At 33.3% G+C, this 72089-nt stretch overlaps 1 protein-coding gene and 1 non-coding gene across 2 annotated transcripts; one reads left to right on the forward strand and one right to left on the reverse strand.

Annotated features, from left to right (window-relative positions):
- Window positions 1–17506: 17506 nt before the first annotated feature.
- Window positions 17507–34879, reverse strand: LOC123658487 (phosphoglycolate phosphatase 1A, chloroplastic-like). Its single transcript, XM_045593895.1, has 6 exons — window positions 34672–34879; window positions 25317–25474; window positions 20771–20905; window positions 19138–19345; window positions 18416–18560; window positions 17507–18028 (listed from the first exon to the last, which is right to left on the reverse strand). Exons 1-6 carry the CDS (start codon window positions 34757–34759, stop codon window positions 17845–17847), a joined length of 918 nt encoding a protein of 305 aa, XP_045449851.1. The 5' UTR covers window positions 34760–34879; the 3' UTR covers window positions 17507–17844.
- Window positions 34880–44879: 10000 nt separating this feature from the next.
- Trnap-ugg lies at window positions 44880–44951 on the forward strand. Its single transcript has one exon. It is a non-coding gene; the product is annotated as a tRNA-Pro (tRNA).
- The last annotated feature ends 27138 nt before the right edge of the window (window positions 44952–72089 follow it).

Below are 72089 nucleotides of genomic sequence, written 5' to 3' on the forward strand. Positions count from 1 at the left end.
TTTTCTTTTAGTTCCGTAGTTCGTATGCTGCTCGATAGATGTCGCTACAAGTAAAAATAACAACATTATGTTTATTTATATTTTTAAATTTAAAACATATCTGATATTCATTTTAGCATTGAAAACTTTTTACTATCTGCCAAATTATATATTTTTTAAATCAATGATTAATTCTTGTGTATGTCAGTACTGTTAATGTGGGTTATATATAAAATCAGATTCAATTACAAAAAAATTGTATAATATAATTTTAACGAGGGAAAGTTAATGCACACTAGCTAACATTTAATCGCATGACTGACTGACTGAACGTTTGTTGTCCAAACATCAAGATTCAATAATTTCACTAAAAAATTTTTAAACATTATATTTACTGTTAAAAGATTTTATTCCATAAAATTCGACCCAAAAATATAAATTTAAACTAGAGCTTTCGTAAAAATTATTTAAAACAGGACAAGTTGATTAACTGCAAAATAATAGAAATAGAAAAAGTAGATAGTTACCAATTTTAGAACAAGGAAATTCATTTTGATATTAGTAGTGTATCCTACATACATTTACTAATTGTGTTTGCTCACAAACGAAAAAAAAACCGACTTCAATTTCATCGACGAGTAATACAACGTAGATCGACGAAAAAATAGTCAAGCAACTACGCGTTATCAAAGATAACTCAAAAAGTAGTTATCAGATCAATCAAAAAATTTATATGTGACCACATGATAAACATCAGCTTTCGATTAAATTAAAAATTATCAAAACCGGTACACCCAGTAAAAAGTTATTGCAGATTTTCGAGAGTTTCCCTCGATTTCTCTGGGATCCCATCATCAGATCCTGGTTTCCTTATCACGGTACCAAACTAAGGATATCCCCTTTCCAACAAAAAAGAATTATCAAAATCGGTACATCCAGTAGAAAGTTATGCGGTATAATACAACGTAGGTCGACGAATAAAGCGTCAAGTAAAAACGCATTATTAGATATAACTCGAAAAGTAGTTGTTAGATCTCAAATAAATTTAAATGGGACCAATTGATACACACCACCTTTCGATTAAAAAAAAAATTGTCGAAATCGGTCCACCCGGTCAAAAGTTCTGATGTAACATACATAAAAAAAAAAAAAAAAATACAGTCGTATTGAGAACCTCCTACTTTTTTGGAAGTAGGTTAAAAAACATTGTATAACTTTGAAGCCTGACTTTTCTAGTGCATATACATCCAAAATTGATAAATATTAGGTTTGAAAGTCGCTATATATACCATTTATTTCACATTTCTAGCAACGGTATGGTGTTTACGATTCAGAAGAGGTGTGTAATAGTTTATTAAGCATAAAGTTCAGACGTGGCGCTCAAGTTTTATGATATAGTAGCAATATGTTGAAATGAGCTTGATATTGTAGTCTTAATAAATAAAAGTTATTTATTTCTTCGCTTTATTCTCAAGGTAATAAATAATATTTATTTGTTTATACAGAACTATGTTGCTTATAGCACATATCTGGAAGCGATTTTCAAAATTAGTTATCTAATTTTTCTTACGACTTCAATTTTGACATTATATAAAAGAAAATTCGTTAGGAATACACTAAAATAGTATGAAATAGGGACGTGACGTTAAAGAAATTTACATTAAATATACTGGGTTTAAAATAAATTAAAGTGGTTTCAATTCTGAGAAAGAAAAGAAGAAGAGGAAATCTCAAATAAAGAAGAAGAATCTCAAAAATGCTGTTATAAAAGTCTAAATTTGAAGGTGACATTAAATTTGGAGAAGATGACATTTGAAAATTACCATTATATAATTATTATTGTGATTATAATCAAGTATTAAATTTTTTATTCAATTATAATATCTGTCCGAAGTCTCAAAGTACACACTTAGCACGTGTAACAGTTTTATATGTGTGCAACTCTGTTGTACGTAAGTAGTTATAATAGTGTATATTTGACCAGTTATGTGTGTGTACGTGTACACATAGATAGTGACAATACTTCCAAATTTGGTCTTTTCTTTGTTTTCGTTCCTAAATTGTATGGTATTTTAAAAAATTATAATTTATAAGTCAATAAAAATAAATTTCGCGTCCATTATCCAACCTTCAAATTGAACATGGAATATCGTATGTCTGGCATCAAGCCATCTCGGTCATAGAGTTAACGTTGACTCTTCCTTCCTGTGAAATGTGATCAGAAAACCTCATCAGATCAATTTCTTTCAAAACGCTTACATTCGCACAATTTATTTCTTTAGTTCAATGTTTCATATAACCTAAATAAAGAAAGGTAATTCTTTTGGTAATTATTGTCACTCGGTTAATAAATGTGTTTCTATATACGAGTACAGAAATGCCACTTTTTCAATATGTACGCTATACAATTATCTTTTTTTATTTTATTTATTATTATTTTTGTTTCTTTTTTTAATTTATGTACTTGGATACCTTAACAATGAAAAAGATACCTCAACAATTCTTATACTCGTACGTCTTAAAATCGACTGGTAAATAAGGTCGTATGTTATTAGTCCACTTTTTCCGCAGCGTATTCTGTATAACCTAATATATAAAATTCTCGTGTCGCGGTGTTTGTAGTTAAACTCCTCCGAAACGGCTTGACCGATTCTCATGAAATTTTGTGTGCATATTGGGTAGATCTGAGAATCGAACAACATCTATTTTTCATCCCCCTAAATTTTAAGGGTAGTCCACCCCTTATTTTTTTTAATTTTTAGATAAATTATTTATCTATTATTTATTATGATTTGGCGTTAAAAAATACATACAACCCTAAATTTTCACCCTTCTACCACCAACCTATATTTTTAAATAGCGTTTAGCGGCATGCGTTGCCGAGTCAGCTAGTAAATAAATAAATGAATAGGCTTTAATTTGATTATTAGTCATTTAAAATTCATACTGTCCATTTTTATCTATTTCGTTGCATTCGTATTTGATTGTTTGCTCTCAATCACAATTCAATCTAATCTATCCTTTGTGTTTGTAAATACCACATCAAAGTCCGTAGCCGAGCATTTGCTACGGCTAATTCGAAGCAGTGAAGACGTTTGGTGTTCTTCACGTTGAGGGTTGTAGCAATACATTTGTATTAGGAGTGATACTGCAGTATATATTTATATAATAGGATGATTATAGGTTAAATAGGTTTGCGTAAACTTGTTTTGAGCTGTAACCTTGTCAACTTGTCTGTAACTGTAATGACGCCGCGTTAGCACAACGGTCACATCACTTGTTTGTGGTTGTTGCGCTGGTTGTTGCGGCCTGTTTTTTGCCTATAACTAGCACTATTTTTTCCAAAAAATTATCATAAGACATAGCAATTTTGTTATAAAATTTAAGTTATTTTACGGCTTTTGTACATTACGTAACAGCCTGGGCTAATATACTTTACTACCATACATTATGTATTAGAATACGCACAACATTAGATCTTGTGTGTTTGAATTTTAGTAATGCACGTGACTGAACGCTTTCGACTCTATATGGACGCGATCACGTTTGTGTCAGAACATTTCTTATATAGCATCTTACACTATATGGCCAGAGTTTTATAAATAATACACATCTAACAGCTGTTTTCAATTATTCATTTAATATATATATTTATTATATATACTTTATTGCACTCAAAAATACATTTAGAAACATAAAATAATAGTTACGCTTCAGCCTGTAATATCCTACTACTGGGCATAGGCCTCTTTCTCCATGTAGGAGAAGGATCAGAGCTTAATCCACCACGCTGATCCAATGCGGGTTGGCGGATATATATTGCGGCTATGAGTAACGATCGCTATCAGGTGTACATGGTAACAACCGGGACCGACGGCTTAACATGCTCTCCGAGGCACGGTGGGAAGACCCACAAGGACTGCACAAACAACCAGACTACGGAAAATACCTGTATGGCCAATAAAAATGTTTGTCATGTGCGGGGATCGAACCCGCAACCGCCAGCGCAACAGGTACAATCCATGGCTGTAACCGTTGCGCCAACGCGGCGTTAATAATAATAGTTAGGTTTATGGCAAAGGTGCTCGTCTTAATTTACGTTAATCTCTGAAAGAGATTTCTTTCAGTCAACCCATGGTCATGATTACTCATTTCATATAGCGAGGCAAACAGTCTAAGAAGTATTTATTCAGAAGAAAAATAAAAAACACCAAAAAAATTAATAAATAAAAGATAATAAAATTTATGTGTATTTATAAAAAAATATAAAATGTAACATACTACATACTAACAAATATATATAAAGATACAAACCGAAATACAAATATACTTATACATATACATAAACATATACATACTCACTATAATATATAAGTAAATACATACATATCATATATACAGATGTTTACACATTAGCTAGTGAAAGCAGGCGTTTCAAAATCATCATCATCTATCTCTGGTTTTATTTAGTATCAATAGGTTTTGACACAATATATGTATGTGTGTGTACGTCAAAATTCTATATCTAGTAAGCAAAATCGGATAGATAGGGTATTGAATATGGTGGTATGACTTTTAACGTCACTTTTCGACTATAAATCATACTTTTAAAGTTGAGTTTTAAAGTCCTAACATTGTTTTATCTATTTGAAATTTAGTTAATATCAAATTATTGGGAATATGAATTGCCGTTGTTCGTATGCATAATAAATTAGCGGAAATTATTTCCTAAGTTCGTAGTAATATCAGCTTGTTAAGTTACGATAGCATAATTAATTGTGCTTAATGAGTTCAAGTATTCGACGAATGATGTGAGCAAATTCATTATTCAAACACAGATTCTACGTTTGCCTAGAGGAATTAGCTGTGCTCAGCTTCCCGCATTCAATATTAACATACAGCACTTAACATTTACGGTTGAATAATAAAGTTGTTGAATATCATTAAACATATAGAGATTTCAGTTATTTTATGCACTATTTTTTTAAGCGTACGTTGCTTTTGTTAATTTACTATTCACTTCTTAGCATATAAGTATTATTATTGTAAAAACACGTATTTAAAATAGATTAGCAATTGACTTAAGAAATAGGTCTTCCAAAAATGCAATTACCATGACAAGCTTCGTTATTTTTCAGTGATTGAAAAGAAGTCATTCTAATTTAACTGAAGATAAACGGCCAGTTGATGTATCTCTTTTGAATGAAAAACTCATACATATATTCTTATAGGGAAAGGGTTAAGACTTCATGCACCACCCGCTACGCTAACGCTATACTACTAAGATATGCATGAAATAAAAATAACATTGTATAATTTTTTATCTAACTTTTTGCTGATTCAGAAGCGTCCATTCCTTAAGAAATCAAATTTAGTAATTTATCATTAATTCATCAATTGTTAGAAAATCAATTTTTTGGAAGAAACTTATCTTTCAATCATTGGTTGATTTGTCAAAACCTATTGTAAAATTGTTGTCTGTCTAGAGTAGCAAAAATACAATTTTTATTTTTCAAACTTACCTTAATTATAAATAGTTATATTTTCACGTGATTTATTGTTACCAAACATAAATATACTATAGATAAAGTAGTACTGAGATGATACCGTTCTATTTTCTTTATAGGGGAAAAAAGGTACTTACAGTAAAAATGAGAATAAAATATATTTTTTAGCAAAACAGGAAATGGAAAAAGAGCAGTCTTCTTATATTTATACTTAGTTTTAATAGAATAGAAATTAAGCAAAAAAGTAAACATTACTTTTTTGACTATTTGCAAATTAAAACAATTTAGGATTGTTGAGAATAATTAAAATCAATGTTTTGTTTTTCAATTTCGTACCGATGATTTTAAGCGTAACAATGTTTTTTTTTTTTTTAATAAATCTGTATTCATGCTACCATACCGTATTTTATTCTAAAGATATATAAATATAACTTTTAATGTTTACTCAATAAAAAAATTGTTTGGTACAAATTTTGAGTGCAAAGGCGGACAAAATTTTTTTTGCACGCCTCCGAGGAGGCTGTACTATAATTCTTCGAAATTTGAAAAATACGGAAATGGCTTACTCCTAAACCTTTACATCATTATAACAATGAATTAACATGCTATAAAATACACTCTTTTATACAAAATACATACTATTATTAAAATTAAATATCATCTGAAGGCTTTTTTGAATACTGTTCTAGTAAAATAAATCCCTTAAAAAATATTATATTGGACGTCAATGTTTTGGATATACAGATGATAGCAAAATAAAGCGAGAACCACTCGACAAAATAAGCTGTATTTTATCATGTTAACTGAGGTAGGGCACAGCAGGAATTTCCTGCTCAAAATATGGAGCAGCCCGACTGGGGTAGTACCTCGACCTTACAGAAGATCACAGCAAAATAATACTGTTTTCAAGCAGTATTGTGTTCCTGTTGGTGAGTAAGGTGACCAGAGTTCCTGGGGGGATTGGGGATTGGGTTGGCAACGCGCTTGCGATGCTTCTGCTGTTGCAGGTGTCTATAAGCTACGGTAATCGCTTACCATCAGATGAGCCGTACGCTTGTTTGCCGACCTAGTGACATAAAAAAAAAAAAAAAAAAAATGTTACAAAAATATTAACTAAGAAGCCCATTAAATATGAAGGCTGAAAATAATCAATTTTCCACAATAAATATTTTCACGTTTTTATCGTAACATGAATCAGAGCCATTTGTGATTATTTGCAAGAACAAAATCAACTAATCTAATCGAAATTATCGTTGTATAGTCGATCAGTAGTTCCTAAACAAGCTGCAAACAATAATTTTAAAGGAGGCGTGCAGTTTTGGATATTCCAAATTTTCTATTATATTCTTACTTATAATGGATATTGTGTACCCGGTTGTAATAAGGTATCTATGTTTTCGGTGTAATATGACTGCAATGATTGTATTCTCATTATTTCCGATAACGATGCCGATTTAAGTGTAGTAAAGGTCACTGACTTATACAATCGCTCGATAACTCTCATCAGTGGCGTTATGTCGGCAGTTGCAGCGATATACAGGACAAGCACTCTTAGGTAAATTATACCCATAACCACCTGTTCCATATTTACTACAATTTAAAAGTTATACACATTTACATTACATAGTTACATTGAGACATAGTCTTCAACTAGGAATTAATTATCTGTGCAGTTAATTGATAATACATCAGTCATTACTTTGATTTAATGAATGCTTTTTTCTCCAAGAAGGTGAAGGGAATCAAATGGAATAAATCGATTTTTATTAGTTATTTCTTTTTCTACAATACAACATAAAGCATTTAATGTTCACTTTCTTAACATCCGACATATTTCACCATTTTTATAAAAAAGTGTAAATGAAAACAAAAAGTAGTCCTAACTTTGTTTACCTAAATTTGTTTCGAGTTATACCATTGTTGTAAAAATTGAATAGTTTTGGCAATGAAGATTTTGATCACGTATCCAATCGAAGTCAAGAAAGTGATACGGAATAAGAGTTGTTTCCAAGCAATAAAGAACAAGAACAAGGAGTCTTTACAACTAAATCTTAGACACAAACACATGATACAGAAAAACACGGCAAAAGAGTTGTTTGGACCTAGTCATTCAACGTTTGAACGTAGAGTTAAGAGGTAACATTTCCAACAATTACTATTGTTAGAAGCTATTAGCATTTAAGATAAAATGATAGATTGATTAATTTCTCATACTTTATTAGTAGTCAATTAACGCTCGAATATACTTATTTGATGGATCTTATTTGCAAAAAGAAATTACCAAGAAAGGATTATGCTACTTTGAATTAATGCATTTCGATTTAATCATGCTGAAGGTCAGAAGTTACTTCAATTATGGCGCAAGGATAGGACAGGTTATAAAATTGTTTGGTTTTATGATTTTATACATTTTGATGATGAATCAATACACCTTGAAAGCTGGTTACTCTTGTTCTTGTTGAAAAAAAAAGTATGAAGAAGTTGTTTGGAGTTTTTAAAAACTATTATACTGCTAGTAAATGTCTTACCATTTATGATGCATTGAAAGCAAATATTCGTTCCATCGATATATGTATGTCAAATAAGTTCGTGAAATGTGGCACAAAATGTATTCCCCTGTAGCTACTAAAGTCCTGTACACTGTCAATCTCGAAATGTATCCAGGAAAATTGTTTATCGCAAACCTTATGACATTGTCGACAAATTGGTGCAACCTATTTTGAAAAGTAATTGAAATGTCACTTTGACTACTAATTTACAAAATAATGTTCCCCTTGTTGTTTAGTTTTTGTGTAACAGTCATAAACTTACAGTAGTATTAGGACTTTTATGTGCAAAGTTTGAAGTGGTTTTTGTTCTTTATTACAGTTCGCGTCTACGCTAGTAATGATATAATAGTCACTTGTTACAATTGTCTTAAACCAACACATTAAATTTAAAAATAGTAGGTATATTTTGATATTGTACAAATTGTAATCATTAAAATTTTAATTAAGTCCGTCCGTAAAATACAGCATACCGTTAAACTAAAATTTAATGTTCTGAAATGTAATCCATGAAATCCGAGAAATTATCAGGCCAGTATCATCAAGATTAAACTAAGTACGGAAGTAAAATTTACTTATACAGATATAAGCGCATTTAATACGAGTTATTTGGGTACAAGGATGACCCTTAAATTACATTCAGATTAGGACTGGACCCTTGGTTAACCGTGGTTTGAGATAAATACTTTATGACCACTAACGTTACTGAAGAATGTGGGTTTTAAATGGTGATGATTAAAATACAGCTAATTTTACATTTAATGGTAGAATACGGTACGAACGTTTCTGTAATAGGAAACGTGTTTTGAAATTTTTAAAATAATTGTTTTTTTAATGTTCATTTAATGTATATAATTTTATAAAATTGATGGTGATAAGGATGATGTAGAATGATTGCGATTAATAAGCTTAATACTTTAATAATTAAATAAGTTTTTAATGTGCGGTGTTAAAGACATTTCTGGACTTTTCATCATCGTGTGATTATAAATTTGATGTTATAAAGAGAAACGACAAAGTTTATAAACTACGAAATTAAAAAAAACACAGAAGAAATATCAAACTTTTAGGGTCTAGATTATGATCTAGATGTCTATGACTGTTGATAATTAAATAGTCAAAGAACAGTAAACAAATCTGCAGAAAGAGAAGGAAATTTTTAATTTCAACGATATCTATTAATTGAATGTGTCCCTGTTACTAAAAAACAAAGGCTAGATGGAGAATTGTTCTCTCTTTAAGCCTTAATTTAAAGTACTTTTTGTTAAATGAATTACTGTAAATACTCAAATAAATAATAATGAATGAACCAATTTGATGTAGACAATACAGCATAAAAACGACGAAATTTTTTTAGTATTAATATAATAGCTTTTATACTTTTTGTTGTAAGTAAATTCACCAATTCAAAAAACCACACTCAAAGTTTTTGAAGTCGATTAGGAATATATTTATGCATAGGTACTTATAGGGGTTTTTTAGTATAAATTATATATTAATGGTTGGTATAAGAAGGATCTCTTTAAAGTTTTTATGCTAATGATGTCTGTCTCTGATTATGATTATGATTACGATATGATGTCTATCTCTGATAAACAATGATCACTTTTTTTTCAATAAGTTATGACACTGTTTGATGAGAATATAAAGGTAAATTTGTAAAATTGAAGCTCGCTTCGGCATAATAAAATAAAAGAGAACGAGAAAATTTTCTAAGAAATAATTTAGTGGTCATATATATATAAATAAAATATAATCGTTTAGTAGCCCCGGTTGGAGTCTTAATGATGAATGATTAAGTTTTGTGGAGATGAGGTGTTAGCGATTGGATACTGTTGACCACTTTCTGCACGATACAGGTGATGATGATGACAAAATTTGTTGATGAGGATGATTTTGATAGTTAATAGTGAATTGTAGTAGACAGAAGTGGTGTTTAGAAGTTTGATAATGTCGACCATTCTTTCTTCAGCACCAGTGATGACAAAATTAGTTGATGAGGATGATTTTAATAATGAATGATGAAATGAAGTAGAGAGAAGTGGTGCTTAGCGGTTTGATACTGTCGACCACTTTTTCCACAGCACTAGTGATGACAACATTAGTTGATGAGATGGTCCTACAATAAACATTGAGTTTTCATGTCATAAAACCGTCGCATGTAAGTAATGTTTATTTTTTACTTGTGATAGTGAATAGCTGATTAGATTTTGGAGAATTATCACAGCGCTGGGAACACTCGATAATGTACACACTTTAATTATTTACTATTATATATAAATACTACAATGTTTCTATTGCGGGACGGAGGCCAGGAGTTTCCATATAACTGATTCCTGGTTGGTTATGTAGGCGTAGAATTTTTGTTTGCGTTTATGTGTGTAAATAATTTTATTTGTAAAATCCCAAAAAATAATATACAAAAAAAGTGTATGTGTGCAATTCACACACGGCAGAAGTAAAACTTCTGAAAAGTGGTCTACGAGAGATATTCGTCATCGAGAAAAAAATACAGTGTAATGTATTCTATCTCATTATCTTTTATACATTTATGTATCTGTTCTTTATCGTGACAGATTTTCGTTTCATTGAGTTTCAAATCACAACAATTCTAAAGAAGTTTCACTTCAATACCGTATATGTATACCGTATTATGTATACCGTATGTACTTTTATCAATTTTCCTAAATAAATTCAATCACATAAAACTTCTAAACATTAATTGTACTTAATCAATTAGAGTAAGACTGTGACGAGATATCAAAATCATGTTTTCAGAAAATTACAAGGACCCTTTTAATTAGGATTAGGTAGGTTTTAAATAAACAGCCATTCCTTAATCTTAATAAAAGAGGGTGGGATTGGGGTATGAAACTCGGAATATTCATAAAATAAACCTCCTAAGCGTCAGTAAAAATGCGTACATTTTCTAAATTTTAAATATTAACTGCCTAACATACGATCGTAACGATATCCAAAATGGTAAAACGCTGATTACATCCAAACACAACGATACTAGCTTTGTCAGCGTGTACAAAATTGCCACTCCAAGTCTTTCCTTTACGGTTCGTAAAACTGTCGCTTGAACTATATTGAATACTGCTGCATAGTGCAGTACTGCTCAGAATAGTGCTATGTATATTGTTGCGGAACTTGATGCCAAAGCACTTTTGTAGCAGCGTTACACCATCATTATGAATTTTATATATCCGGCTTGATAGGACCATAGTTTGTGTTTTATGTTTTTAACCTCCTTTTGCAAGACGAGGTTTAATGTCTCAAGTAACGAAAGGTAACTGTTCAAATAGGATGAGTGATTTAATCACTTATCTAAGCTAGTTCTCTGCATGATCTACGTTTACTTATTTTTATAATATTTAAGTATTATGTTTACATAATAATGAAAATATATTAATATTTCTGTATAATCTGTAATATATTGTAACCATATTGTTAAACTATTCTTGGCCTCGAATATTTCCCACGTTGGAATTTATCTGTACCCAAACCGGTATATTTTACGTCTTCTCTCCATAATTCTGCCAAATAAAGGAACGGCTATTAAACTGTTTCTATAAAATGTATACATAATGTAGCTCTGTTTAGTCAAGAAAACAAAATAATTTTTAACGATACTTTCAAGTTTCAATACAAATATGTAACTTAAATTTTCATTTTTTTTTAACTTTTTTTACATATATTATTGGTCCCACATTGGGCGCCATGTTACAAGTAGATTCAATCATCAGCCATATCACGAGTAACTAATTTTTTTAAACGACCGCGGTGAGAGCACTAAATAATAAATTAGTGCTCTCACCTGTAAGACCACCACCCACCTGACCACCTGTAAGATTTATGTTCGATGGCATATACTATATTCAAAAAATCATATATTAAGCATCAAACACGTAATAGGGGGCCTAAAAGGAGAGGATTTTGGGATTTACTCGAGCGCATCAGATTGCATTAGAAGGGATACATTGACGCTGTTGACGCACGCAAAGAGAGGTGCATGTAGGGCAGCCGATCAGAATACAAAAAAAAAATCGATCTTAAAAAATACTCGAGCATGTCAGACTAAGATGAGGTTGGTTAATTAAATATTCAAAAGGGCAAGTTTCAATAATCAGACGATTAGAGTGTGAAGAATTGGAAGATCATGACATTGCAAAAAAGTGTCCTTGATATTCTCGAGCGAGGTCGTTATTCATTTTGAAGGAAAAAATTCATAAATAACGAAATAAATATAATATGACGATTTTAACGAGCCTAAATAGGAATAATTAGTCATTAAAATTTAATTCTTGCAGCTTCAATTGAGCCTGTATTTTACACTCCTCGCCTCTCTTTCCTTTCAACTTTTTCTCTTGAACTAGCGTAATGTACAAATCGTCAGTCTTTCACATGGGAGTTTCTTTTGAGGTCACATAACATCTTCTTACTGATTAACGCGATCCAATATTTTTTTTAATTTTAATTTTCTACCCTACCGTACAGCCAGCCACCTTCACCATACAAACCGGCAGATTGTTATGCCTCCAACATCAGTGTGTACGTGGATGGAAAATACACAATATCAATATCTGACGCGATCGAGTTTAAAAAGGTTATAAATCATAGGAACTTTTTTTCTATTATGTAATCTTTTGACGCCGCGTTGGCGCAACGGTTACAGTCATGAATTGTATCTGTTGCGCTGGCGGTCGCGGGTTCGATCCCCGAACATGACAAACAATTGTATTGGCCATACAGGTATTTGCCGTGGTCTGGGTGTTTGTGCATTCCTTATGAGTCTCACCACCGTGCCTCGAAGAGCACGATAAGCCGTCGGTCCAGGTTGTTATCATGTACACCTGATAGAGATCGTTACACATAGTAGGGAATATATCCGCCAACCCGTATTGGAGCAGCGTGGTGGATTATGCTCTGATCCCTTTCCTACATGGGGAAAGAGGCCTATGCCCAGTAGTGGGATATTACAGGCTGAGGCGTAACCTTTTAAACCTAATAGTTCTCTATGACCCTCGAGTTGGTCGCTTTCGAACTAAGTCGGCAAGCAAGCGTACTCACCCGATAATAAACGGCTACCGTACATTATAGTCGCTTTAAACACCGGAAGCATCGCAAGCGCGTTGCCGGCCACACACCTAATCCCCTCCAGGAGCTCTGGTTACCTTACTTACCACAGAAACACAAAACCGATTGAAAGTTCTATTACTTAGCTGTGATTTTCTGTAAGGTACTTACTTCTCCAGTCAGGTTACTCTAGATTTTGAGCAGGATATTTCATGGGATACCCTACCTCAGTATAAAGCATTACGAGTATGTTCACTTTAACCTTTTCACGGTAAACATGTCCGCACCTCCGCTGATCTGATAAAACGTAACCCAATTTACCAATTTCGCCGCCCCTAATAAATCTACGTCACAGTTTAGGAATTTTGTTTGCTCCACCTGATCACGGATAAAATATTTAGTATGTAACATATCACGTAGCTTTCACGAAAAACTAGTACTTCAATACCTGCTTTTCTACTTTACTCGATTACACATTTATATCGTGTTCGATTTTTAGTTTTCAAATAAAGTATAAGAATTTTACTTTTATAAAATTTAACATGAAATTTTATTTAGTCTGGCTCTCTTATAATATCGCAATGACTATAATTTTCCTCAAATTAATTTATTTCAAAATGAAATATGATAAGTGTATTTAGATATATATATTTTATACTAAAATATATGTCATTACAATTATGAGAATAGAAAACGTAATGTTATATACTCGTATTAGAATAGACGTAAATGCTAAGTATGGATGTTTCCTGGAAGCTCTTCATAAAGTACTATATATAGCCTAGTAATTCTACGTAACTTAATTGTACTTTGAACAAGGTGAATATCATGTATTCATGTTGTAATTTTATCTACTTGACTATAGAAGCTCTCCTTAGCTCGGCAACGTTGATACATGTTATATTATAACAATTATTTTATGAAATTCATGAATGCTTCATAGATGTTGTTTGTAATAATTATTTATTCTAAGCTATATTTGTACTTAATTTCTTTTTTAACGAGATAATTATGTAATTATGTTAAAATTAATTTTTTTATTGATTTCTCTCCGTTTATGCGCACTGGAGCAGCATCGTGGATTAACCTCTGATCCTTCCACTACACGGGGAAAGAGGCTAATGCCCAGCATATATAGGGGATATTACAGGCTGCAGCTGAATTTTTCTCAATACATTGTTATTGTTGCCATGTTTTCTAAGCTGATACCATTTTTGACTAACTATTTCTACAACGCTCCTGTAAACAGTATACTTAATAAGTTCTAATCAACAGGATACTCGAGTAGTAGTAAGAATACCTTAACAATGGCGACTTCAACAGAGCTTTGTTTACCGAATATATATATATACATATATATACCGAGTATATATATATATATATATATATATATATATATATATATTTCTAACTATTAACTATTAATGTCAACGTCACTTTATATCACCGATACCCAAACATATTTTTATAGTTTCCTCCTTAAAATACAATAGAATGTAAGCGATTTAAAAAATATATCAGATACGGGCACTTGATAAAACCTTTATGAATTAAAAACCTTTAACCATTTAAATCACAACTAAAGAAATTATTAATCTGTTCATCACTCATCATCATCACTACAGCCTATTCCAGTCCACTGCTGGACATGGGCCTCCACAAGTTCGCGTCAAAAATGGCGCAAAAATCTGCTCATGATTGAGGTTATTTTCTAACGCTTTGGGGTAAAACCATACATTTATTTAAATTATTCGTGCTCTTCCAAAACTGTGCAAATCGGTGTTATGGAAGGGTTGTTTTGCAAAACATAGGGACAATTGTTGAATATAATTATGTAATAAAAAACGGGATACAATGTGATGAAGAGGAAAGTTAGGGGTGGAGATCACAAAAGGCTAAATGTATTAAACAGCCCGGGGCGCAGCAAAATTTGTTCGGTCCCTGTTTTATTTTAATTCAAAAACGTACACCGTAATGTAAATCATGTTTGGAAGACTTATTATTGTCACTACTGTTATTTTATGAAATAAAAAATATGTTTTCGGTTTTTTTTTGTTCATTAGAAACCACTATCCTAGGAGAATTGTTTTATAGGGGGCCAACTTTTGGATTATTGCTAATTCTTTACAATTTAGATATATTATCCTCTGCTCCCTTTTAAAATCATCAACGATCTAAAACGTTTTGACGACGCGTTAGATCAGCGGTCACAGCACTGGCCGTTGCGCTAGCGGTCGCGGGTTCGATCCCCGCTCACGACAGACATTTGTATTGGCCATGGTGTAGATTGTCCATCGTGGTCTGGTCTGCTTGGGTACTGTGTGTTTTCGGACCCCTGACACACGCAAAAATCCCACTGGGGCCGTTAAGTGTGAAGCGTTAGTTTTATTTATGTTTATTCTCTGTGTCTTTTTATGTTATTTATCTAACTGAGGTAGGGCACAGCAGGAATTTCATGCTCAAAATATGGAGCAGCCCAACTGGGGTAGTACCTCGACCTTACAGAAGATCAAAGCAAAATAATACTGTTTTCAAGCAGTATTGTGTTCCTGTTGGTGAGTAAGGTGACCAGAGCTCCTGGAGGGATTGGGGATTGGGTCGGCAACGCGTTTGCGATGCTTCTGGTGTTGCAGGCGTCTATAAGCTACGGTAATCGCTTACCATCAGGTGAGCCGTACGCTTGTTTGCCGACCTAGTGACATAAAAAAAAACAACTTAGTAATATCACTTTCAATCTCATCATCACTTCAGCCTATTGCAGTCCACTGCTGGACAAAGGCCTCCACAAGCTTGCGTCAAAAATGGCGTGAACTCATGTGTTTTTCCGATAGTCACCACGCTGGGCAGGAGGGTTCGTGACCGCAGGGCTGGCTCTGTCGCACCGAAGACGCTGCTGCCCGTCTCCAGCCTGTGTATTTCAAAGCCAAGCAGCTAAAAACGTCTAATATACTCGTATTCATCAATTACTGCATTGGTTCTGTAAAAAGTTTTTTTCGAAACTTAGAATAAGTTTTGAATTTTAAGCTCTACATTCCGTAGATGTTCAAATTTAATCTAGAAAAAAAAAATGAAATAATTTCATAAAGCATTAGCAATTTTTATTGAGGTAGATAAACATAAAAAAAACTGTAAAAACCTTTTTTGTAAATTTCAATTTTTTTTTACTTATATTATTTACTTAGCATCGTAGTCTTTTGTTTTTACGCGACTTTAACAAATAGACATATAATAATAATAATAATAATAAAGTAAGGAATTACATGGCCGGTTCTACAAAGTTCTGACAGACCCAGATGTAGACCAGCCCAGCTCTATATCCTGGTTACAACACGGGAACCTCTTCGGAGAAACCGAAGGTTTTGTCTGTGCAATTATGGACGAAGTTATTAAGACGAATAACTACCGGAAACATATCATGAAAGACGGAACTCCAGACATATGCCGGGCTTGCCATAAGCCTGGAGAATCCATTAGACATGTTGTTTCCGGTTGTAGTCATCTTGCTAACGGTGAGTACTTGCACAGACATAACCAAGTAGCCAGGATTATACACCAACAACTTGCTATTCGATACGGCCTCGTTGAAAATGAGTTGCCTTATTATAGGTATAGCCCAATGCCATTTCTTGAGAATGGTCGTGCATTGCTCTACTGGGATCGATCTATTGTCACTGACAGGTTTATTGCAGCCAATAAACCTGATATAGTGCTAGTAGACCGATCAGCGCGCCGAGCAATTATTGTTGACATTACAGTTCCACATGACGATAATCTCGTAAAGGCCGAAAAAGAAAAATTAAGTAAATATTTAGACCTTGCCCACGAGATTACCGGCATGTGGAATGTAGACTCAACAATAATTGTTCCTATTGTTGTATCGGTTAATGGTCTATTAGCAAAGAGTTTCGACCAACACCTTAAGAAACTCTCACTTGACTGTTGGATCAAGGGTCGGATTCAAAAGGCAGTGTTGCTTGAAACGGCCCGCATTGTGAGGAGGTTCCTCAGCCTGGAACCTTAACTACCGGTGGCCTGGGCCTCAACCTGCCACCGGAGGACTACTATTTTTATATTTTTAAATATTTTTATTTGTCTTTTTTATAAATATATTTAAAAATGTAATCATAAGAAATTATATTGAATAAAAGAAATAATAATAATAATAATAATAAACTATTTATTGTACACAACAACAATCAACACAACATATTACAAGTAAAGAACAGTATACAAATGCGATCTTATCGCTAGAAGAGCGATCTCTTTCAGACAACCTTTGGGCATATTATACCTGTTTGTTCTTATTAAAAAATAAGTAATAACTATCATTCTCTTTTTTATAAATAAATTTATAATAATAATTTTATATATAACATTACTGTGCATTAAATATTACTGTAAATAATATTGATTAAAATGCGCACTGGCAACAATAGCATTTATACATAAATAAAATAATAAATAAGTACTGTATTGATTCTCGGGTACATTGTTTGTAGTGTTGACAGAAATGTATAGTACTAGATACTTACCTAAGTACATAATATTTAATTATACATTTAATTCGATTGCTATTTTATAAAATCATAAAACAAAATTTACATTATACAATTCCAAATAAAATTACAATCACAAAATATATTTTCCTTGGTAAAGTTTATATCGTTTAGTGTTATATATACTTGAGTCCAAAAAAACAAGATGGCATTTTTTTTCAGAATAAAAAAACATCATTAGATTTCATTCACATAATTATTAAGTACTTTGCTAAGTACAGGAACTAAACTCCCTAAGGAATCGGCGTAGTAATCTGGTTTTAATGTGGGGTGTGACAGCATTTCTTCTTTTGTTTTATTTGTCAACACTAGCATAGTCTGAAAACCTACCGCTCTGCCCAAACCAACATCTTGTTCTATCCTGCAATCATTAAAAAAAATCTTAAATATTTTAAAATAGCAAACATAAAGAAATAACTCCCGTAGACAAATTTGCCGTTGATTTATTTTCAGGCGTCAAACGTGACGAGGCAGTTTATAAAATTGTTATCAGTAAGAAATTATTTATCTTATATTTTGTTTTGTATTAAAGCTTAGCTTGTTAAAATTCGTATTTTTTACAAGGCTATAAACATAAAAAAACTTGATACCTTGATAACGTAATTATAACAGCGTTATTATAACGTAATATGGTTCCATAAAATGTTTTATCTAGATATATTACATAAAGTTAACTTTTAGTTTTTACAGTGTTTTAATAAATGTAACTAACTGTATTAGTAATTTTTTAAAGTACTGGTTAACTTACATATCACCAATGAAAAGCACACGGCTTGCATCTGTAACACCTGCTCGTTTCATCGCAAATTCGCCGAACGCAAGTCCTGGCTTTCCAAGCAAGATTGGCGTACGTTTCGATTCTTGACTCACTATCTCGCTAAATACTCCTGTACCTGGTATTACAAAGAATAAATTATATCACGAAATTATATCTTAACACTTATATTCTAAAAAGAATAAAAAAAAATATCGATAAACTTTCAAGCTTGGTACTTGACTTTTTTATTTCATAAATTAATATATTATAAAGATAAATTGTCTTATGGAAACGTATTCTACGCATCACACAACTTACTCTGATTTGTAGAAGTTAATCAATTTAAATATATTTTTATATACATTCCTTCTCTTTTATAAAAGAAACCTTTACCCAAAATTGGGAGGCTTTTACAGTACACAAAAAAAAGCAAAATTATATCGACAATCAAAAAAAAATACAACGAGTGTGCTTTAGACCCCGTGACTGAATTAAAGCTTACGAAACATAACTCTCTCTCTTTCTATTATCATTAACTTATATCTCCCTCTACACTTCCTCACGCATTCACCAGCTTACTCCCCAAGTGAAGCACGCGTAGAGAAGTTTTATTAAAATAAGCGCCTTTAAACGTTATCAAGCTTAGAAGTTTATGAATAAATAACTATATGTAGATTTTTAAACGAAATTCACGCATATTCGTGTAATAATACCTAAAGCTAAGGATTCCTTTTCCAAAGTTACGTATCTGTCAGTGGCTCCGTTTATAAAGAGTACTTCTGGCCTCTTGAGGTAAGTAAGGGCCTTGTACATCTTAGGCAGATTCACCTTGAAGTCGCTATCGAATACAACGGCACCTATCTCTTCATCGTCGGCTAAGTATTTTATGTAGTCACCGTAGTAATGAGTGCCTATCTCTGGCTGGAACAATGAATTTATAATTACTAAATTATATTTACTTTATTTTAGATTAATTATAATTATAAATATTATCTGCGTATATTAAAATTGATTTTAAAAACAAAATCAATCGTAATGTAATACAATCTTTCCAAAGGAACATAGGAAGTTAAACTGTAGAATTAACTTTTTTTTGCCTTTAATACCCTTTTTTGACGTGTCTTAAAAAAAAAAAAACAGAACCAACGGCCTTAATTTAAATAAACTCTGAAATTCATAAAAGTATATTTTGTACTTTTTGTTCTTTGACTTAGCTGAATTTCTTTAGAACGAAGACATCTATAATATGTATATGTATGACAAGTTGTTTGTTTGTGCGGACAAAACGAATTTATTAACATTATGGAAACATTAACACGCTTTAACTGAGGTAGGGTACAGCAGAAAATTTCCTGCTCAAAATATTGAGCAGCCCGATTGGGGCAGTACCTCGACTTTACAGAAGATCACACCTAATTAATACTATTTTCAAGCAGTGTTGTGTTCCTGTTGGTGAGATGGTGACCAGAGCTTTTGGGGGGATAGGTCGGCAACGCGTGTTGTATTGCAAACATCTATAAGTTACGGAAATCGCTTACTATCAGGTGAACCGTACGTTTGCCGACCTAGTTATATAAATAGAAAAAAGTATACAAGAGAAAGGGAGGTAAACAATAATACTTCAAACAGGAAAAGTAGACGTTGTAACATTTATTTTATCTCATACCATATTGTAACAAAGCTACAACAAAACAGAAGGTAAATTGTACAACAAACAACTAATGAGTCATAAGGAACAAGTTACCCTTATCAGGTTACGTTCAAACAAATATTGAACAGCAAAAGCGATTAATGGTAACGATACCGCTGATGTTTCAAAGTGGAAATACTAAAAGTTTGAAGTATTTTGTACTGTATAGTAGTTGTGTTTTGATTTTTTAAAGAATCAAAATGTATTTAGTAAGAGGAAAACATTATATTCTCTGGAAATAAAAATTTCGAGAACAATATATTCGTTAATAATGTAGTGAAGCATATTTTTGGCTCATTATAAGCAATGTCAAGTATGACTAAACAACAAACAACAAATTAGTCACACGTTTAACAATTAAGTCACACGTTTATTGTTAATCAGTTTTTAAAATAATTCTAAAAATTATAAATTTCATAATCTATAATTCTATAATGTTATTCCGAATTATATGTTATTTATGTTTTGTATACCTACAGTCGTTTGTTTCTAATTTAACAGAGACATATAAATAATACTTACATGAAAAAATTTATATATCACACATAGACTCGTGAGATTCCCCCGAATTGAACCCACAATCCCCATAGCAGGACCACTACAGACTGCGCCAAAGGGCTAGCCAACTAATAGAAAATGAAGAAATTCGAACTTACTCCTTCCTTGCATTTGAATCCATTTGACTCCAGTACTGCTACAGTCTCTGGACAAGTTACACAGTACACAGCTTTGTTGAAATTCACCGATTTCAGATATTCAGCAATAGCAGTTGACGGGATTGTAAGATTATTCTAAAAAAAAAAATACATAATTTTTCTTTTGTCATCTACACATTTATACAAATAAATAAAATTGGAGTGTCTGTTTGTAATATTAAAATAACCGCTTTTTTTCTAAGTGCACATGGATCTATACACGGTGAATATACAAAAAATAACTTTTTTACAATTTTTGTCTGTCTGTCTGTTGTCTATCTGTCTGTTTGTTTATTCCGGCTAATCTCTAAAACTGCTGAACCAGTTTTGACGGGACTTTCACTGCCAGATAGCCGATGTAATAAGGAGTAACTTAGGCTACTTTTATTTTAGAAGTTTACTTATTTAATAAATCTGCGATTTGAATAATAAATTTTCTGTTAAATTCTACCGCTAGGTATGATTTATTATTTATAAATATTTATATAAAACCAGTGACCTTAAATGTATTAGAAAAATACACAAAGTAAAATATGAACTGTCTAAAATAATTTGTTTCATATAATTAATTCTAAATACAGTTTAAAAGGAACAACAACTTTTTATTTCCAATTCAACTAAAAATCTTGTTAATCAGATCTTACAATTTACGAACTATCCCAGTCGGTAATTTGACTAACGACGTCCTAAATTGACAACTTGACGAGTTAGATGTAACGTTAAATTAATTGTGACAGATAAGAACGGTGTCTACCCAAAGTATAATTAGAATCTATTAGTGAAATTGAAGATTGAATGTACGCTAGTACGTTCGCTAACTGAAATGTTTAAGGTTTTGGGTTGGTAACTTTGAATTTTCAAATACTAAAGTTTAGAAACTTATCCTATGGGAAACTACTATATGATCCTCTCATGAAAGAACCAACATTTCAATAAAAAATTTGTAGCCAAAATTGTGCGATATATGTCATATTATTATATAATTGTGTCTGCTCAAAAAAAAAACCGATTTTGGTTTTCAGCAAGGGCATAGGTAGTCGAAAAAATAGTAAATTAAATACGCATTACTAGGTATAAAACTAAAAGTCCTCGTGAGGTATTGATCAATTTGAAATGGGACCACACAACAAGCACCAACTTTAGATTAAAAAAGAATTACCATAATTGGTATACCAGAAAAAGATATGAGGTATTAATATTATAATTGATTTTTCTAGTAAACGAAAAAAAAAAACCGGCTTCAATTACATCGACAAGTAATACAACGTGAAAAACAGTCGAATTGAGAACCTCTTTTTTTTTCAAGTAGTTAAAAAGAAGTCGAAACAATTAGAATAGTGTGTAAGTGATATCTCGAGAAATACCTATTACATCTGCAAATATAGCAAATGTAATAGGTATTTCTCGAGATATCACTTACACACTATTCTAATTGTTTTATGTCTAATTGTTTTTTCCTAATAAATAGGTCCGCTATCATTACAAAATACCGAGTCTATAAATGAATTTCGCAAAACCCTAATACAATTCTTAAAAAAAAAACACTAAGAATAAAATAAAAAACTTTTATTGGAAACGAATTGTTAGTTGGAAGTTTGCCCAAGATCAGCGTAGCGTGGTTTTACAAATTAAATAATACAATTAATTAGTACAATTTGGCTGCCGCTACCAAAATTATAAAATGGGGCATTAACTGGAAAGCCTTTTAAATGATACTGAAAATCGATTAAACATTTACGTTTTGTTTCCATTTCTGGTATTATTAATTTCGAACACAAATGTTTGGACATAGTTTTAGATTATTAAGCCGTCGAGTTTATTTAGATAGAATTAAAAAAAAAACATGATTAAGGCAACACTGGTTGAACTAAGTGGAAACTTTATGATATTCCTTGTAAGTTAGTTTTATAATCAACTTAATTTTATCTCTCGCTAACTACTTTTAGCTCAGTTGCTTAAAACAGTTTATATTATACAAGATAACATACTGAAAATGTAATTTTTTTAGACGGGACAGACGGGGCTTTACCCTAGACGTTTCTTTCTTAAATGGTGTTAATTTATTAACTTTGTTGTTCGAAAAGTAATAGATTTAAGTAGAAACGAGTAATCGAAATGAGCACAGCGAATTATAAGAAAAAGAGGAGATAGATCCCCATATACAAATGTAATTTTTATATCTATACAAATAAATAAAATTTGAGTGTCTGTTTGTAGTATTAAAATAACGGCTTTTACTAAATGCATATGGAAGTATCATCCCTTCAGCCCATCACAGTCCACTGTTGGACATAGGCCTCCACAAGTTTGCGCCAAAAATGGCGTGTACTCATGTTTATTTACTTACACTTTCGCACACTAATAAAAGGTTTTAACAGCATAACAAATGATATATAAAAATATAATTTGCATCAGTTGCAACAGGCGGCCTTATCGCTAATACAGCGATCTCTTCCAGGCAACCTTTGGGCTTTAATTATGATGAGCATGAAAGGTCGTATCACATATAATCTGATATTCTTAACATACTTTGTTACTTGTAAGGCCCACTTGATGTCAAAATTGCTTAGAGCTAAATGAAATCTAATTATATGGTCCTATACCTGATAATTTAATAACTTGTTATAATTTTTCTCATTTTCTATAATTCGATTTGGTGTCTTTAAGAAATATTATTATTTTATTATTATCAAGATTATTATTATTATATTGGTTCAACAAAAAAATTAATAATAAGTCTTTGAAAAGAATTCGAGTCTCTATGTATGTGTGTAGTTGGAATAATAACAATTTATTACTTCTTAATACTTTTCAAAGACAGACGTAGGTACTAAATAGGCTTACAATATTGAAAATTAAGAGTTGTTTGTTTGTTTATTCATTTTATAAGAAGCTAAACCATGTTTTATGTAATCTATTATAACAATATTTATCATTAATGTTATTATCATACATCAAGTAATAACGGATTACCTTATCTGGATTAACTTATCACGGTAGCGTATCAATATACTATTACAATGGTAAAATAGAAACCAACATAAATAAATAAATAAAAAATACACCGTCAAGACAAAAAAAAAAAATCTTAAAAAGTTTGTTAATCGACAATGGATGGGATTTAAAAATTCATACCTCGATTTAAAGAAAACGAGCACTTATTACAAACAGGGTCTTCGATGCGACAAAGCTAGCCCTGCGGTTCCCACCAGCATGCCCAGCGTGGTGACTATGGGCAACAGACATGAGTTCACGACATTTTTGGCCAGAACTTGTGGAGGCCATGTCCAGCAGTGGACTGCGATAGGCTGAAGTGTGTGTTACTAACATCAACTCTAGCAATAATTGAAGTTAAACGCAGGTGAAACTGTGATATTGTTCTAGTCAAATCATATAGAAACGAGAAACTCTTCATAAGAGTATTTGGTCGAACAAAGATTTTATGATAAGATTGGCAATCAGCAGTCACAAAAGACCCAGCAAATATTAATATACATCATATATTCTTTCTTTTGACACAAAGGCTTCTAGATTTGACTGATCAATCAAAGTCCAAAGCCTTATTTGGGACTTTATTACATATTGCCCATTATTGAGGCTATGAGTATTTCGACAAATGGATTGAGAATTGTAGGTAATATACTGTCTTCTGGCATTCTTTTGTACATTTATTATGAGATGGGGACTATAATGATATTTTTAGTCCGAATGAGTAATATTGATAAGAAGCTATGTATCTTCCGTATGTCTGCTACAGGATTATAAAATCAATAAAAAAATTAAAATAAACTATTTTTATATTACAATAGGTAGATAGGCACTTAAATAAATTTGCAAAATATGTATCATTATTACCGTGTAAGGGACTGTTATATCGAATGCCGGTAACGTATAACTTACACATAAATTTCGAATTGGCTATCGTATACTTTATCAGCAGAAATTAATAATGGGCTAAAGCCTGTTCTATCTTAATTAGTAATGTTACTTTTTTTCTTACATTTTGAACATAATTAATATAATATACAACTAATGTGAACTTTAATTGTGAAAAAGAAAAAAAAAAAAGATATTTAAAGGATACCATCTTACATCTGACGACTATCTTTGGCTAAAGTATGTTTTTATATTTGTGTCGTTTATTTGTATTGTTTTATCTGTTCTCCTTTTTTTACTTTTAAACGCAAAATGTGGATATATAAATAAATAAATAAATAAATATCTACACAATACACACGCGGTCGTCTGTTCTTAAAATAAGCAACTTAATGCTTGTGTTATAGGTAACAGCCGACTGGTATATAGCTTCATATTTTTTTTCGATAAACATACTTATAAATAATACATATATAAACATATAAATAAATATTTATATTACACCCAGACTCGGGGTGGAAATCGAACCCACAACCCTCGGAGCAGAAAGCAGGGTCACTACAAACTGCGCCAACGGGCTAGTCGATATATAAAAATATTTGTAAGTTATTAATATATTTTTTGTACTTACGATTCCATCCTTAATGCCAGCATCCTGAAAGTTTGAGTCATAATTTTCTTTAGTTCTTATACTGTTGTTAGACACGAAGTGTACTTTTTTTCCAAATCCTTTAATCAGCTCGAAGAATTTCCCCACGCCTGGCAGAGGAGCTGTGGTCCACAGCACGCCTAGGATAAATAAAAGCAAACTTAATAAGTAACTTGAAAGTAAGAGTACAATGGAATAACTTCAAAGTGCCTGAGCACTTAAAACGGACGCCTAAACAACGACTACGGAATACTAAAAACTACGAGTAACATATTTATAAAATGTATAGGCCCTTAGTGATTGAAGAGGATTTATATTATAAATTATTTAGGACCAAATTTATAAGTCGTTGACAGTAATATAACGCGGAGAAAAAACCAAATGCATGGTGTTTGATCTTGACGATAATAACCCAAAACACGAGGAAATTGACCATTATAATGAGAGCTTGCACATACCAGTTTTCGCCTGTTAAATTAATGTAAAATAGCTGTAGTATTTTGTTAAAATTCCGATTATGAAAATCAATTGTAGCCACAATCTACTTGTTTTGAAATGAATTTTAAGTTTTTACTGCTACTGGATTTTAATTGGAACTAGAAACAAAGGTGGCAATGGCACTCCTTGTTCAATTATGGCTTAGGTCTGTCGTGAGTTTTTGCAAAAGTTTTAAATTGGACGAAAAGTCGCTCCTGTAACAACCTGTAAATTTTCCACTGCGCATTAAATTTAAAATTTTCTTAGCAACCGAAATATGCACACTTTACAATAAAACGTATAGGTCCTGAAAGGGATCCTGATAAGTAATAGTAGAGAATATATCCGCCAACATATAGTGAAACAGCGTAATGGATTGATCTTCAACTATTTTCCTATACGGAAAAAGATGATTATGCCCAGCAGTGGGATGTAACAGACTGAATCAATTAATCAAATTTAAGCTTGAGTGGATTAATGTACATTATTATAATCACGATTAAAAACTTTGAATAAGATATGGATTTATATATGAGAGCCTTCACTGATAATCGCGTATGAAATAATGAACACATAAATTATCTCTCTCGGAAAATAAGAAAAGTCTGGAGTGCCTGGAATCTTACAAAAAATTTAAAATTTTTATAAGTAAATATAATTTATATACAATAAGTCCGAGGTAAGTCAAGAAAATATTAATAATAATCAAACATAACTAGAATTCAATAATAGCAATAATAAATAGATAACTAAATTTTTTATAATTACATCAAAATGCAAAAAATACATTAATTGATATTTGTAATTATTTAATAAATCAAATGCAAATATAATGTCATTTTAATATAATTTCAACTTATAAAACATTTGCATAAACCTTACATACGCTTAACTACGCTTCAGCCTGTATCAGCGTGTATAAGCTGTGATCATTTTCATGAAAAAGGCCTATGGGCCTGGGGCCATGGGGAAAGAGGCCTATGCCTAGTAGTGGGATATTACAGGCTGAAGCGACAATCTTCTTCACGTTATCTCTTATTCGCGACATCAGCGAAAACATCCGTGTTGTTGTGGTATTCAAGGAAGCTATTGTGAAATCCATTAATCCAAATAAATAAGTTGATTGATACTGTAATATTGTACTTTAGACTGTGGCCCTATACAGCGGAAAAATTCTATTTATGTTTATGTTACAACAAATGTTGTTTGGGAAATATTATCTTGTTGTTTTGGTTGCCTGTTGTCTTTTTCTATGTCACATCATTCATACTGACAAACAATAGTAGGTACGGTCCACTTTGTAATAAGTGGTAACAGCTATCAACTTATTATGTCTGCAACACAAGCAGTATTGCGAGCGTGTTGCCGACTATCCCCAATACCTTTTCCTATTTTATTGATTGCAGGAACACACTAGAAATTGCCATCCGATGTCGCTTTCATTCCGACCGCATCCGGTCGGATCGGGGACTTAGCTAATTGTAATAGATCGAGGTTATAGTTTATAATTCTGATGATTAAATTAAGTGCACATGAAATACAATAACTCATATTGCCTGTGAGAAACATAATAAACAAAAATATCAACTGAATTAAGTCTAAATAATGTTATAGTAAATTCAGACGAGTTAGCGAAAATCCTTAAAGTTATTGTTTTGATAAAATTGTCATTGCCTTAACTTCTCAATTTAAACACCTTCTCCGTGTAATGTTTTTATATTTTAGTTAAATAGATATATTTAAAATGTGTCCCAGTATATATAACAATATTTGAACGATAAATATTTTAATAGCAATGCCTTATCAATAACAAATAACAATGATAAACTTGAGAAATAATGATAAAATTGTAATTCCAAGTTTCCGAACACTTGAATATTAAAGTAGTAAAGGTTTCTTTCTTCTAGATTATGGTATTCGCAAATACAACGATTACATACATACAACGATTTATTTTAAAAACTAGCTGTACCTTGCGCGCGATACGATTTTAATAAAAAAAATATTTTATTTTTTGGTCGTACCAACTCAGGAACCTTTGTGGGCTCATGCACAACACTTTGCTGATTATCATGATATGATCAAATGCATAATTTATGATTCTATAAAGAACGTACATACAAAAATTCATTTTCATATATAGAACATTAAATAGCAAAAGCTAATTATTTATCTCGAACAGATTACATCAATGACAAATAAATATGGTTAGGTAGCGGTGTGTTTCTAATTCTTCGTTTTACTAAATTTGTAACAAAAGATCGTTTCTTTTAAGAAAGTGTTACTGTGGAGTTTCTTGCCGATTCTTTTCTGCAAAATCTACATTCCTAATCAGTCGTAGCTTCGCTGTTATTCATGGTGATTTTATTTAATTTGAACACATAGTACTTATGAGGCTTCTTGAATAAAATAATATAAGATTTTATTGAAAAAATCCATGTAAATACCACGTATATGGTACAATGTTGTGTATACACATACAATGATAAGCATAATATGATGACTTGAATGTTAATAAAATAAAAAATATATTATAACATTCACAAACGTCGTCTGTTCCTAAAGTAAGCCGACTGCTATATCTAATTTTTTTTTTTTGATAAATATACGTGTATAAATTTCTTGGTCTTTATTGGTCTTTATCAACTGTTTGAACACTTCCTTACCGCTTCTCTTTTTCTAAGCTATGTCCTATGCCCAAAGGTTGTCTGGAAGAAATCGCTCTTAGCGATAAGACCGTCTTTGTATAATCTTTCTTTGCACGTATCACTTTTTTTGTAAGGTTTCTTTGTGGTGTACAATAAAGAGTATTTATTATTATTATTATTATACGTGGAAAGAATACATATATAAATATATAAATAAAACATTACACCTAGACTCAGGCGAGAATTAAACCCACAACTCGCGATTACAATTTTACAACCTCAGGGTCTCGAAACATTGAAAAGAAATGAAAACAACATGAAATTGATAATGTTCAGAAGGCTGATTAACGTTTTTAGGAAGAAAATAATCAAAAAAGTCCTATCTTTAAAATATGAAGATGTCTAACGACGAATTTATGTACAATATAAGATCAGAAATTACCGAAATTAAAACTCAAGTAAGTATAATAATAAAAACTATTGATATCTTATCGCAATAACAACTTCAGAAATGACCTTGCTGACCTTTTTTTAAGTCACTGGACTTTCATACCAAATCTTTCGACGATCTCCAAACTTAAACGCACGCTGTGTCTAAGGATATTAATGATATTATAAAACTCGAAAAAGAAGTTGAGATGTACAAATAATACTGTTTCATCATCATCTTCCTGCCCTTATCTCACTCATGTAGGGTCGGCACAATATGTTTTCCTCTTCCATTCCTCTTTTTTATTCGTCACTTCAGTGCTTACTTCTTTCTTTTTCATATCCTCACTCACATAATCCATTGATCGCTTTTTTGGTCTGTCGATCGCTCTTCGTCCTTCGACATTCATCCCTAACATTCTTTTACCAATATAGCGTTCATCCCTCCTCATTACATGCCCATACCACGCTATCCTATTGCTCCTCATTTTCTCCGTCACGGGTGCTACTTTCAAACTTCCCCTTATTTACCCATTTCTAATCCAATCTTTCCCCGTCACTCCACACATCCATCTTAGCTTTCTCAATCATCTACAAAAACTGTCTCTAAAATGTAAAACGAGATTTCAATATGCTGCTCTTGATAGCGTGATAGCCTGTGTGAAAAAAATGCGTACCTTCTTCGGATACTTTTACTCATGTGCATGACTTTAGACGTTTATGTAACGAAATAAGATACCATAAGCATATACCGTGTACCGTAAAAAATAAATAACGCGAAATTGCCTACAAATATTGAAGTCGAAATGGGTAGCCAGCTACTGAAAGATAAAATCATATCGGCTAATCGGAGGAAAAAGCATCGCAGACTTGGGTCTTATGATATCCAAAGAGCCTAAAAAAGTATATCAACGAGCGCTTAATTCCCTTTTACAAAATGCTACTTAAGAAAAACCTGTGACAGCCAGTGCCGCCTTCCAACACGTCTGGATCTATAACGGCGAAATTTTTGTACGAAAAAACGATACATCATCCTCCTCCAACACCATAGATACAAAGGACTTAAAAATATACGTAAAGTGATTGTTTTGTCATATTTATTTTCTCAGTACCTAATGTTGTGATACTCAAGTGAAGAAATAAATTATATATCTATTATATCTGCTATGTATTTAAACATTATCGGCTATTAAATAACTATATTGTTATTATTAATCACATGACGTGTGTAATCATGTTAAATAAATGGAAATTTCGTAAATTTTAAGACGCCTGATAATAATTTTTGGGTAATATGAACTTAAATCTCAACTATCAGAATGTTCGTGGCCTACGAACCAAATGTTTACATTTATATAATAATATACTAATTAATGATAATGATATGTTATCATTCAGAGAAACATGGTTGTAGAGTGATATTTTGGACACGGCTTTTAGTGATGGTAGGTATAAAATATTTCGTTCCGATTGAGATTGCTTAGCGACAAACAAAAGTAGAGGAGGTGCATAACATTTAGGCGACTGGAGCTAGCTCCAGAACCGTGTGTGGAGCGGCGGGGCACCCGTGCTGCTGAGTCACTGTGTATATCTCTACCATATAACAACAAATTATACCATTAACCTCGCGCCGCACACTGCGTTTTATTCTGGTTTATCTGCCACCTGATTTGAACGATTTTAATATTCGTAACGAACAGTTTGAAAAAAGTGTACAACACACAATTGACACTTTTTCTCTCCATAACTTATTATTGCTAGGCGTTTTTAACTTGCCTTGTTTATACTGGCCGCTGGCTGTTAAGCAGTCGGTCCCGGTTGTTGTCATGTATATAAAGCACTTAGGAATCTTGGTTTTATCACGCGAATCTACTTTAAAAGATCCTCTAACCTTTACAATAGTTTATTACTCGTATGTCCGAAGCATCTTAGAATACGCTGCTCCTGTTTGGTCTCCGCGGTACGATTTTTATATAAAATGCATGTACAGTGTATAGAAGAAATTAGTTTACCACCTTAAATTTAGGCGTAGAAAAGCTGACAAAAGCGATGAATACATAGATATCTGATATCTCTATATGTGCTGTGTGGCTACGGCACTAAAGAATTTAGCCACCCCCTCTCTTCCCGTGGGTGTCGTAAGAGGCGACTAAGGGATAACAAGGTTCCACAACCACCTTGGAACTTAAGAAGCCGACCGATGGCGGGATAACCATCCAACTGTTGGCTTTGAAATACACAGGCCGAAGACGGGCAGCAGCGTCTTCCGTGCGACAAAGCCAGTACTGCGGTCACCAACACGCCTGCCCAGCGTGGTGACTATGGGCAAAACACATGAGTTCACGTTATTTTTGGCGTAAACTTGTGGAGGCCTATGTCCAGCAGTGGACTGTATAGGCTGTAATGATGACATAGATATCTGCCTTAACGAAACACAGAGAGGTATTAGACATGGGGTTATTGTATGATATAATTCGTGGCCACCTAGACACATTCAAATAATACATGTCCTGAATTGTTACAGCAAATACGTACAGAATTCTGTACTTACGAGATTTTCCAAAAATATACTCCAAAATATATTTCAAAATAAAATTAAATGACATTTCTTTAACCAACATAATCAAAGCAACAACTAATATATTATATTATATGAACATAATTGATGAGTAATAATGTATCGTTTACTATTATTATTATCATTGTTATTTAGGCATATTAAGTATTTACCAAATATAGAGTAAATAGTTTATAGTTTTCACTTACCAAGGGTATTAATTAGTCTAATATGAAAATAAGCTTGTTTTGTTTTCGGTTTTATCGTAATATTTGTGTTGTTGTTTTCCCTTTTTATTTGCAAGTTTGTTCTACTTGTTTTAATTTTAAGCGGTAGATTGTCGTGATTGACTTTAATAATTATATACATGTACCATTTCTTATATTCATTTTCACATCATCACATTCATTTCTTATATTGAATTTCTTAAAAAGCACTGTAAAATGATTCAATGTGTTTTAGAAGACTACTAAAGTAGTCTTACTGAATTCTAATTGTAAGTCAAGTACCTATCATTATCATATCGCCTTATTGCCTCCACTGGTGACAAGAGGGCTGGTGCATTTTTTGCCCAGAGAATCGGCATAGCGATTCAACGGGGAAATGCTGCCAGCATTCTTGGTACAATTCCACGCGGACATGATTTATACCAAAACTATCTGTAAATATTTAGTTCTTAAGTTGTGAATTGTAAATATGTATAATATTTTGTATAAATAAAATCTGATTATTAATTTATCAAACTACCTGAAAAAAAAAGTACCTATCTCAAAAAGTATAAGATGAATTCTGTTAAGAACAAGTATAAAACATGCATCATACTTAAAGACGTAAAAGATTTACGTATACATTAATTTCACGTGTGTTCAACGTGTATCATTATCAACTGATATAAATAGTGTAAACATAATTAACCCGTCTGCAAAAATTAAAATCAATGACGTCGAATTCTCACGAATGACTCAATGAGAAAAATTTGTAATGAGAAATAATTAAAACAGATATAACAGTTTCACTATATATCACAATTAGGTAAATTAATTTGTGAGACAACGAAAATGTTAATATTAGTTATTAAGACTAGATATAAGATATATATACATTTTACCAACAAATATCGTATATATTATCTAATGTCCTCCTTGATGTTTCCCTCGATGGCGAATCTATATAGAAAGTTTTCTAGAATGCGGGCGCAGGTGACTTAAAAAATCCGAAAAAATAGGAGTGTACTTTACCATAAACAGACCACAAGACTGAAGTAAATCTTCTATAGTTACCCCAGTACACCTACAGTAATATACGAGACGTAACTTTCTTTCTTACTATCTTCACTAACTTATATCTACCTATCAACTTGCGTTCGCCTCGTCCTATCACATTTTTCGTAATGCTCTCGTCACGCATTCACCAGCTTACTCCCCAAGTCAAGCTTACGTACAAAAGTTTTACAAAAAAAAACCGTGTGTGATTTAGACCACACGACTGAAGTAAAACTTCTGTACAATAGGCCTGTACTGTGTCCTAGATATACCAAACGTAACTTGTTTATGAGAGAAAGAGAGAAATAAAATGTGTGCTCACATCTCTCTCTTACTCCGTTCGCCTCACCCAATCACCATTTTCGTAACGATCTCGTCACGCAATCACCAGCTTACTCCCCAAGCGTTCGTAAAAAATTTTTACTTCTAAAATTATTACAGTACTGGCAGTACAGTTTTCCGAAGCTGGTATAGTAGTTGTCGTTATACGTGACATTGGAATGAAAAGAGGACCTAATTACTAGGATGCGTTGAATGTATAATTAATAATAATAATATACTCTTTATTGTACACAACAACAATCAACACAATAACATATTACAAGTAAAAGAACAGTGTACAAAGGCGGTCTTATCGCTAGAAGAGCGATCTCTTCCAGACAACCTTTGAGCATAATAGGACAAAGCGTAGTTAAAGCGGTAGAAGTGTACACAGAGAAATGACGATTAGTGTCACCTAGGACGATATCAATTATTGAGTAAAAATACACATACATCATTATACAAAAATGAAATACATACGCTTCAGCCTGTAATATCCCACTACTGGGCATAGGCCTCTTTCCCCATGTAGGAGAAGGATCAGAGCTTAATCCACCACGCTGCTTCAATGCGGGTTGGCGGATATATTCCCTAGTATGAGTACCGATCGCTATCAGGTGTACGTGATAACAACCGGGACCGACGGCTTAACGTGCTCTCCGAGGCACGGTGGGGAGACCCACAAGGACTGCACAAACACCCAGACCACGGCAAACACCTGTATGGCCAATACAAATGTTTGTCATGTACGGGGATCGAACCCGCAACCGTCAACGCAACAGGTACAATCCATGGCTGTAACCGTTGCGCCAACGCGGCGTCAAAAAAATGAAATACATATGATTATATATTTGTCTGTCACCTGCACTACTTATCTTTACGTCATTCTTTATTTTCTCCTATTTGAAATTATGACAGAGAAAAACCTATTATTATTTATCATGACCATTAGAATTAAAATAATATATTAAAATAATATTTAGTTAAAAAAGGTGCATTTGATCTTAATCCAATTAGAAAAATATATATCGTACTATGTCTGTATCAAAATTGTACGGTGCGAAAATTTTATGTACAAGTTCATTCGTGTGTATTTTTATTTACATAGAGGATAAGTTATAATTTTATTACTTCCTTCATATTCCGAGATTTAATCTAAAATACAATAAACTTTGAAGAGTAGTTCAGAAAATTAAATTGTTATTTATTATTTTCATAACGGAATGTTTATTACCAAAATTGTTTAAAAGTAATCTTACAAGGGAACATACAATGTTGATAAATTACATAATAGTGCCTGCATGTTTATAATTACACATTTTATTACATATATTTTTCGAATGATAAACTGAAAGCCTCTTCACTATAGATAATAGAAAGGTCAATGTTAAAATTTAATCAGCTGATACTGTCGTTGCTTTATGTACATTTTTATTTTTTAGAATAAAATGCTATTTTCTATAACAGTATTTATTGAAATAAAACTATCTAATGATGTCCATGAATGAACAAGGACGGAAATAATCGATTCCTTATCGTCAAATCCACGGAATAATGTGATTCACGGAACTTAACCTATAATAATTTCCATAGCAACGTGCGGTATCGACCGACACACACGACGAGAATATAACTCGACTCACCGTCACAGTCCGAGAACACGTAATCGAACGAGTTTAAAAATTCTTTCAATTTCTTCCCATCTAATTTCATGAGATTCACAGGTTCCATGTCGATTTTATGTCACTCACACTTTTTATCGATAAATCAACAGACACGTGCGGTTTAAACCTTGTGTCTTTGTGTACTGCGCTCGAGTGTTGAAGATCGTGTATATATAAATATATATTCTGCAGCGCTTTGTAGCGCTTATTGCTGATGGATATGAAGGCGATAATTGCGCGACATAGCACAGTGAGTTGCATGTTGTATAATTAACATTTCCACTGTTAGACGATTATTTTCGTCCGTCGTATTTGTAGATAATATTATTTTTATCTACGAATAGTCAATAAGTGATTATCATGTGATCCTGTTATGATCAGGGATTTTATGGCACTTTCAAATTTAAAGCAACATAATGATACTGATAATATTTTTAGATCTAATATTTACTAACATGAAGGTATCACGTTTAAAGACAGTTACACAACTGTATAGTGTTAGTGTCTATAATTTTATTACCATCCATCATATATAATCTTAAAATATAACTCATATGAAAAACTATTTAAACTTACCACATTTTGTTATTGTAATTTGAAGTGTGCAAACTATGATGCCGTAAATACGCATAATTATAATAAATACGAAAATAAAATTCGAAATAATTTTAATTGCAGTGATATTTATGAAATGGACAATGTTTTCAACTTTAAATTACGTAAGATAATAGAGATTTGCGTTCTAAAAAGAAAGGTAAAATATAATAAGAACTAACAAGTGTGCACAATCTTAAAAGGCGATTAGAAAAAAAAATACAGATTATTATTTAGAAAAATATGGTAATCCTCTCGGTGAGATCGAATCTAAAATACTCAGAAGCAAATGTCAAGATCTTATAGACAATGATGATAATAAATATGTTGAAAATGTAGGATTTAACGTGAAGTTAAAACCTAATGTCTAAATTTCTAATTTTAAATTTCTAATTCTGATTCTAAATTTTTATTCTTACATGAAAATATATTTGAAGTAATAAACGTGCTTTTCTAGCTTCGATGACATTGGCCGACTACGATTTCACTAAAGGAATGGATATAGGTAATCAATTTGTAAAGCATTTTTCAAGGCAGTGTGTTCAACATACAAAGTCTTATAAAGATATTCATCACTTCTGCCTATCGTAGTTCACTGCTGGACATATGCCTCCACACATTCCAAAAATGGCCTGAACTCATGTGTGTTGCCCATAGTCACCACACTGGGCAGGCGGGTTGGTGACCGCAGGGCTGACTTTGTCGCACTGAAGACGCTGCCGCCCGTCTTTGGCCTGTGCATTTCAAAGTCAGCAGTTGGATGGTTATCCTGCCATCGGTCGGTTTTTGTAAGTTCCAAGGTGGTAGTGGAACTGTGATATCCCTTAGTCGTCTCTTACGACACCGACGGGAAGAGAGGGGGTGGCCTTACCTAATGCCTAATGCCTACCTAGGCCTACCTTAATGCCGTAGCCACGCAGCTAATGCACATCTATGAATCTAAATAGTCTCAAATGTAACAGCATAACATTTAGAACTAATTTTTGCTTTTGGAAAAGAAATCACTCAGATACGCGATTTGGATATTATTGTTGACGCATAGATTAGTTTTTATTCAAAAAAAATAAGGAAATTGAATTGACGAGCTTCTTAGCATTCGGTGGATTCACTGTGCAGGTGCCGGGTCCCAGGACTTGCGACCTAGGTGTAGGTTTAAGGTGGCCTCCTTTGAGATGCGCATCAACGCTCACCTTCACTGCTCGAGTTGCCCACCCTGCCTATCCAAATTATAGATCGTAATATAATGTGTTACAATTAGTTCGTTTGCAGAAATTATTTAGTCTATGTTAAGTAAGCTATTAGCAGGATACAGCAAGTGCACCGTGCCAAGCCAGAAGCAAGACTGCTTAAGCCGCGTTTGCACCGGTCATTTTATACACGTCAGAATGACTCGGGTATAGAATGAGTGAGGGTAGGTAAATATCGAACGATGTGCTAGGTGGCGTGATCGGTCCATCTGTTGTTTATAAATTTCTCGCTAATTGCGTACGACATTGCTAGTGCCGAAATATTTAAAAAAAAATATTTTTTTATTTTTATTTATATTGACAATAGCGTAAATTTAAAAAAAATGAATTCTTAGCTCATTAGGTTGTCTTTCTTATAAATAAATAAAAATAATACCTATATATAGTAAATTTAAAAAAAGAATACGAAAATTTATTTAGGTCATTGTAAATTCCAAGCGAAAATTTCTACATGATGTTTCTTTGCATTATTCAGCGAGTTTCTTTCTGGATCAAAAACTGCGGATTCGCGCCTTGTGTGATAAATATTAATAGATGGCTGCTTCAGTCTAGATATTGGTTTTTGAGAATATTCTTCTATTTTTAAATGATTTTAAAATAGCTAAAAGTTTTTTATTCGATTGTGTATAGTTTTGTTGTGTGTTGGTTTTTAATAAAGTTATATTGTTTTTTGCTAAAAGGATGCCTACGCTAATTCAGAACATGATTATAAAACTTGACTAGGAAATAGTAAATGTATAAACAAAAAATAAAAAAATTAATACTTCGTACTTTGTGAAACGTTTTGAAACCTGTATGTTACAGGGTTTTTGATAACGTCTTTATAATTCGTTTATAGTTCAAATTATTTCAACTTGGGTAAAATTATCGGTAAATTTATAGTTCAAATTGTTTTTGCGGGTCGCAGCGTGACCCGAGAAACAAATAAGGAACAGTATGACTGAATGCAAGTATACTCTTGACTAGAATATTACCGTTGGACTAGAGGGCAAAGAAGGCTGCAGAAGCTTTCGTAATAAAGAGAGGAAAACCAATAATCGACAGCTCGGGAGAATGGGTGGAGAAACAAATAAGCCCTCTACAACTTCCGCATCTTGCTAAAAGATATTCTGTGAGGCATAATTGTATCGATATACAGAACAATTTAATAAATAAAGAGTTTAGATAGCTTAGTATCTATACTGACTATCATAATGACATTATTTTTTGAGTTGAACTTTGAGACAATGATAAAAGTTTATTTATGAATCGTTCTTTGTTATAATCCGGCAGTAATGAAAGTTTAGAATTAGTTTTTCTGTAAAGCATTTGAAATATTTACAGGCAGCATTATGTCTAAGGAATTCTGAACATATAGTAGGATACCTTTTCTGTTAAGCCTTAGTTCGTAATATTCACATTGAATAGTCTGGTAGTTTGTACATTAGAACACAATCTTTATTTATGTTAGCTTCTGTTAAAACCAACAATTGAATGGTTTTATCTGAATTAGGGAATATGTATTCGAGCTCAGCAAAGTTTTTTTTAATCAACTGATCTTATGTGTACATGAAATAATAATAAGGGTTTATCATAACTCGGAATTCAATTTGTACAATTGTTTAAGATAAAAAAAATATCTTTATATATATTACTATATATTTATACGTTATATTTTTATGTTAATTTATTTTGTCACAATATATATCATGCATTCTTAACAAAAGGACTATATACATGTTATATAAATATTAGAGAAGAAAAATTAATTTAATTTTAATGTTCTAGTTTTTGTGTGAATACATCCGGCTGTTGAAAGTAGTCTAGAGAGATAATTTTCTCATTTTTGGATTTCCTCGCTAGGACAGTTCAATTTTAGCACGTGACGTTTGACCCCATGTTCCAAGTTTGACACACCTTTAGTTACTCTATAGTCTTCTATATGAAGTCAGCAGTAGCATACATAGTTTGCTCACCTTCCATACCTATATCGTGAGCTGAGTACTTTACATTCTTGCTCGCGTCCAGCCAAGCACTACGCACACCGTTCCTCAGAATAACAGTATTGGGGTTGGATGGTAAGTCAACCTCGTTCGATCCGATATTTAAGGGGACTGGTGGTTTCTTCCTATATGTACTGAATAGGTTGTTTTCACTTAATTTCGATAACTTAGAGTATGGTTTCATAAAATTTCAGACGCTCCTTGTAATCATCTATAATGTCTGAGTAGTACTTTAGCGACCGGTGCAATTCATATTGAACAATACCCGTGATTTCTCTCGTTATTTTCCGTAATATTTACTGCGTCATGTTGCTGTCTGGAATAAGGAACACAAGGTCATTTTTATATTTGCCTTTATCCTCATATAAGCATGATGTATGACAGAAACCTGGATTTGGCTCCTTCCGGCAAGTCCTACCAGTAGGCTTGCTCCAGATTTTGAGCAGGATGTATCCTGCAGTTCCTTACCATAGTGAAATTTTGGATTAACAGAAGGATTATAGTATCAGAAGAAAAATATTTTTTGGAAGTTTAGGTTATTTTACAAACAAGGACTCACTTCATATCAGTAGAGCGTAAAAACTGAAACTTCTGGGATGTAGTTCTATGTTTACTTGTACAAGTACCGAGTTAGCGCTCAGCGTGTGAAGCGTCAAATTAATCGCCTAGTGAGAACAATGTTATTGTAGACAAAAACATCTCAAAATATTATAGAACTGGTGCACATATACGACAAAGAATATTTATTAATATTAACCATTACTAGAAAAGTTATTGTGTTACTGAATTAAAAGAAATAACCACCATCTTAAGCAACAATTCTAGATACAAAAATATAACCTTTGTGTACTGTCGGTCCTGGTTGTTATCATATATCAACCAACCTACGGTAGAGCAGGGTGGTGGCTCCGATCCTTCCCCTACTCGAAGAAAGATGTCTATAACTAGCAGTGGAATGTTACAGGCTGAGTAGTATTACCCGATAATACAAAACACAAGAAACGACTAAAACAGGACGTTATCGAAGCGATTACACACAATCAAATAAAAATTACTAGGGACTTTATTATGGGTTTTGCTCAACTAATGCGTTTTATAGATGTTCATTAAGATTTTTAATTTCTCGCATATCAAGACTAGAATAACTCGGCTACACATTTCAAATTTATTTTAGTGTTAATATAATTTTAACAGACTTTAAAGTAGGATTCAATTAGTCTGTATTTTTTCTTCATAACTTTTTACTGAGTACACCGATTTTGATGATTCTTTATTTCATCGAAAGCTAGTGCTTCACATGTGATCCCATTGCAGTTTGATGATATGAGAAATGCTTTTTTTATTATCTCTAATAATGCATTTTAAATATTTGTGGATGAAAATTTAAGTCGATTGTATTTCGTTTGCGAACAAACACATAAAACAACAACAACAATAAAAATGTAACGGATCGCTGTCTTTACATGGAAGATATTTGAGAAAAGATATTATTGGGACCTTTATCAACGCAAATAGCACCCAAAACAAGGATTGTTAGAATTTTTGTCTGTTTGTCTGCGCGTTTGAGCATGCTAATCTCAGAAACGGCTTATTCGATTTAGATGTGTTTTTCACTTATATCTTGTGGTAGGCTTTATTAAACATTTAGTGTTTGTTTTATTTCAATCGGGTTAGTAAATAAAAAAGTTATGCCAATTTAAAGAATCACTTTGAACACTTAAATACCCAAAACGCGGACGAAGTCGCAGGCACAGCTAGAATTAAAATATATGTCCAAATAATTTGCATACATGCGTTGTCTCTGATATTACATTCGTATCGTGTCTTATGAAAACTCCCGAGAGACAAGTTAAATGTTTTATGCCACAATAAATCGTCTACTTGTAGGGTTGGCACGAATTTCTCATCAATTTATCTCTTAAATTATTTAAACATAACTGAATATATAATATTCTTCTTACACTTTTGTTTTTATAGCAATAAATATGAAAGTCAAATGTTATTTCTTATTCAATATATACATAACTCGCTGCCTCAACTATGTTAATATTACTAACCGACTTCCAAAAAGAGGAGGTTCTCAATTCGACTGTATTTTTTTTATGTATCATCAGAACTTTTGACCGGGTGGACCGATTTCGACAATTTTTTTTTAATCGAAAGGTGGTGTGTGTCTTTTGGTCCTATTTAAATTTATTTGAGATCTTACAACTACTTTCCGAGTTATATCTGATAATGCGTTTTTACTTGACGCTTTTTTCGTCGACCTACGTTGTATAACCCATAACTTTCTACTGGATGTACCGATTTTGATAATTCTTTTTTTGTTGGAAAGGGGATATCCCTAGTTTGGTACCATGATAAATCCATGGAAACCAGGATCTGATGATGGGATCCCAGAAAAATCGAGGGAAATTCTCGAAAATCCGCAATAACTTTTTACTGGGTGTACCGATTTTGTTAATTTTTAATTTAATCGAAAGTTAATGTTTATCATGTGGTCACATATAAATTTTATCGAGATCTGATAACTACTTTTTGAGTAATCATTGATAACGCGTAGTTACTTAACTATTTTTTAGTCGATCTACGTTGTATTACTCGTCGATGTAATTAAAGTCGGTTTTTTTTTTCGTTTGCGAGCAAACACAATTATATTTAATGTTACGAAACCACAATTTTAAGCATGTTATATAATTTTGTAGTTATGTGTGTTTAGACTTTCGGAATTACGCAGGATCAAATTAATATTTCTTATTTTTAAATACATTATACGCTGGCTAAATGTATAACATGTATAATTAAGCAATTTTAAACACTTTTCGGCTTGGATAATTTTACTAATTAGTAGTATAGTGCTATATGCTGGACTTTAGATATATGTGATTTCATATTTAAACTTTCTTTTTTACATTTGTTATATCCATATGTAAAGAAATTTTATCAAAATTATAATTGTTACGTGTTAGGCTTGTACGATCAACATCAATGAAATGAATCGAACACGATCACCAACCCGCCCGCCCAACGTGGTGACTATAGGTAAAACACTGACTGATAAGGCCTATGTCCAGCAGTGGTCTATATCAGGCTGTAGTGATGTGAGTGAAGCCTGTTGATATGGCTGAAAAACTTATCTTTTATATATTTAACTAGCTGACCCGGCGAACTTCGTATCGCCTAACAGTCGATTCTTTAATTTTTTTTTTTTTAGAATTTTTCTCTCCGTAAGAACCATCCTCGTACTTCAAGGAATATTTTAAAAAAAGAATTAGCGAAATCGGTCCAACCGTTCTCGAGTTTTGCGCTTAGCAACACATTCAGCGACTCATTTTTATATTATAGATTATTATAAATTTTGATATTTATTGTCAATATTAATATAGTTTTTAGTATAATTTTAGTAGTTTCAATAAAAAAGGGAAACAAGACTGATTTTACAATTTTCGACCAGGTATTTTTTAACTTTGAAGACCTCGAATTTGTTATGAAACTTCCTAATGAAAGAAGAAAGTTATGTTACATCAGTTATCAGTTATGATACAAAAAATCTCAAACACAGAATATCGGTTAGGATGAAACCCGAAGTCTAATTTTTGTAAAACTAATTCTTAACAACTTAACATAATTTTAACCTCATAATAATATAATTATATCATTCGCAGCCCTTATTTCCGACATCATGTTATGTGCGGTGTGCATACAGCGTTAAGTGTCATTTGAAACTGTGCTAGTTTTACAAGACGTAAAAACTAAAAAGAGCTAAGTGCTCCTGAAACATGTTAGCTGTTGGCAGAAAAGCGAGCTGCTTTTTCATGATGTTAAGATGATTATGTTAATAGTACCGTGAGACAGTTTTAATACACACTAGTGGAAACCTAGAATATCATTCGTAGAGTGTCAAGTAAATTCTTTTTAACATGGGCGAGAAGACCCCTGTGATGACTATTAGTATTTTATTATACTTTGAATTATATCTATCTTGTATAATATATATATATATATATATATATATAATCTATAATAGTAAGTCTGGTGATTGGATCTTGTAAAATGGACGAACATAAAGACAAACGGGCAGAATAGGCAGGACAGGCAAGATTGACGCACAAATGAAATGTGGATATGGATATTCTAGCAAGTAATGAAATGGTCAGTTCGGTTTGTGCAAGGTAAGATTACGTCTTATTTACTTAGTTTTTTTTTGAGGAATATCCGAAATTATAGTCCGATGGAAAATTTTCAGAGAAATGTTTAGAAAGTCTCTATTTTGTGTTTATAGATGTTTTATCACAATACTTCGAAATATTTTTATTAAGTATGACGTTTAAAAAGATATCGATACAAAGAATGACTAAGAGGTCATTGACCGTATTAAATTTATGTATTTATTAACTGAGATACCAACAGCACAACGAACGTTTTATATAATGATTTTATATAAATACAGTACAAAGATAAATATTATCTATATAAATTAAAATCAATGTTACTAAGCGCATAACTCGAGAATGGCTCGACCAATTCGGCTAATTTTTTTGTATATCCGTTAAGGCCCACGGAAGATTGTAAAACAAAGAACAAAGTCTGTCCGGGCAGCCAGTATATAAATATGTTATATTATTACATAGTTATATTATTTATAAGTAAACAAATTAATATTATATTACATATAAGTAAATAAAATAACTGTGCAGTCTTTGTGGGTCTCCCCACCGTGCCTCGGAGAGCACGTTAAGCCGTCGGTCCTGTTTGTTATCATGTACACCTGATAGCGATCGTTACCATAGTAGGGAATAAAATACATTAAAAAAAATTGCTACGGGATAATATAATTAAAACTATAACCAATATTTTTTTGTCACTTTCATTTACTGACAGGTTGTTTGTCCGTAAGTATCTGAAGGTACCTTTCAGACCGTACATGCAGGTGTGAGTCACTAGATACTTTTTGTTTCAAAATACATTTCCATTTTATTCCTCAAAAATGTTATCCTAATTTTAGTATATAAGGTTTCGTGATATTAAGTCGAGAAAGGAGCTCATAATGTACAAATTAAATCTTAAACCTAATCTTGCGTCTGTTGTAATTTGTTCATACTGTTTGAGGATTAAAACGTTTAATTAAAAGGCAGTGACCTACAAACAATGAATAATAAAAGTTAACAACAAAATATTCATTTGAATATTATTTAATTCTTAAATTAATTTCATTAAAAATATACAGTAAAACGACCGTGCTGGTGTAATGGTGCGTGTGCCATGTCGGTGGCCCCTAAACACCGACGTTCGCGGGTTTGATTCCTGCTCAGAGTGGATATTTGTGTTTGTTATTTTCAGTCTGTGTGGAGAATCACAAGGACTTATCCTTGTAGTTCTCCGTACCTTACCTCGGAGAGCACGTAAGCCGTGGGTCCTGGTTGTTATCATGTACATGTGATAGCGATTGTTACTCATAGTAGTGAATAGATCCGCCAACCAGCATTGGAGCAACGCGGTGGATTACGATCTGACTCTTTCCCTACATGGGGAAAGATGCATATGCATAGGAGTAGGATATTACAGACGTAAGCGTATACAGTCAAATATACTTACTTGCTTCAAAAACTATCAATAAATGCGCAATTAAAAAAGAAATGCGCTTAACAGAATACTTCTAGGCATAGGCCTCTTTCTCTACGCAGAGGAAGGATTGCAGCTTAATCCCGTTTCTCCAGTGAGGGTTAACAGATAAATAGCTTATACGTAATATTTTTATTTTTAACGAGCTGAACCGACAGGTTCGTACGTGTAACTTGTAAATGTTTTTAGTTGAAACAATTGTTAAGTTTTCTGAAATTTTACCAAACTATTTTTTCAAACCACTAAACTACATATATATCTATTCCACCCAGAGAAATACTATAAATAAATAAAAAGAAAGAGAATAAATACTATATATATTTAAATCATCTTTAACCCTTCTTTATTAGTTGTGGTCACAAAGTTTCAACTCTTGTACGTTATTGCTTTTTTTTCCAATTTAAAATGAACATTCACAGATTCGAAAATGCATTTTGTTAAACATCATTCATTAATGCGTAAGTGATTGAACTTAGGAGTTGCAACTATTTCGAGCTGATGTTATTCTAATGTTGGTTTTATTTATAAGTAATGTGCTAGTATAAAACTGGTTTCTTTTTTCTGACGTGTAACATAAATATCGATTCGTATCGGATTCGGATCGACGATATCGTTATTCTTTTGTACATTATTTATAATTATTATTTATACGTACACATTATTTACATAACTGTACTTTTGTAATGGCAATTGAGCAATTAAATAATTTAAGAGAAATGTTTTTTCTATTCAACGTGTAATTGGCTCGTTGGTCTAGGGGTATGATTCTCGCTTTGGGTGCGAGAGGTCCCGGGTTCAAATCCCGGACGAGCCCAGCTATTGTTTTTATTTTAATTTTTACATTTTTGTTTTGTCTAGCTGTTCTGACGGACTATTGTTGGTATCCTGCCTTGCAAACCATCTCACTATCTCGAATTTGCGTTAATATTCAATAAGCTTAACGTTTTTTTTTAAAGTTCGTTAAATTTAACTTTATGTGCTCTCTATCGTACAATAAGATGATTCATAACGGCAGATACTTAGACCAAGAATAATTGTGTTTGCTCGCAAACGAAAAAAAAAAAACGCCTTCAATTACATCGACAAGTAATACAACGTAAGTAGACGAAAAAAATGTACAATACACACTAGTCGTCACTATGAGTTTAGAGGTTTTCCCTCAATTTCTCTGGGATTCCATCATCAGATTCTGGTTTCCTTATCATGGTACCACACTTGGGATATCTTCTTTCCAACAAAAAAAGAATTATCAAAATTGGTTTAAAAACGACGAAGTTATCCCTGAATATATATATATATGCCGCGGGACGCTAATCGGACTTCAATAGACAGACAATCTTCGATTAAAGTTATAAAATTATATTTTTAATTTATTAGGCTAAGATTTAATGTTAAATGTTTTTAATTAATGAACGACATCTTAGTGAATTGATTGTCTGTTTTGTAACTTCATGAAGTAAGTACCTGTTTAGTTACTATTTATTACCCGACTGCCAAGGAAGGATTATGTTTTTCGCGCGTATCTTGTATGTATGTATATTTTTATGTAATATTCTTTACTACCTCATATTTCCAGAACCACTAAACGGATTTACATAATTGAGGTATCGTTAGGTTCGTCTTAGCTGCCCAAGTGTTCTTAGATAGGTGACATTAAAAAAAAAATCAAACATGGCGGCTGCGCGAAACCATTGTAGTTAATGAAAAATTTTTTTTTTCTCGAATACTACTATATGGGTATCAAATTGAAGGGCACAATACCAGGATTTTAAAAAGGTATATCATGATTATTATTACCGTAATACTAATAAAGAAATACAATATTAAAGTTTAAAAATGTGGACTTTGCTATTTCTCACGCCTATACAATGCCAAACTCGCCTCCTAGGCGACGATCAACTTCGGGGTGTCGGGTCGGGTTTCGGGGTCGGAGGCATGAAATTGAAGGATAAGTCAAATCATTCTATCTTTGTGCATGTCTCCGACTGCATGTTATGTACGACGTTGCATAAAGTTTCGAAAGACTACCGTATTAATATATTTTAAATGTACAGCACAAAATGTTTGATATTGTTTCTATTTTTTTATGTAATCTTTCGCTGTTTAAATTGCTGAATGATTAACGTTAAATTATTATTGTAATTTTAGAAGTCAGTTCTATGCATTTCTATATCTATCTATATTGTAACGATCCTAATGCGTATACTCCCTCGACCAATAGGAATGCAGTATGACAATGTCTTGATGTAATGTGCATTGGCGGAAAATCGAGTTGACGTAAGCGTATTTGGATCGGTAGAGGAGGCAGATTCCTTTTGGTATTAGCTAGCAAACGATAGCCTTTGTTGAGTAGTGGAAACTCTGTCCATTTTCTGTGTGATTTTGAGATAATATTTGAAGTTCTTGTTAAAAGTGAAATTTAAGCAATCGCCGATTTAGTTTTTAACCAACTTCAAAAAAAGGAGGAGGTTACTCAATTCGACCGTATATATGTTTTTTTATGTATGTTCCGGGATAACTCCGTCGTTTATGAACTGATTTTGATAATTCTTTTTTTTTGTGGAAAGAAGATATCTCTAGTTTGGTATCATGATAAGGAAACCAGTATCTGATGATGGTATCTCAAAGAAAGCGAGGGAAACTCTCGAAAATCCGCATAACTTTTTACTGGGTGTACCGATTTTGATGATTTTTAATTTAATCGATAGCCGATGTTTATCAAGTGGTCACATTTAAATTTCATCGAGATCTGATTACAACTTTTGGAGTAATCTTTGATAATGCGTATTTACTTGACTATTTTTTCGTCTACCTACGTTGTATTACTTGTCGATATAATTAAAGTCTGTTTTTCTTCGTTTACCTGCAGACACACTTATTCATATTACTTTTATTATTTTGTTTTTTTTTTGTGACGGTAGTTTAAAAATAAATTGTAACGTACCAACGAAATCTATTTTTCTTTATAGTTCAATTAAATCCGTATTATAATTTAATCTTTATTTTCCATTTTGCTTTCGCCTTTAATTTAACGCTATGGATAGTACCAGCAGAACCGTAGACCTAACTATGTGACATACTATGTCAACGGTTCTAACGTTTTTAAAAATGTTAAATGTCTTCTAATTTTATATAATTAAATAATAATTATATACCTAATTTTATATAATTAAATAATAATTATATAGGTCAAATTGAGTAACCTCTTCCTTTTTTGAAGTCGGTTAAAAAATCTTTCTAAAAATACGAAGCTCCGAGCTGGAATAAGAACGTCGACATTAGTGGACGCATCACTACACTAGAACGGATCAAACTAGTACATAACACGCTTTTTAATACGAAATAAAGGTATATTATCAAAGATAGTATATACTTAGCCTATAACTGTACATTAAATTATTCGACATTATTGGTTCAATTCCCGGGATTGCTTTATCAGTCGGCTGCTACCCAATACCGCATTAAGTTGCTTGCCTTAGGAACAGACAACCGTATGTCTGTTAAATATATTTATGTACTGATTGAGAATAGTCGCAGACTCCTTTTAAAATATTCCATTGAATAAAAAATATCGGCTGGTGATTGTCTTAGGAAGGCGATAACTTTTTATCCATATCGCGCAAAAAATGTAATTCGCTTAATTGCGTCTAATTTAGTTTTGTTCTTTTTAATTTCCTTATTGTTTTACGTGTTTTTTTGTTTTATTTTATTGCGTTCCATTCAAAAACAGCTTAGATTATTCGATTGTCTTTATTATTTTTGTTCTATTATTTTATTTTAATTTCTTTTTTTTTTTTTATTTCCTAGACTTACACAATTCTTAAAAGTTTTACAAAAACGAGTATGACTAATTAGTTAGTAAATATTTTAAAACTATTGGTAAGCAAAGTATGTGTTACTTTTGTTGTGCTTTTGATGTATGTGTAAAAAAATATACTAAATTTATAGGTTACTGAAACATCTTTAGAACTACAGTAATTATATTTTAAAAAAAAATGAAATAATTTAATAGTATAAAAAATATCATTGTGAATTTGATACTTAAATAATCATTGTGAGTTTGATACTTAAATAATTATTGTAAAAACTACAAAGAAAGAAAAACTGAAAAGAAAAAAAGGGTCGTTTTGTATTTGGTAAAGTATAACTACATTTTTTTTAAATGTAAATCTTCTTTTATGCCAAGATAAAGTAATCCTGTATCATCATATCATACGAGGCCTGTTAACCTAGCAGTCCTCGGGCTACTAATCCTGCATTTCTACATATTTAAATATTTTTTCACAATTTCTAGATGTACTCTGCCTGTCTCCAGCTTTCGAAACATATATAATAACTTTTTCCTCATATTATTATTCTATTTTTCTTACAATATTTAAGATAATTATGCCGAGTTTTTCTGTCATTATAAGTAAAAAAAAGATTTGGTTAATTTGTTTTTTGTTGAATTTGAAGGAATTAATTTATGTTTTGTTTAACTGCTTTGGAAAAAGGCTATTAAAATGGAAAACAGAGATGTTAGTTTATTAGAGTTTAAGTTACTCTTGGACAATTTTGGTGCTACACGTTTTTTACAACCATAAATTTAAAATGACAGTCAGAAATATGTTAACATAATATATGTATACATATACTAGCTGTGCCCGCGAAATCGTCCGTGTGAAATTTATCAAAATAATTATTGTTCAGTTCGTAGAGTTATATAAAAAATATATAATAAAATTAACCTAAGTTACTTCTTATTGCATCAACTATCTGCCAGTGAAAGTACCATCAAAATTGATCCAGCCGTTTCAGAGATTAGCCAGAACAAACAGACAGACAGACAAATTATTTTAATATTACAAACAGACACTCCAATTTTAGTTATTTTTATAGATTAATGTAATGACTTTTTATTAAAAGCTTGTGTAAATTACTAATAAAGGAAATGGCTACTTCCTTCATAAGTTAATTGTCACCGTGTAAGAACGGGGCTGGTCAATAAATTAATAAAAATTGTATTTATAATAAAAAAACCTAATTTAATAATGCATCGCTCCAATATTTGGAAACATTAGGAAATATTTTTTATTATATAAACTAAGCACGATCGCACGAGGGGGTTCGATCCCCGCACATGACAAACATTTGTATTGGCCATACATGTGTTTGCCGTAGTCTGGGTGTTTGTGCAGTCCTTGTGGGTCTCCCCAACGTGCCTCGGAGAGTATGTTAAGGCGTCGGACCCGGTTGTTATCATGTACACCTGATAGCGATCGTTACTCATAGTAAGGAATATATCCGCCAACCCGCATTGGAGCAGCGTGGTGGATTAAGCTCTGATCCTTCTCCTACATTAGGAAAGAGGCCTATGCCCAGTAGTGGGATATTACAGGCTAAAGCGAGATAAAAAAATAATATCAGATTAATGAATAAATATACGCCTCATACTCAACAGGCCCCACCAGGAAATTTTATTCTTTCGAGGGTCCGGAAACGTACAATACAGTTGCACATACGTACTGTTACACGGGTTCCGAATAAACAGTTTTTAAAAAAAAGATTTTTTAAAAATTACAGATATTATTTATTTGAATTGAATAATATTACTTTTAAAATAATAAAATAAAACACACGGAACTGGTATAGAAAAAGATGTGTGACCGATATGAGGGATCCGAGCAGACTGACTGCGAGGTCCCGTTCCTACTGCTTCTTTAGAGACAAAATGCTGATGCAGCATCTAAGGCTTGCACCACAGCGCAAAGGGGTGCATGTGCTAGCTATAACAACCCCCCGCTTAAGATGAAACTTACACGGTCAGAGCGTGAAGTTTCTCATAGGAAGTAGAAAAAGGGTAAGATTTTAAACAATCCTCAAACGAGGTTGAGGGTCTGGTGAACTTTCTAATCTGTCATCGGATTTTGTAGCGGATCTAGTGAGCTTTATTTTCTTTTGAAAGGTCAGACATCTTTCTTTACAGAAATAGTAAATTATAAACACTAAAAACAGAGATATAGAAACACAGAACATTATTGAATGTGGATTAGTGAATTCAAAATTATCATCTAGATTTAAATTGTTTACAAGATCCAGTAGACTATCAGTTTCAGAATTTAATTTAATAAATTTATCCAAATCTAATTTAGTATTTAATTTTACAGATTTATAATTAATCGTATTATTAAATTTCTTAAAAGCATTGAAGTTGCAACATGAATCATTAATAAGATTAAAATCAGAATGAATTGAATTTGAATAGATTTTAGGATTAATTGAACTTATAAGTTTTACATCTTTGCAATAGCCGTTACATTTTGGTTTCAAATTGACAATACCAGTACCTAGTATCGTTACATCAAAGTTATCGTTTTCACAATTGAGATGTAGTCTTGTGGGGGAGGAATGAGTAAAAATCCATTTATTATTTCCTAACGATTGCCAAAAGTGTACATCTCCCGAAATAAATTTTGTTTTACACTCTTTAGGAAGTGAATATAGAACTTTAGACATAATTTCTGTTTCACAGATTGGGTTCTCGACAATATTAAATTCTTTTAAATTATTACAAATAAAATTGTCATTGAGGGTAGTTTTACAATTGTATAGATCATCAAGGATACAATAACTGGTTTTATCATTATTAACCGCTACATATTTTGCGGATGGAATAATTAAGGCAAAAGAATTAGGTATATTATTATCATGAGGCAAAGGAATTGGAATACATTTAAACAACTTAAATTCACTAATTAAAACTAATGGAATCTTAATAGTAAACAATAGCTTATTGTCTATAATACAAGAAATAATTTCAGATAATTTTAATACAATATTTATGTTTTCAAGTTCTAACGGTACAGGAAATTCAGTAAATCTAGAAAGATACTTAACATTAGAAACGAGTTCATTATATAAATCTACAGGAGTAATAATAGAAGGATGCAGAGTATTAGTCTTAGCAAATAATATAGAGTTAACAGTATCTTCTAATTTATAGGATAAGTTTAGGAGACTTGATTGAAGCACATTAAACACTTCCTGTATCTTTGCCCGAAATAGAAGAGAATCAGTATTTATTGTCATACTTGTTAAGCTAGATGATAGATTTTCTATGGCGTCGTTAAGTCTTTCTTCATTTTTATTAATTGTAGAAAGAGTTTCATTAAAATTAGATATAGCAGATTTAGAAACGATAAGATTTTGTTTCACTAACTCTAATAGTTTCTTGTCATTATCTTTCAAATGTTGAATCGCGTTACCGTAAAGAATTGCGTCGTTTTCATCCATAGTACCGAATATGTGCTTAAAAATAGTACCGACGCCTGATATCCATGCGGATCTCTTGGTTTTAGAAGATATAAGATGTGAAATAGAATAGTAATCTCGCGCAATATCGTCGAAAATAGAATTAAGAGGTCCGAATATATTCTGACATTCAGATGCACTGATTATCTTATTCCCAGGACAGAGATGTTGTGATGTGTATAACACATGTCTAACGTTGTCGATATGGGGTTTTAGATATTCTATATCTATAGGTATAACTACGTGCAAATAATCGTTAATTAATTTTATGGAGCCTTGTGGATTGAAGTGAATTCCTGGACTCTTCTTTATTTGTTCCACGAATTCTTCTTTATGACAAACTATTACGGAGCTGTAATTAATAAGAAATAGAAGTAGGAAATAAATCATGTTCACAAATAATTAATAGAAAAGAAACTTAGTAAAAAAACTTAATTGTAAAGAATTAGCATAATAAAAAAAAATATAAATGTTTAATGATAAGAGTAAAATAAAATAATTTCTATAATAATAATCATGTAAATAGTAATAATGTTTTACATTATAAATGAGTTAATATTCTAAACTAACTTTTATATCCAATAGGAAATAGTAAACTTAAACATCGACGTTAGCTAATTTTACTTGATCGTAATGATGTTTAACGTGTCGTCGATTTATGAGTAGGGAAAGGGTATGGTTGCCATGGATTTTAACCACCTTATAGGGGCCTTTCCATATGGGAGACAGAGCTTTTCTTAATCTTAAGTGGGCTTTGAGATAGACCCAATCACCGACTTTGTAAGTGACAGGACGAGAGTGTTGATCATAATATCCCTTGGATCTTTCCTTAGATTTAGCAATGTTTTCGAGAGCTTTGTCACGTGAGAATTTAAGACGGTGATTCAGCATTTTGATATATTCAAGGTAAGTATTTGCGGGATTAGTTTCAAATACAGAATTAGGTAAGTAAGGTTTGTGTCCAAAAAGGAGTTCGTAAGGGGTAAATTTTGTCGTGGCGTGGACGTTGGTGTTGTACGCTAACATTGCGGTATAAACATATTTATGCCAATTTGTTTGGTTATCGTTAACGTAGGATTTAAGATACTCCTTTAGAGTAGAATGACTTCTCTCTAGGGCACCTTGGGTTTGTGGATGATACGGTGATGACCACAACTGTTTTATTTTTAAAAATTCACATGTCTTTTTAAACAGGTCAGCTGTGAAATTTGTACCCTGGTCGGTTAAAATCGTTTTAGGGATTCCAAACAAAGAAATAAAGTGGACGAGGCATTCACAACATTCTTCTGCTGTTGCGTTAGAGATGGGATACGCTGTAGAATATTTAGTTAGGTCATCTTGTAAGGTAAGTATAAATTTTAGATTTATTTGACCAGCATCAGGAAGAGGACCTACGATATCGAGACTAACTTTTTCGAAAGGAGCAGTGGAAGTGGATGTTATTTGCATCGGGGCTCGGTTTATCTGACGCAAAGCTTTGTTGGTTTGGCATTGAGAGCATTTTTTCACGTAATTTTCAACGTCAGTTCTCATATTTTTCCAGTGGTATCTTTCTTTGATTCTACTATACATTCTGCTAGTGCCAACATGACCAGCGACGGGTATATCATGATTTTCCTTTAATATCTTGGGAATTTCACTCGGGGTTGGATAGATAATATTATTTCTATATATTTTAATAATGATGTCAGTGTTATGGAAAAGGAAATTGAGAATATTAAAGATTTTAATATACGAGAGTTTTACGAAAGGATCTCTAAAATCAGAAATAGCAATTTCTTTGCACGAGTCATGCAAACCGATTAATAATTCATTGCGGAGTTGTTGCAAGGATTTGAATAGATTGGGTATGCCACATCATCAAAATGATGAACTTTAGTAAAAAGGAAATAGTAAGATTTAGAACTTGTTTCTAGCCTTAAAAATGAATGTAATCTTCTTTCTCTATTCAGAAATTCTGTGGTATCACTTTGATTAGCTAGGACCTCTTCGATATAGGGATTTGTTTCATCGAGGTCAATGGAAGTTGGTAAGACAATGATCTTAGAATCTGTCGATAATAGGTTATTTGTATACTCGTGAATAGTGGTATTAAAGTTTGTTTTAGGATCGGACATAGCTTTTAGGAATTCTGTATAAGAATTATCAGAAATACTTGGACTTGGTATGTCAATAGGTAAGTTATCATTAGGACTAGCAGAAGGGTTTAGGATGTCATCAGGAATAGGAGAGGTATGAGTTGGAGTGTTAGGGTTAGTTAAATTTTCATTTTCAGGAATCGCAGGAGGATTTAAAAGTTCATCCGGAGTTGGTGAATTGGTAGGTAAGTCAATATTTTCAAGGTTAGGAAGAGGAATCGGAGGTTCACCAAGTTGTTGTAGTGGATCTAAGAAAGGTAGGTTCCATTCGTCGAGATTCAGTGGACTATTCAATTGGTCTGTGTCGACGTATTCAGGATTCGGAGGATCTTGGGAGGTAGAAGGATTTTGCGTATTGGTTGGGTTAATAGTTGGATTAGAACCGGTTCCTATTATGTTTACAGGAGCAAAAGAATTAGGAGGATAGCGGGATAAAGCATCTGCAGCAGAATTAAGCTTGCCTTTTCTATATACGATTTCATACTCGTATTCTTCAAGTTTTAATCTCCATCTCTGGAGTTTGCTAGAGGGGTCCTTGTGATTAAAGAGCCACCTTAGGGGACGGTGATCCGTTATTATTTGAAACTTTCGACCATATAAGTAAGGTCTGAAAGTTTTACAACCATAAATTATTGCTAAAAGTTCCTTTTCTGTTGTACTATAATTAGATTCGCTTCGATTTAAGGTACGGGATGCAAATGCTATAGGTTTATCTCTTCCGATAGCACCTTGAGATAGGACAGCACCGACGGCATGATTTGACGCATCGCAAGTGAGTATAAAGGATTTGGTGAAGTCGGGATAACAAAGGATAGGAGCAGTGGTTAATTTGTTTTTTTAATTCATCGAAGGCAACTTGTTGCTCGTTTTGCCATTCAAATGGGGTATCCTTTTTTAAAAGCTTAGTTAAAGGTTTGGCGACTTTGGAAAAATCTGAAATAAATCTACGGTAGTATGAAACTAGTCCTAGAAAGGATTTAATATCTTTAGGGGATTTGGGTTTTGGAAAGTCAGTTACTGCTTTAATTTTTTCTGGGTTAGGTTTTACGCCATCTTCCGTGATGACATGACCAAGGTAGGCGACTTCTCTTCTCAAGAACTCGCATTTTTCAGGTTGTAATTTTAGATTATATTCTCTTAATCTTTGAAAAACGGATCTTAGGTTGTTAATTGCAGAATTTAAATCGAAACCGTATAGCACAATATCGTCAAGGTAAACGAAACAGCGGGTTCCTTGGAGACCTGATAAAGCAGTATTCATAAGGCGTTGGAAGGTGGAAGGAGCATTTTTGAGTCCAAATGGCATGCGAGTGAATTGATAGTGACCATGAGGAACAGAGAAAGCTGTCTTAACTTTATCTTCCTCTGCGACAGGGATTTGATGGAAGCCAGAAGAAAGATCTAGAGTGGAAAAATATTTACTTGTGCCTAACTGGTCAAGGATTTCATTAATTTGAGGAATGGGATATGTATCACCTATAGTGATGTCATTAAGCTGACGGAAGTCTATTACGATTCGCCATTTCTTTTCCCCGGAAGCATCTAGTTTCTTGGGTACCACCCAGATCGGTGCAGACCATGGTGATTTGGACGGTTCGATTATGCCTTGGTCTAGCATTGACTCTATTTGTTTCTGGACTTCGGCTTTATGGATTTCGGGAAAACGATAGGACTTTACATGGATGGGATTTTCAGATGTAGTTTTGATGGAATGTTTTATAGCGTCAGTGTGAGTTAATTTTTCACCGGGAAGGTGAAATATATCTGAGTAATCAGAACACAAGTTAAAAAGAGCGTCAATCTCTTCTGAATTTAGGTGTGACACTCTCAGATGATTAAGGACTTCTTTAGTGCGTTTATAGGAATCATGGTGCTTAATATTATTAATGGGATATTGAATTATAGGATCATGGGATATAGTAGGAGATTGATTAGTGTCGATTGGGATTAGAGTTATATTTAAGTTGGAATTTAGAGAAATAGGGGATTCCGAGGTGTTCAATACAGAGACATTAACTCTTTTGTTATTTTTTACTTTTACTAAGCAATTAGCGATGAGAATATCTTTTATTTGAGTCTGATCTAAAATCAATCCTTCTTTGATTTCGGGATTGGAAACAGAGCATTCGATTATCATTTCAGATCGAGCAGGGATTAAGTATGTTGGTTCATGAAATTGTAACTTGATTTCTGATTTATTTATTCTTAAAAGATTATGAGTGTAGTCAATGTTGCATCCAAAAGAGTTTAGCATGTCAGTTCCAATTATGCCATCATACGGGAGATCAATTTCGTTTATGACATGAAATTTATGGCTTACAAATTTGCGAGGCGAATCGGTGATTTGTAATTTTAAAATAAAATGGCCTAGTGTTTTAGTTGAACATTTAACGGGATCTATACCTTTTAGACTTATTTTTTCTTTAATTAACTTGGGGTGTTTCTCTATGCATGATGATTTAAGGATACTGACTGCGGATCCAGAGTCTATTAATAAAGATAATGGAGTCCGTGACACTGAAGAGTAGACAAGGATATGAGGAAGCAAGACTTTATCAGGGTTGGTAGTTATTTCGTAGATTTTGTTATCAATGTGGATTGATTTATTCGGATCAGTTTTAGACTCAAGGTCCTTAGTACGGGAATCTGTGGATTTAGTATTTGATTCAGTGGATTTAGTATGTGATACAGTGGATACAACGGATACAGTGGGTACAGTTGATACAGCGGATACAGCGGATACAGTTGATACAGCGGATTCAGCGGATACAGCGGATTCAGCGGATACAGCGGATTCAGCGGATACAGCGGATTCAGCGGATACAGCGGATTTACGATTTGGTTTAACGAGGAGTTCGGAGTCATGGAAAACGGTGCCAGGTTTTGTATGGGATCTCGCACGACACCTATACGAGACGTCTACGAGTTTTTTGAATGGTTATAGTCAACTTCGTCGCGACCGTAATCGTCATCTTTCGAAATATTTGTTTCAACGAAATTTATTCGTGGTTTTGTGTAAGACGAAGGGTCACTATTACGAAACCGATTGTTGTTGAACTCCCGTTTTCGACAAACGTCTATCGAATGTCCCGGCGATTTACAGTACCTACATATTAATTGAGCCCTATTAAAAGGTTTAACGTTAGGGGTTTGACTATTTTCAGCGAAAGACTTTTTATACGGTTGGGCGTGATTTTTACTCGGCTTACCTTCTGTGAACGGAGTAGGAGCTTGTGATCTCCTATACATATTCTGTTGGATTGTCTCTTCACATACAGCAATGTTAATGGCTTCATTCAAGGTCGAAGGTGATTTACATCTTACAATCATAGATATTTGAGGTTTGAGACCCATTATAAAGTGATGGAGAGCAAGGTCTTCCATGGCGGCTGTGCGCCCAGGTATCTCAATGGCTTTGTGATTTGATATTGAAATTTCGGTAAGAAGTTGTGAGAGGCAAGTTTCTATTTTAAGCGCAAACTGGCCTACTGTGAGCGACCCCTGCCTGCTTTCTTGTAGCTCCGTTAGGAGGTGAGAATAATGCTTACGTTCACCAAATTGAGTCTTTAAAAATTCTTTAAGTTGTTCCCATTTATCGAATTCTTTAATAGAACAGGCAAGTTGCGCCCTACCTTCTAACTGACTTAGTATATATTTTACAAGAATCGGCTTTTGAGCTTCCGACGCTAATTCTATGACGTTGTTACAATCTATTAGAAAAGAATTTAATGTTTCTCGGTTGCCATTATAAGGTTTAATAAACTTGAATAACACATTAAGATCCATTGTGATTTTAAGTTTTTTAGAGGTAATTATAGGTGAATTTACGAATTTCTTTTCTAAAGATTCGTAACTCTGTGACTTATACATAAGCAAAATTCGAGACAGTAAAAACAATGAGATACAATTACTATTAAATTAAATATGTATCACTTACAGGAACAAGACGTGGGCGAAAGCGATACGGTGCACCTGCATGTCTAGACGGCGAGACGCTAACGTTGCGGATTTCACGCGGGGACGATGGCGCAGTGGTTATCGGGCTCAGTAGGTTTCAACGGGTTCAGTGAGGTTCAATATAAGGACTCGGCGTTTAGTAGGATTAGTAATGAGGCTACTCGGACGGCGCAATCTGCAGCACTCTGTGGTATTCTACGGCCTTCTGTGGTACTCTGTAGCACTCTGTAGCTCGTAGGATGTAGTAGAAACAGCGGAAACAGCGGGTGCGTCGTTGCAACACGGAGACAGTGGTTGTAATCAGGAGACAGTGGATGATTGCAACTTACACACGATTTAATGAACACAGTTTCTTGCAGATTTTTTCCCTCAGGATACAGTGAAAAGATAAGTTTATCGGCACAAAATTAGTCACTTCACTTAAGTTTTTCAGTTTTTTACTTCACGGAGACGGACCCGAGGATATTTTATATCCCTTTACGCTGCCACCAATGTTACACGGGTTCCGAATAAACAGTTTTTAAAAAAAAGATTTTTTAAAAATTACAGATATTATTTATTTGAATTGAATAATATTACTTTTAAAATAATAAAATAAAACACACGGAACTGGTATAGAAAAAGATGTGTGACCGATATGAGGGATCCGAGCAGACTGACTGCGAGGTCCCGTTCCTACTGCTTCTTTAGAGACAAAATGCTGATGCAGCATCTAAGGCTTGCACCACAGCGCAAAGGGGTGCATGTGCTAGCTATAACAGTACGTACGTCCAGACCGGAGGAATCGAATCCGCAACCGACAGCGCAACAGCCAGTGGAATTTGTTATGACCCAGCGCCAACTCGTCGAACGAAGATTACACCTGTTTATTTTTAGTAGAATTGAGTTTTTTTTTTAATTTTCTTCCTTTTGTTATCTCAGTGATAGCTTTTATGATATTAGGATAATGATAGTCATTATCTTTATTAAACATAGTATTAACAGTCTTAGAGCTCAAACACACTAAGCGAAACGTCTCGTGATATAACGCGCGTTTTATAAACCGAGTTGAAAAAAAGGTGAAGGTTCTTAATTCGACTATATTTATTATATGTGTTACCTCATAACTTTTTACTGGTTGTAATGCTTTTGATAATTCTTTTTATTCGAAAGCTGATGCTTATAGTGTGATTTCATTTAAGTTTGATCGAAATAGAAGAGAAATTTTTGAGTTAAACTCGATACCTATGTTGTATTCTTTGTTGATTTTAATTATAGTCAATTTATTTTTTGTTCATTTTCTTATTTGTGCGTTTTATTTTAAATGCGTTGAGTTTCAAGCATAAATTGGATACAAGTTGGAAAAAACGCATGTCATGTGGGTTGGGTGATTAGAATCAGAATACACATTTTACAGTCAATATAGTAAGTATATGCCTTATATAATATTTCGATATAAATCGTGTGCCTTCCTTTTATTGCATTTTTGTTAAAAAAAACATACTTACATACATATCGACGATGGAAAGGCATAATGTATTATCCGCCATTTAGTAAAATGATCAGGAGAGACGTTTAAAGTTTTAAAAACTTTATAACTTTTAAAGTATTGGAGATATCTCTATGAAATTTTGTGAAATAGTAATAAAATTTATTACAAATGTATACATTTAATAAAAAATAACGTATGTCTAATATTTGTATTATTTTATGGAGTTAATACAAAATACCATAAAATCTCAGATAGGTAAAATTAGTTTATATCCAAATATTACATCCAAAAAATATCAAGCAAAGTGTTTTATATCCAGAATATAATTTAATATTTTCAAGTAAATTGTTTTATATCCAAATAAATGTGATATTGCTATCGCGTAAAATGATTTAAAAACAAATCCAATCATGACCAGAGAGAGGTAAACACTTTTATGTAACCTTTTCATATCTATGCGAACCTGGTAAAACAGTTGTACAGACATCAGTGTATTCGAACAAAGAGGGTCAAGTAGCTTAACCATACACTTAACTACTATTTAAGCCACAAACTAAACTTTAAAACAAAACAAAAATAAATGTTTACCTGAAATTATATTTATCATAAAGTTACAATTAAAAAACTGAATTAAACTTTCATACTGACGTTTACAAACATAGTAAATAACATATAATTATATTATTAAACTTAAATTAATACTTGATAAAAGAAATTAAGCTACAATATGTTCTTTGGACAGTTTTAATTTGTACTTAACGATTTTCAGTATTTTTAAAAGATTTACAAAAAATAACTCAAAATCTTAACACCTAACTATTAAAAAACTTTTCAGTCCACCATAACGAGTGGTTTAATGAAACTTCTTAGGTAATACTCAGTTATTATCTATCTCAACATTAAAAATATCTTCGAAATCTGAGTCTGGTAGAACATCTGCCTTATTGGTGGAGGTACGAAGATTCAAATACTCACTATGATATCTTTGAGGAATGACAAATGGTCAGTTTAAATGCAGTTTTTATTTGTAAAAAAAAAACAAGTAAATTTTGTTTTATTGTATTAAAATAAATTCTAGAAAGAACAGAAAAACGACTCAACGCATAATGTTACCTTATTTTGGATAGGTAAAATGTATTATCTTGAAAACAATGGCATTTTAGAGTAGAGTAAAATGTATTAACTTACAATGACTAACATTTAAAATCGGAGTAAAATGTTTTAATTCTACTGATCAAGAAAAGTCAAGTTGGGTATAATGTATCAATTACAAAAATGATAATATTATAATTTGGTAAATTGTTTTAACATTTAAATTTGGTTAAAGTCAAGCCAGGCAAAGTAGCATAAGATAAAAATTTTAGTTATGAGGTGTTTTAATGACAAAATCCACTATTTACTATAGAGTTAAAACACAAGAAAATATGAAAAACTTCAAAATCACTGGTGTATTAACGACCATAAAAGACGTCAGATCGAGCTGAAACCAGGACCATTCGAAAGAGTTCATTCTCCCGATTCCAACGGTATATATAACTCGATATCGCCAAAAATGGCGGTTAATACAATATGCCTTTCCATCATCGATATAATCACGCCTCTTTCTCGTAGGGTTAGGCAGAGACCATTTCTTTCCACTTGCTACGATCCTTACACACTTCTTTCGCTTCGTCCACTTTCATTATTCCCTTCATACATGCTCTTCGGTTTAGGGTACTCTTGACCTGGCCTTTTTTCAAGACGTCCTTTATTTGGTTTCGGAACTGGAAAATGCATTTACGCACTGACCCCGCCGCCGAGCTGGGCAGCGGGAGTGTGGGACTCCCGGAGGTAGGTGCAATGCCGGACTACCCACTAAAAACCAGCGGTGCCCTTGTCGTCCTAGTGGGGCGCCACGGTACCACTAATAAGTATTCGCCGTGACGCCCCGACGTATGACCGCAAGTGCTGCGCGGCCGCCTTCGCTTGTCGAGCGCTCACGGGCACGAGAGCGCTCTATAACTCCAGGGAGTTGGGGAGGAGGCTACGACGACATCGCCGCAGCCTCCTCCGCAGCTTTTCAACTATTTGGGGGGGGGCACGCTCCCCCACCATTCGCCGGACCTTTGGGGGACGACAAACCCGCCCTCCCATTATATGCGCCACCGGTTTTCCGGCGTTAGTGCATACAGCACAGCTTGGAGCCCCGGTGCAGTTTTTGGCAATATGCCCCTCCTTGCCGCACCGGTAGCACAAACCACTCCGGCCCACCGCGAAAGGACATGTTGGGCGGGTGTGCCCTATGCCCATACATTTGAAGCATGTGGCAGAGCTCCAGCCGACAAGTAGTCTGCCGGCCTGTGCCAGAGCCTTCGCGGCAGGGATCGGACATCTTAATACTGAAGCGCCCATCCCTCCTGGTCCAGTCGTTATTTCGCCGGTTTTGATGGCGCCGACGTCGCATTTGATGGCCTTGGCTGCCGCCTCTGCCCACATTTGTTTAGTGACGGAGTCATCCAGTCCAGAAACTCGGAGACTCGCAAGCTTCATGGGCTGGACGACTCACGCCGTGCCTTCGAGGATGCGGTCGAGCTCCTGCGTCAGACGCTGTGCCGCTTCCGAAGTCTGGCCTTTCGCCAGCCTCCAGCAACCTAGCGGTTGCGGCAGTGTGCATGTTCAGCCCTTCACTTGTTCCCAGGTCAGCCAAATTCAACGTTTCCGCAGCCCGCTGGAGTAAGTGGCTGTAGGTGACCCCCTGTTCCTCTGCTTCTGGCTCCAGTGTAGTAAGCACTGCGGGCCTACGGGGGGCCACCAACCCGGTAGGACGGGATTTCACCCTCTTCGTTTTCTTCTTTCGCTGCTGCGGTGACTTCGCAGCAGGAGGTTTGTCCTTCTTCTTGTTTTTGGCCTTCTTCTTTTTTGCGACGGTGGCCCATTTGGCGTCACCAGGTCGGGTAGCCGTCGCCCTGTCAGCAGCCATCACAGGCTCCGCAGAATCTGTCACGGCTTTCGCCTTTCGCGCCGCCTTTTTCTTTTTTGCTGGTGGTGGTGGCTGCAACGTAACCTCTGTAGCATCTGCTGCTAGCGGCGGACGGACTGCCTTCGCCGGCGGCAGCCTCTTCTTGATGCCTGCGAGGCGGGCGTCGAGCATCTCCTTGATCGAAGAGAGCAAGGACGCTCGCATCCGATCCTCTCGATCCGTCTCACTGTGTGTGTCTTGTGTTAGTCCAGAGATAGGTTGTAAGGGCCGATTTTTGGCCAGTTCCGTCATCTGCAACTTTAAATCTTCAACGTCACTCCTCAGCCGAGTATTCTCCGCTTGGAGTTTGCGGACCTCGTCTGAAGAGGTGCGCTGCTTCAATGCCTCCACCGCAATGTTTATTGAGGATGCCGCATTTTTTAACGCCTTGACGAACGTCCCCTTGAGGTTCGTCGATCTCGTCGCCACTTTTTAGAATCATGTCGACATCCTTCGCAACTTGCACGCCCAAGGTTTAGACAGTGCGGACGTCGCCTACATCCACACCCATTGCCCGGCGTCCTTCCTTCACCTCCAGAACCTCTGCTTCAAGTGCTTTCTCGCGCGAGGCCGCTTCTCTTTGACTGCTGCGCTTGCGTGCTAGCGCAGTCAGCGGCAGAAGACTCTTGTCGTCCGATCGGAACGTCCGCCTAGGTCTACCCCTTCCAACCCTTCCATCCACACTTGCCTTATACACTTTTTTCGTCAATCGTTCTTCACTCATTCTCTCGACATGACCAAACCTTTGGAGTATACCTTTCTCAATTTTTGTCACTTCATCTTCTTTCAGACCACATCGTTTCCTTATCTCACTATTTCTTATCCTGTCACTCAGTTTAACTCCTATCATACTTCTTAACGCTCTCATCTCAACTGCATTTATTCTGCTTTCATGTCTGTTCTGTCATACCCAACTTTCTCTTCCATACACGAGTGTCGGAACCAACACCCCCTCATGCACAGCCAAACGAGCCTAGTTAGACACCTTCCGACTGCTCATAAATGAGTGGAAAGCTCCAGTCACCCTGTTTCCTGCATTCACTCTTCTTTCAATATCACTCTCACACTTGTTAAAAAAAGATAACAATTTTAACTGAACTAATTGAATTAGTAAGTTGAATTGGCAGTAGGCTGGTCATCTGTGTCGCAGGACCGATGGTCGTTGGAGCAGATGGGTCCTGGAGTGGAGACCGTGTCTTGGTAAATGCAGTGTGGGATGTCCCCTGGCCCGTTGGATCGACGATCTACGTAAAATTGCCGATGTAGGCTGGACGAGGATTGTTTGAGCTGACTGACTGACTGACTAACCGAACTAAAGAACCCGTAAATATGTCATCGTTTTGTAAGTTGCCCATTAGAGATTGGTATTATGTTTGTTCTTACACTTTAGCCTAACTGCAGAACATAGGCCTCCCTAAGTTATCCGCAGTTGTCATTAAGTATCCGCCAGCAATCGTACGTAGATCGTCAGTTAATTACACTCGTTATCAACAATTTTAAAAACGACTATTTTTCAATTTATCTCCCACATATAATACTGATAGACTAGATTTTGTTTCACTTCAACTGATAAACTGTAATTTAATTTTCACAGCCTATGAAAACAATTGACAGATAAATAAAGCTTGATGGTGTAACAGAAACTTTTGTCTGTAGAGTCGGTTATACGTCAAATGAATATCAGAAACTGGCCTTAGACCTTATAATAAGGTATACGTTTATTGAACGCAAGTCCTAACGCCAAGTATGTGCTCTCTCTAAATCACTGCTCGGGAAAGTAATGACAGTAACAAATCACTTCGATCTTCCTATTATTTATATTAATATTTCATTTTATAGCTTGTTAAACAGCGCAGTTATATCTTGGTAAAAATAAATAAATATTTGTGTCTACTGATGACATTAAATTATATGCCTATATACATATATATATATATATATATATATATATATATATATATATATATATATATATTGAAAATGGGTAACTCTAAGATAGGCACATTGAAAAGAATAAGTTTTTTTATATAGATGAATCATTATATCAACATTTTTAAAATTACCTTTTTTTATATCTTACCACGAGGTGGACCGACGATCTGGTCAGGGTCGCGGAAAGCCGCTGGATGCGTGGTGCGCACGACCGATCGTCGTGGATAATGATGAAGCTATAAAAATAAAAAAAGTAAATTAACACATATCTCTGACGGAATATTATAACTAAGAAAATATTATATGTCCTTGTAAAATAATTTTTGTTAAGCATAAAAACATCTTTTCATAACAAAAAATTTAAAAGCCATTCAAAATTATAATACTTCATTCACCCTGTATGGGGAAGTCAAACCAGAAAATTTATGACCTTTACCGGAATAATTCACAAAAAAAATTCGCAACACTGATTATATTATTAATGCAGGAAATTTCGCTGTTCTTTTGAATGTGATATCAAGTTCAGCCAAGCGAGTGAACTTTTGCAATTAGGTGGGGGACAGAGACAAATTTTCTTTGTCGCCTTGATGATATTAAAGCTTAAAGACCCCGAACCTCGGAGGCAGAAACGACGAACGTTTGGCGAATATACAATATTTAAATTGTACCGATTTCAAAATCGGTACAATTTAAGGTAGTATAGGTACAATTTAAATATTGTATATTAATTTTTTTTTTGTGCGATTTGAATATTTTATAAGCGATTTTCTTTAATTTAACTTGATTTTTAATAAATGAGAATCTCAACGGTTAATTTCTCGTTCTTTGTTAATTCGGTATTATTAAATAAGAATTATAAAACTTGTAATGTTTTTGTATACAATATTAATAAATCCACTATAAGTTTTAAATATAATTATGATTTACTTAAAAATATATTGAAGAATATTAATTTTTTTAATAACTTTTTTATGTTCATTTGTATTTTTTTTTTAATTTTTATTTCTATAGTTAATGTGAATATAGTACTTCAGAAGTAAATGTGCTAAGAACAGTCAAGGCAAGAGAGTCTAGTCTAATTTAATTAATTATTAAAAAAATCATTTTTATTACATTATCAACATATTTCAATTTCGAAAATAAATAAATTCCTAAATTAAAGAAAAAGTATTATGGAGGATAATTAGAACTTCAACGTCCATAATGGTCTTTAATCAGGTAGAATTTTCAAGTTAATGTTTATATTCAAGCCTTTAAGAAGTATTTCTAAGCAAATTATTGTAAGAAATGTTTGTTTTCCTCTATGCCTTTTTGCTTTTACCAATTGTATTACTTCTTGGGGTTAGGCTATGAAAACTAATTTGAAACTGCATATGTAAATGCGTACTTAAGCTACATTTCGACCAATCACTTTTCTAGAGCTCAGTTGCACGGTAAATTAGACGTCCTTAATGTTTGATCAGATCGTGTTTGATAAAATAATTGTGTTTGCTGGCGAACGAAAAAAAAAAACGATTTAAATAACATCGACAAGTAATACAACATAGGTAGACGAAAACATAGTCAAGTAAATACGCATTATCAAAGATTGCTTCAAAAGTTGTAATCAGATCTCGAGGAAATTTAAATGAGACCACATGATAAACGTCGGCTTTCGATTAAAATAAAAATCATCAAAATCGGTACACCCAGTAAAAAGTTATGCGGATTTTCGAGAGTTTCCCTCGATTTCTCTCGTATCGCATCATCAGATTCTGGTTTCCTTATCATAAATAAATGCATTTTTCACTTTAAAATATTTAACAAAATAATTAATTGTTAATTTCAAATTAACAATCAAATTAAATTTAATGAAAATAATAGTATCTACAAAAATAAGTACTAAAATTAATCTAACTTTCTGTGTTATTGAATTGCAAATTACTGCTATAGTTCCATTTAAAGAAAAAAAAAATTATAGCACTGTCAATAACTGTTTAGAAATATCATTAACAAGTACTGCCGTGTCATTAGCGAAAAATAGAAGTCATTTCATTATTTAAAAATAAACTCGAACGGTTTCTGGGTTAGCCTTCGTAGAATCTAATTAAAAACTTGATAATAATTTCGTACCTCGAAATGCCCCTTCGAGATTAATAAGTCTTTAGTAAGTCAACGACAATATTTTTGAAGTTATAACTTGTAATAGCTTTGACAGGCACCTTTCTGTTTTGTTTCCACATTTATTAAGTTTGACTGCTAAGGAATTGGTAAATTAAGTTTGTCTCAAGATGTTTTTATTAGAATTTGATTAATAATGATCGAAATAATTAAAATTTTCCACTCGTTCAAATTAAAATTTTCCTTTTTATGAAATAGGTAATTTCATTAAGTTCAATAAAAGATCATGTTACATTGTTATATCTCAATTAATGTAATGCTGTGGATATACTTTATATCATTTTTTATTTGAATCTAGCCCGCCTACACAGTCTAAATTTAATGCCCTCTGCAAAATTGAGTTTAACATCCCTGCTCTATATATCTTAAATTAACAACGAATAACACAATAAAATAAAAATACACACAATAATGAAGATAAAGGCACACAGAATAATAAAATAATGTAACACACACACACACACACACACACACACACACACACACAAAAGTTTACAGTACATTATTGAAGTAATTTTGTACCAATAAAACACGCAATTTTGAAATAAACTAAGTTTAAAAACAATCACTCGTCCACCACTTAATAATCGTGATAATTATGTACCTTTATATAATAAACAGTTAAGGTAAAATCCAGATTTAGAAAATTTAAATAATATAATGAGACTGTTACTTAAAATTCATTTACTTAGGAAACAACCTACAAGAATAGACGAAAGCTTTACTTTAATAGAATACGTTAATACTAATCAAACTAGTTTAGTTTGAAGGATTAATTATAAAAGAGCGTAAAAACTTGTTGAGAAGTTACGCTTAGAACCGTAAGGCAGTGTATTGAAAATGTATGGAGGATAGCTTAACTTTTTTACCTTACAAATAATGTTTATAGTTACGAATCTAGAAAAGTCTTCAATGGATTCTTCAGTAAACATAAATGGTATACAATATAAATATACACTTATTCGCTTTCCTTCAATTCTCTTAAATTCATCGTATTTCTTTCTTTATAGTTTATTTTTTTGTACCCAAAGTTTCTAAAAGAAAACTGTCTTCTCGGAAGGACCAACTCTATAAACCTTATTTGTTAAACTCTTGTAATTCTTTTACAAGGTATGAAATAAGTATAATTACTTTCAATTCGTTTGTAAGGTTCCTTGTTGTGAAATTAGTGCTTGGTGTCTATTAAGTCTTCTTAGTTGTCAGATTGGTCGTAGTTGCGCTGACGGGGCACATGCTGATGTGTTCAGTGGGTCGGTAACATTTCCGAGGGTAGCTCTCCTGGCGATGTGCTTCCATTTCTGTCTGTTAGAGGCGTCGCGAGTGCACTGGACCATGGTGGACTCAGTAGCCTTTGTGATGACGTCTATCCAGCGGGTTGGTGATCGACTATGTGTTTTCTTGCCTTTCACCTTCTCATTTCTAAAGATGTGAGCACAGAACTTCAGTATTCGTAGTTGCACAATTGCTGATAGTCTGTCTTTAATACAAAGTTCTTTGAGGATGGATACGTTGGTGCGAAATGCCGAAAATGAGAAGAAATATCGGAAGCACAAGGCATTTCATCAATCTGACTTTAGTCTTCTTGGTAATTTTCCTATCTCCCCAAATCTTTGCCAGCCGTTCCGTCATTGGTGCACCGTCGTCTGATCTCGTCGCTACATCCTCCAGTACTTGATCGCTTCAGCCTGTACTATCCCACTACTGGGCATAGGTCTCTTTCCCTATGTAGGAGAAGGATCAGAGTTTAATCCACCACGCTACTCCAATGCGGGTTGGCGGATATATTCCCTACTATGAGTAACGATCGCTATCAGGTGTACATGATAACAACCGGGACCGACGGCTTAAAGTGCCGTCTGACTGCACAAACACCCAGACCATGGCAAACACCTGTATGGCCAATACAAATGTTTGTCATGTGCGGGGATCGAACCCGCAACAGCCAGCGCAACAGGTACAATCCATGGCTGTGACCGTTGCGGCAATGCGGCGTGACCAGCCAGCCAGTCAGCCAGTACTTGATATGATAGAATAAAATAAATTACAATTGATATAGTAGAATAAAATAAAAAAGTAAAAAATAATCATATTGCTTTGTAATGCGGAACAGTAGAAAGGATTTTATAAAATAGTTTAAATGAGATAAAAGGCTAATATTTTTGTGAATATATACGATACATAAATGTTCCAAAAAAATTTAAAACTAAGAAATAAATAACCTTTATTGAAAACGTTACACCGTCTTCACGTAAAGTGCTTAACCATATATCGAACATCAGATTTATGTTTTCGTATATATTACATCAAAAAATCATATCCTTATTGTGATAAATTAGGGCAATGCGAAATTTATATCCAAGTACACCAGGTAGACAGTGGTTTTTCATCGTAGCTACAGCAGAGCTCGTACTTAACTAGACAACTCTTGATTTTGAACCTTATCAATATACAAATAAGTCTGACCTCACATATGTTTCTAAACAACCAGTGTTAACAAAGATACAGGAGTGATTTATCGCTTTTGTCAGCCTTCCGACCCTCCTAGACCTTCTTTTGATAATATTAAAGTTATAGTGTAATATATTCCGCTATTAATATCACTGAAGGTCTCAAAAATGGGCATTTTTATTCAATTACTGCAAATTACGTCCACGACAGTAATTTCGCATAAAAGTTCCTTGCTTATTTGACCGTTCAAATTTATCATTACCATTGTGATACAATCATTAAATCGGTTTAGTCGTTTCAGAATTTATTCATTGGAAGGAAATAATTTTTTGTACAAAAATATAAATCTTATATATCAAAAATATGAACTAAACGTCCTTTCAAGAGTCAGTTTATTCTAAGCGTTTGTTGTTGCGTTGTTTGGTGCGTAAGCATTGATAATTTGGAATTGAAATGCGTGTCATACAATGATATAATTGTGATCAATTTTAATTCGAATAGTAATTTTTAATCAGATAATGATACATTCAGATGGTTTCACATAAGGGAGTATGTAATTCTTAAATAAGCTCATTCAAATCATTGACTATCCCATTGGCGAAGTTTGTAGTGACCCTGCTTTCTGCTCCGAGGGTTGTGGGTTCGATTCCCACCCGGAGTCTGCGTGTAATATATATATTTATTTATATATTTATATATGTATTATTTATAAGTATATTTATCGAAAAAAAAATATATGTAGCTGTACTAGTCGACTGTTACCTATAACACAAGCATTAAGTTGCTTACTTTAGGAACAGACGACCGTGTTTGTATTGTGTAGATATTTATTTATTATTATTATTGCTCATGGTCGAATTTCACTCATTATAATGATACGACTTTGTAACGTTAGAACGTCTGACTCAGTCATCTCCTGACCAAGGTTGCTGTAAAGTATCTGAAACGTCGGTCATGTAAAAAACCTAATAAACCGCGATAAAATCCGAAAAAGTTGTTTAATTATAGAGGAATTATAGTTTAAAGACACGTTTCCTTTCATTTCGCAATGACTGAAATACTGTGACTATGGCATCTGCAACGTCAGTATCAAGAATTCTATTGTATTAATCCTGTTAAGTCCTGTTTAAATGACACAGTGAAAGCTTAAAACTTATACCGTCGGTAGGCCTTTGACAAAAAAACCAAGAGGAGCCAGTGAAATACAACACTTAAATTAATTAATATTAACAAATGTTGCATAATATAAAATTCAATTCAAGGTTAAACAAATCCACATTTTTTGACAGCAAATATGGGTCGAGCAAGTATACATAGAAATGTTGTCTCACTCATTCTCACATATCCAATGCATTCGTCACCGGTGTTAAACTATCCTTATTACACAGATATTTTTTAATTTTTTACAAAGCACTGTTCATCAAAAGTAAATTTTTATATACCCTATAAAAGTTAATGGTCGGCAAACTTACAAGTTCCAGTTTTTCGTGATTCTTTCCAGATTCTCATCCTTTATTCATACAGACTTAGAATCTTTTCGAAAGAAATATAAACCTCATTCAAGTACACGAGAGATCAATTGGTTTATTATCATAATATACCGTTCTTACACTTTATTTGAATAAAACACAGAAAACATCTTCGCGTGGGAACTTTTTTTTTGATAATAATAATATCTTTTGATATTTTATACAGAAACGCCTGAGACAATTTATTTCTTATGCTACAGTTAAGCATTGTTTATATTTTAATCCATGGTTTAATGACTTCCTCATTTGATTTTTTACAGTAAAAACTCTCTGTTTGCTACTGTGGGTTTATAAGACTTAATGTGTATCGGCCTTTAACGTATCCTCAACAAATAGGGTACTTGATGAAAAAAGTTTTCATTTTCGATCATTATCTCCTGATACTAGCGCGCTAATACAAACAAACCTTTTTAAATAGCTGTATGAGATCTCTTTACTTTTAATTAACATTTTTAAAGCGAGGGACAGGTATAAAAGTTCTGGAACTTCGTGTCCCCAGCACAAAATTGTCATTAGAAGTGTTACCATATTATAATAAGTATTATTTATTCAAGAGTTTTGATTTCGTTTCTATATATTTATATATAGTACTTGGGTGACCGAGCTCAGCTCGGCATTTTTAGTAAATCGTGATGGATTAGTAGTAATGAGAGTTGGATGAGAGAAAATGATTCGCTGCCAGTTTGGATGAAGTCTTTTTTAACCGACTCCAAACAAGGAAGAGATTACTCAATTCGGCCGGAGGAAACTCAATATATATATATTACTTGTCGATGTAATTGAAGTCGATTTTTTTTCGTTTGCCTGCAAACACAATTATTAATAATGAATTAACGCAAAATAAAAATAAAAAATGACGATAAATTAAAAATTAATACAAAATACACAATGACAAGATTAAGATTCCCGTGGGTGTCGTAAGAGGCGACTAAGGGATAACAAGGTTCCACAACCATCTTGGAACTTAAGAAGCCGACCGATGGCGGGATAACCATCCAACTGCTGGCTTTGAAATACACAGGCCGAAGACGGGCAGCAGCGTCTTTGGTGCGACAAAGCCAGTACTGCGGTCATCAACCCGCCTGCCCAGCGTGGTGACTATGGGCAAAACACATGAGTTCACGTTATTTTTGACGTAAACTTGTGGAGGCCTATGTCCAGCAGTGGACTGTATAGGCTGTAATGATGATGATGACAAGATTAAGAGTAATTGCTTCTCAAAAACTGATAGGCGCTCCAACAAATCGTTTTTTTTTTGAAAATCATATTTAAATACGCATTACATATTTATAAAATATGAATAATATTTTTTTTTTACCAACAATAATAAAAAAATATAAATAAATATAAAAAAAGCAAAAATAAAAAATAGTTAAAAAATAATAATGATAAAATATGAATAATATTTTTCGATTTTACCGACATAATAATAAAAATAAGAACTGCCTATTTAAATAAAAAATAACGAGTGCAATTAGAAAAGAAAGAAAAAATAATTATTCAGGGACATGGGGGGTTTGAACCTTGATCTTCTCGGTACCGGCCGATTTCCCACCTTGCTATTGCAACTAAATTGAGAGATGTGAAATTTACCTTCATATTCTAACGATATTTTTTCACTCCCTAAAAACAGGGATAAAACGACATTTTCTAAAAATGAATCTTAACTAGATGGATTTATCTCCCGCGTAACCTCCTATATACTAAATTTCATGAAAATCGTTGGAGCCGTTTCCGAGATTCAGATTATATATATACAAGAATTGCTCGTTTAATAGTATTAGATTATATATTATATACTAAAATGTTCTAAAAACTCTTCTGAGTGCCAGCAACAAATATCGCATGATTATGTATATGTGACATTCCTTGCAAAATTAAGGAAAAACGAATTACTTAATATACATCAAAGTGTGTAGGACTTATCAATGAAACTTCTTTTACTTGCTTGCATATAAATTTTTAAATAAACTATTCACGCTTTAACGCCATCTTTGTGAAACAGTGTACAAGCGTGTGTATTGTATAC

The sequence above is a fragment of the Melitaea cinxia genome, chromosome 12 (assembly GCF_905220565.1).
Source record: "Melitaea cinxia chromosome 12, ilMelCinx1.1, whole genome shotgun sequence".
Taxonomy (NCBI): Eukaryota; Metazoa; Arthropoda; class Insecta; order Lepidoptera; family Nymphalidae; genus Melitaea; species Melitaea cinxia.

What these genes read in the sequence shown, in the direction of transcription:
- LOC123658487 (XM_045593895.1), bottom strand. Translation starts at nt 34,759, where the DNA reads ATGGAACCTGTGAATCTCATGAAATTAGATGGGAAGAAATTGAAAGAA. An exon ending in CTGGCATTAAGGATGGAATC is followed by an intron (nt 20,906 to 25,316) that starts GTAAGTACAAAA and finishes TTTTTTTTTTAG; the next exon opens with AATAATCTTACAATCCCGTC. An exon ending in GTGCTTTTCATTGGTGATAT is followed by an intron (nt 18,029 to 18,415) that starts GTAAGTTAACCA and finishes TAATGATTGCAG; the next exon opens with GATAGAACAAGATGTTGGTT.